At 47.1% G+C, this 72,089-nt stretch overlaps 1 protein-coding gene across 1 annotated transcript; it reads right to left on the minus strand.

Moving 5' to 3' along the window:
• Positions 1-2,561: 2,561 nt before the first annotated feature.
• LOC122699326 (cytochrome P450 4F22) lies at positions 2,562-39,320 on the minus strand. The gene is made up of 13 exons (XM_043911141.1): positions 39,199-39,320; positions 25,739-25,961; positions 22,379-22,523; positions 16,527-16,580; positions 16,297-16,424; positions 15,589-15,710; positions 10,890-11,157; positions 8,472-8,538; positions 8,233-8,362; positions 6,610-6,743; positions 5,638-5,702; positions 4,191-4,273; positions 2,562-3,613 (listed from the first exon to the last, which is right to left on the minus strand). The coding sequence occupies exons 2-13, from the start codon at positions 25,958-25,960 to the stop codon at positions 3,436-3,438; spliced, it is 1,596 nt and encodes a 531-aa protein (XP_043767076.1). The 5' UTR covers position 25,961; positions 39,199-39,320; the 3' UTR covers positions 2,562-3,435.
• Positions 39,321-72,089: the final 32,769 nt, after the last annotated feature.

Consider the following 72,089-nt stretch of genomic DNA (forward strand, 5'->3'; position numbering starts at 1 on the left):
TGCCTGCGACTCTTTTGTGATCCCATGGATTGTAATCAGCCAGGCTCCTCTGTCCATGAAATTTCCCAGGCAAGAATACTGGAGTGGGTTGCCGTTTCCTCCTCTAGGGGAATCTTTCCGACCCAGGGATCCAACCCGCGTCTCCTGCTTGGCAGGCCGATTCTTTACCACTGAGCCACCTAGGAAGCCCAAAAAGAGAGAGAGTAAAAGTACCCTTGAGAATTAAGTGAAAATATCTGGGAAGGGCACACAAGAAGTATTCAGTCGATTTATACCTCATTATTAATTTGGAGACACTGGAGGCTTGGTCCTTGAGCCCCTCCTTCCTGTACTCACAAGCTCACAGTGTGTACACGGGCACACACACACACCAAGGGATCCCTCCTCGCCCTGAGGCTTTTTAAACAACATCTAAACACTGAGCCTCCCCAGATGTACATCACCAGCCCTGGACTCGTCCAGATTTAGAACCCATCTATCCAACAGCCAGGTTGCCTTCTCCAACTACCCCGGCCCAAACAAACATGCTGATCTCAAACCACCTCCCTCATTTGCCCCCCCCCCCGAAAAAAAAATCACCACACTCCATTTGGGATTCTCCATCTCAATTGATAGCATTTCCATCTTTCCAGGTGCTCAGACCCAAACCTGGTCTTCCCTCGTAGCTCAGTTGGTAAAGAATCCACCTGCAATGCAGGAATACACCTGCAATGCAGGAGACCTGGGTTCGATTCCTGGGTCTGGAAGATCCCTTGGTGAAGGAAATGGCAACCCACTCCAGTAGTCTTGCCTCGAAAATTCCATGGACAGAGGATCCTGGTGGGCTACAGTGCATGGGGTCGCAGAGAGTCGGACACAACTTGGTGACTAAACCACCACAGACCCAAACCTGGTGTTGTCCCATTCTCCCAAACCCCACATTCCATTTATCTGCAGACCTGCCAGTATGACCATCATGAAACAATCATTTCTCATCATAATCCAACCACCACTAGTCGCCTCTACAGCCCCCAGCTTGGGCAGAGCCCCCATCATCTCACCACCCCACCTCACCCCCTCCCAGAACCAATCCGATTTCCTTCATCCCATCCTCGCCACAGTCTCTATTCAACATAGCAACCCGCAACTGTCAGATAACATTTTTTTTAATATTTGTTTATTTACTTGGCTGCTCCAGGTCTTAGTTGCAGCATGTGGAATCTTCAAACTTCTGTTTTCTGGCATGCAGAATCTCTAGTTGCAACCTGTGAACTCTTCGTTGTGGCACATGCTATCTAGTTCCCTGACCAGGGATCAAACCTGTGTCCCTGCATTAGGAGCATGGAGCAGTCTTAGCCACTAGACCACCATGGAAGTCCCTGTAAGACAAACCTTGTCCCTCTTTTGCTCAGAACCCTCCACGGCTCCCAATTTCTGTCACAGTGAAACTCAAAATCCATACAGTGACCTCCAAGGTTGTGTGAATTTACTTATTTATTTGCTTGTTTATCAACTGTCATCTGTTTCCCCCACTACCACCACCACCAAAATGTCAGTGATGCAAGGACTCAAACACTCCCTGGCTCACAGCAGATGCTCAAAAAAATATGCGATGAATTAACATGATTATTGTAGTCACTGTCATCGTCCCACCTCTACAGGAGGTGGTGCAGTAGTAAAGAATCTGCTTGCCAGTGCAGGAGGCACAAGAGACTTGGGTTCAATCCCCGGGTCAGGAAGATCCCCTGGAGTAGGAAATGGCAACCCGCTCCAGTATTTTGGAGAATCCCATGGACAGGGGAGTCTGGTCGGCTCCAGTCCATGGGGTTCCAAAGTGTCAGACACAACTGAAGCAACTTAGCGCGCGTGCACAAATACACACACATCTTCTGCATAAAACCTGTACTGTGACATGGCCCAAAGACCCTGCACTGTTGGGCCCTGCCCACCCTTCCTCCATTCCAGCCCCACTCCCCAGATCCAGCCACCCTACTCCCTTTGTGAGTTCCATGAGCACACCACACTCTCCCACCCCAGGACATTTGCAGATGCTGTTCTTGCTTCCTGGAATGCACTTCACTCCCCTCTCGACATTCAACTTCTACTCCAGCTTCAGCATCAGAGTAGCTCTCCTTGAGCCACCCTCCATCCCCTGCTATGCTTGGCCAGCACCAAAGCCTCTCTTTTGCAGCACTTGTCACAGGTTGTAAATACAGTTACCCATGGAATTATTTGTCCAACACATGTCCTCCATCCTCCTGAGAACAGGGATTTGCCTGGTGGTGTGCTACCAGCCCAGTGCCATTGGACACTTACTAAGCAGTATGTTGAAATAACGGGCTTCCCAGGTGGCACTAATGGTAAAGAACGCATCTGCCAATGCAGGGGACAAAAGGGTTTTGATCCCTGGATTGGGAAGATCCCCTGGAGGAGGGCATGGCAATCCACTCCGGTTATTCTTGTCTGGAGAATCCCATGAACAAAGGAGCCTGGCGGGCTACAATCCATAGGGTCGCAAAGAGTCGGACACCACTGAAGAAACTTACACACATGCACATGTTGAAATAAACGAATGCACAAACTGTCCCAAAAAGCCCAAGTTTATGTCCGAAGACAAATGGCTTCCCAGCCTCCTAGCCCACAACTTCCCAGCTGTCCAGGACCCCTCAATTCCCTGCTGGAATCCAGGTGTAAGGATCTGATCTGGCAAGGGAGTGGGTGATGGGAGCTGTCTGCATCCTTTGCTTATATTCTACAAAATTCAGGACACTCGCCAAAGGGGTTTTGAGCAAGGGAAGAAGGAAGGGGCTTGAGAGGGAGAGTCTGGGCTTACAAGTCAACAACAAACATCCTGGGCTTGAGAGGGAGAGTCTGGGTTTACAAGTCAACAACAAACTTCCTGGGCCCTGGGATGCAGGCTCTGGAGTTCATCCATGTGAGCTGGGGGCCTCAAGAAGGTGATGTTCGAGTTCAGGGTTCTGTTCTCAGGCTCCAGTTTTCAAGTCTTCAATTTAAAAGCCAGCCAAGGTCTGAGGTAGACTGAGCTTGTAGCCTAGAGGCCTAAGGTATCTATCCTTGGTCCTCGGAAGGTTCAGTAGGCGGGGCCTGAACATCGGATTTCGAGAGATGCTGGGGCGGGGCCTGAGCCCAAGGAAACGTGGCCAATCCAGGTCCCTCAAACAAGAGGGCGGAAACTGGCACTCAAAGGGGTGGGATCTCGACCTCAAGGGGCGGGATCAGACCCTTCAGAGGCAGAACCTTGCCTTGAGTGGGTGGACCTGCACCATCAGGCTGCTTAACGGGAGGAGTCCGGTCCTCCAGTAGCTGAGCCTGACTTCCGGGGGGCGTGGTCTATGCCCTCAGGCTCTTGGGGGTGGGGCCTGGGCCCTCAGGGGCGGGACCTAGGCCTCTCTGGACGGGGCTTGGGCCCCGGGATCAGCAGAGGTGCGCCGACCTTCAGGCCCGCGGAGGCAGCGGCTCCACCTTGAGCCAGATGCCGTTTTCCGTGCGCAGAATGAGCTCGGGCTTCCGCCGCACCTTGCGCGTTCGGTCCACGCTCAGGCGGAAGCGCAGCAGCGTTAGCGCCACGGCCACGCGCATCTCAGCCATGGCGAAGCTCTGTCCGATGCAGTTCCTGGTGGAAGGAGGACAGGGGGCTCAGGCTCAGCCGCTGTGTGAGCGGGGTCCCCGGGATGGGGTGAAATGACCTCCCCCTCGGAGCCTCAGTGTTTCCCGGGTAGCTCAGACAGTAAATAAGCTGCCTGCAATGCTGGAGATCTGGGTTCGATCCCTGGGTTAGGAAGTTCCCTTGGAGGAGGGCATAGCAACCCGCTCCAGTATTCTTGCCTGGAGAATCCCATGGATAGAGGAGCCTGGCGCGCTACAGTGCATGGGGTCACAGAGAGTTGGACATGACTAAACGACTAACACACACTGGGAGCTTCAACTCACGGACAAAGGCATCATAGAGCCATTAAGAGCACATGAGCCCAGAACTCAGGGCTTGGCATAGAGTAGATATCTGATACCCTGGATGATATAAAAGGGTCTGATTTGGGGGCTTCCTGATGTATTGAGGGCACAAAAAGGGTACCAGGTTGGTGGACAGGACACCCCCAATGGTTTCTGCCCCTAACAGGCACATCCCTGACCTTCCACTGGCCTTGATGTTCCTCCTACACTTCATTTGGATTGGGGGAAATAAAAGTTACCTGGGTCCTGCAGAAAAGGGCACATAAGCCAATGGGGAGCGCTGCTGTGGGTTGTCTGGATCAAAGCGATAGGGATTGTACACCTAGGCAGAAGTAGATTGGGGGGAAGTTAAGGGGGCCTGGTTCTGGCCGTCCCAGCGTGGCCCCCCTCCCTCTGGGGGCCAGACCAACTGGACCAAGAGGTTCAGCCACACCCTCCTCCTTTCCATTTCCACCACAGGACCTTTGCACTGGCAGTTTCCTCCACATGGGACACAGTTTTCCCTGTTCCTCACACTTTAAAGTGTAAACATTTTCAGTTTTAGCTCACCCATCTCTTCTTTGGTATGGACTTTCCTCACTGTGTGAGCTAAACTGCTCTCCCCCAACCCAGGTCAGTTTTTGTTTCCCTTGTGTATGTATCACAGTTCAAAATGATCTTATTTATTTGCTTATTTTCTTCCTCCTCACTTCACTGTCTGCTCTGTGAGAGCAAAGACAGAGTGCCCCGGAGGGCCCTCAGTGCCCCATACACAGTAGATGCTCAATAAAGATTTGTTGGGGTTTCCCTGGCAATCTTGGACTCCAAAATCACTGCAGATGGTGACTGTAGCCTTGAGATTAAAAGATGCTTGCTCCTTGGAAGAAAAGCTATGACCAACCTAGACTGCACATCAAAAAGCAGAGACATTACTTTGCCAACTAAGGCCTGTCTAGTCAAAGCTATGGTTTTTCCAGTAGTCATGTATGGATGTGAGAGTTGGACAATAAAGAAAGCTGAGCACTGAAGAATTGATGCTTTTGAACTGTGGTGTTGGAGGAGACTCTTGAGAGTCCCTTGGACTGCAAGGAGATCCAACCAGTCAATCCTAAAGGAAATCAATCCTGAATATTCATTGGAAGAACCGATGCTAAAGCTCCAATACTTTGGCCACCTAATGCAAAGAGCTGACTCATTAGAAAAGACCCCAATGCTGAGAAAGATTGAAGGCAGGAGGAGAAGGGGACGACAGAGGATGAGATGGTTGGATGGCATCACCAGTTTGATAGACATGAGTTTGAATAAGCTCCAGGAGCTGGTGATGGACAGGGAAGCCTGGTGTGCTGCAGCCCATGGGGTCGCAAAGAGTCAGACACAACTGAGTGACTGAACTGAACTGAACCCTGGCGGTCCAGTGGTTAGGACTCCACGCTTCCACTGCAGGGAGCGTGGGCTCAATCCCTGATCAGAAAACTAAAAGCCCACATGCCACACAGTGCAGTCAAAAAGTAAAAAAAAAAAAAAAAAAATTTGTAGATATAATAAATTAACAGTGAATGGGTGAATAAATGGGGCAAGGGGAAGTACTCAAGCCCTGCACTTAGCCGTACCATCTGGCTCCTTGGGGAGGAGAAGAGGGGAGGCCTTGCTGACCAAGGTCTTAGGAGGAAGAAGATGAGAGAAGGGAGGGTTGGGGCAGGAGCTCACCTTGGAGTCAGGCCACACTGCAGGGTTATAGTGGGTCCCATAGATGCTAACCAGGCAGATGATTCCTGTGGGGAGGGGAAGGGTGAGTGGGGTCATTGGAAATGAGGGAAACCAGGACCTCCTCTGGAGACCTACCCCTCCCCCAGCTCTCTCCAGAGCCATGCAATTCCCACAAGCCATCTGCCACCCTTTCCTGCCCATCCGTCCTTAAAAACTTCTTCACCATCCACTGCCTTGCTTCTCCATTAGAGGTCCCCATAGCCTTCATCCTAGCTGTCATCCTGGCCACACAAGATCTTTCTCACTCACACATCTGACATTGCTCCTCCATAGCTCAAATACCTCCCATGGCTCCCTATTACCCCGAGGATCAAGTTCAAGTACCTCAACCATGCATTCAAGTTCTTTCACTATCTGTACCCTGAGGCTCTGCTCCATAAACATGTTCTCTCTTTCATTTCCCAAGACTCACCTCTCATGTTCCCTCTTCCAGGCAGCTCTCCCTGCATTCCACGCCAGATACAGTCATCGCTCCTTATCTGGGGCTGCTCCAGTCCCCGTCCCTCCCTGTAGCCCATCCCTCACCCCACGTGACTGGGAACATCCGTGCCCTGCTGCATCTTCCCTAGACTGGGTGGTACTCAAGGCTTGGACCTGGGGATGAGGCTTCACTGGATGCCCAGCCTCACCCAGGACAGGACCTAGTCTCCAGGGGATATCTGGCAACAGAATGAAGCCAATCCTTCTCTACCTACACTCTCACAGGGCCCACCCCATCATACCTACTCCTTCCTTTCTGCTTGGATCCACCCACCTCTCTCTCTCCAATATACACACACAACTGGATCTCCTCACCACCCCCAGAAGCAACAGGCTATAAATTGCCTACAAGGATAATGCACCTGGGGCAGGCATGGCCAGACCCCTGTAGGCAACAGAGCAAGCCAGCAACAGAGAGCACAAAGGGGGCACCTTTGGGGATGATGCGTCCATCTGGGAGCTTGATGTCCTCCGTGCAGCGGCGGGAGATCAGGGTCACAGGTGGGAACTGGCGGAGGCTCTCCTTGATGCACATAGTGGTGAAGGGCAGTTGGGTCAGGTCATCCCTGGGGAATGCGGAACAGTGGGTGACTAGAGGCCTGGCCATGGTGTCACCACCTCCCCTAGACACACACACACATGTGCATAGGCTATTAGGAGCAACTGCAGAAAACCAGTCCAGGATTTCAGACTTCACCCAACTTCAGGCATTTGCAGTTATGTCCTACACACACCTCTAATCCTCAACAGATAAAATATCTGCCCCCTGACCAATCAGAGCAGCGCTGGCTGGATGTCTTTGAGCCCAGCATTAATTCTCTAACTGATGAATTGTGTGGAGGTCAGGGGCACCCCAGGGATGTGCCAGGACAAACATAGAGACCTGGAGTAGCTGCGATTTACCAGCCTGAATGGATCAACTTCAGTATTTATAAACCCGCACATCATCTCCTTTTACTATATTAATTTTTTTCCTTTGGACTTCAGGGCCCAACATTAGATTAATTATAACTGTTCCTGATTAGGTTGTTTTCTCTACACTAACAGGCTATCTTTCAAAGAAATTTTATGCTGCTACCACAAAGGGCAAATGGCATCCCTGGTATAAAGAGATCCATAAATATAAACACCACTGGGACAACAGAAGAGAGGTATTGAATTCTGGCTAGATACCACCTCCTGCCTATTCTCAGAGCCTGAGGCATCTTCTCCCTTCCTTAACAAGGCAGATGAGCAAGGATTAGCAAGGTGTAGGATGGCATCAATGTAAGAGGGCATCAGCGTAAGATGGCATCAACTGAAAGTGTCTCCCTGAGGTCACAATCCCAATGACTGATAATGAACCAAAAGGAGCTTTCTAGTTGTTTGATGCTGCATAATGCTGTGTTTTCTTTGTATCACCCAGAATCAGCTCCACACAACACACATCTGAAGTAAACTAGATTATTATTCCTGATTCTTACACTTCCCCACTACATTGGAATTATGCACCGTGCCCTTTACCATGCGATTCTGAGTACCTTTGGCTCGGATGGATGGAGTATATGTCCCACCCCACTCATGTTGGGATCAGCCCAGTGATAAGCTTTAGCTAATAGAATGTTACAATGCCTTGAGAGGACCGTGTCCAGTATGGCTGCTGGTCCAGGGAGAATGAAGAGACCTGCAGGACAGATCTGAATTCAAACCTCAGCTTGGAAACAAACTTATTCAACTCAGTGAAGCTCAGCAGTAATAAGAGAAATATGTAGATGAGAGCAAAAAAATATGTGCAGACAACAAATAAATGCTTGCTGCAAACCACTGAGCTTGGGAACTGTTTGTTACACAGCATTATTGCAACCATTGCTGACTAAGACACTCCCAACTAAGAATTCCTGCACTATGAAGAATGCCTATGCATTACTGTCATCCCCACTTTACAGTTGAAGAAACTTAAATTCAAGGAGTTTAAGTGACTCGTCTAAGGTTAGACAGACAGTAAGTGGTAGAGAGATTAATACTCAAGGCTCTAAACTCAACCTGCCCCCAACATCCCCAGGACCCGAGACTGACCACTCCAGTTCCTCCAGCTCCCGGCCTTTCATGACTTCCTGGATCTCTTCTCGGCACTTCTCCTGGTACTCTGGATACTTGGCCAAGTTGAACAGTACCCAGGATAGCCCACTAGATGTTGTGTCATGACCTGTAGGCAGATGAGGAGCCTAAATGGAGGCTGCCTGAAGGTAAGAGACGCTGTCCTCAGACAATGGGGCCCTTTCCCATCCTTCCCTAGCCTCACCCCACATCCTCACCCTCAAACATGAAGGTGTCTGCCTCAGCTCGGATGTCCTCATCTGAGAGTTCCTTTCCATCTTCATCCTGGAATGGGCAATAGACTACTCAGCTCATTTTGTCTCACCTGCCACAACCTAGGAGTTCTTCCAAAGTTAAGACACCCACTTCAGGACTTCCTTGGTGGCCCAGTGGTTAAGAATATGCCTGCCAATGCAGGTGTCACGGACTCAATCCCTGGTCCCAGAAGATCCCACATGCCGGGGAGCAACTCAGCCCATGTACCACAGCTACTGAGCCCACATGCCTAGAGCCCATGCTCTGCAACAAGAGATGCCACCGCAATGAGAAGCCTACACACCAAAACAAAGAGGAACCCCCAGCTGCTGCAACTCGAGAAACCCTGAGCAGCAACAAAGACGCAGCACAGCCAAAAATCAATAAATAAAATGTTTAAAGAGATCTCACATGCTGCAACTAAGACCCAGCGCAGCCAAATAAATAAATAAGTAAATAAATGAATATTTTTTTTAAAGACACCCACCTCTTTCTCTTAAGTCAAGCTGCAAGGGAAAGGATTCCAGGCAGGTGTGTGTGTGTTAGCCACTCAGTCATGTCTTGACTCTTTGCCACCCCATGGACTGTAGTCTGCCAGGCTCCTCTGTCCATGGAATTCTCCAAGCAAAAATACTGGAGTGGGTTGCCATTCCCTTCTCCAGGGTATCTTCCTGACCCAGGGATCGAACCCAGGTCTTCTGCATTGCAGGCGGATTCCTTACCATCTGACCATCAGGGAAGCCCAAGCAGACAGAGATATGCAACTTGTCCAAGAAAGAGGGAAAGAGAGCCAAAAGTGAGAGGAAGAAGGAAGTTTGCATTTCCTCGGCAGTTCTCATCACCAAGCATCCTGCCGGAGGCCTGACAAAATCTCACAATCAGATCTTATGATCGTCATGTTGTAAATGAGGAAACTGAGGCTCAGAGGGAAGACTAAGGTCAAATATCCATGAAGTGGTAGAGCTAGAACTAGCATCCAGGACCGTCTGAATCCAAAAGCCAGGTGCTGCCCAGAAACTCCACAGAAGCATCACAAACAGGTGACCACCTATCTCTGCAAGTGTCCCATTTCTCCAAGGTCTGTCTTAGTGCCATGGGCTGAATTGTGTCCCTCCCCACCCCCACTCCAGAACCCATGAGTTAAAATCCTAACTGCAAAATGTAACCTTATCTGGAGATAAGGCTTTTGCAGAGGTAATTAAGTTACAATGAGGTCATCAGTGTGGGCCTTAATCCAGTGTGACTGGTGTCCTTATAAGAAGAGCTGAGGACAGACACATACAGAGGAGAGACCATGTGAAGACACAGGTGAAGACAGCCAACTACAAGCCAAGGAGACAGGCCTCAGAAGAAACCAACCCTGCCATGACTGTGATCTCAGAGTTCTAACCTCCAGACTGAGAAGGCTGACTTCTGCCATTTAACCTCCCAGTGTTGGGACTTCCCTGGTGGTCCATTGGATATGCATCTACCTGCCAGTTAGGGGACAATTCAATCCCTGTTCCTGGAAGATCCCACATGCTCTGGATCAGCTAAGCCTGTGTGCTAAAACTACTGAGCCCACAGGCAGCAACTACTGAAGCCCTCCCACTTAGAGCCTGTGCTCTGAGGCAAGAGAAGCCACCACAAGGAGAAGCCTGTGCGTGGCAATGTAGAGTAGCCCCTACTCACCACAGCTAGAGAAAGCCTGCACACAGCAACAAAGATCAGCCAAAAAAATAAATAAAATAACACTTTAAATACTATAAGTAAATAAATAAACCACCCAGTATCAATGGTGCTTTTTTTATGGCAAATCTGTGCTCAGTTGCTCAGTCATGTCTGACTCTTTGCAACCCTATGGACTGTAGCCCACCACTCCTCTGTCCATGGAATTTTCCAGGCAAGAATACTGGAGAGAGTAGCTATTCCTTTCTCCAAGGGATCTTTCTAACCCAGGGATCAAACCTGCAGCTCTTGTGTCTCCTGCACTGGCAGGCAGATTCTTTACCTCTGCACCACCTGGAAAACCCCATTGCAGATCTAGCAAATGAATACAGTCTCACGTGTCCTATATCTGCATACATTCTAGATCCACACTGTATGAGTGTGCACTCGGTCACGCCCAACTCTTTGTGACCCCATGGACTGTAGCCCACCAGGTTCCTCTGTCCGTGGGATGTCCCAGGCAAGAATACTGGAGTGAGCTGCCATTTCCTTCTCCAGGGGATCTTCCTGACTCAGGAATCGATCCTGTGTCTCTTGCATCTCCTGCACTGCAGGCAGATGTTTTACCACTAACGCCACCTGAGATCCACCTTAGTTTGGATTTCCCACAGTTGTGGCAACTCAAGAGGAAACTGTCCCAAGCAAGAGCCCACCCTCCAGGGTCCCCGTCTCACTTTGGCCAGGAGCAGCACGTCAATGAAGTCCAACGTCTTGCCCTGCCTGGCCTGAAACCAGGCCTCAGCCCCCTGCTGGCGTAGCGCCCGCCGCCGCTCCTGGATGACCTCTGTGGTGAAGCTGTGCACGATGTCGCAGGCCTGCCGGAAGCGCCGCCCATCAGCCGTGCGGTAGTAGATGAAATCGAGGTAGTGATGCAGGCGGTACTGGCGCCGGACCACCAGGGCACTCAGCTCAATGATGGCCGAGATGTAATCACTCATCTTCCTACCAGGGAGAAAAAGGGACCTGAGCATCGGCCCTCAGACAAGCTCCCTCTCTCAATGGGCAGGTGACGGAGTTGTTGCTCAGTTGCTAAGTTGTGTCCGGCTTTTTGTGACCCCATGGGCTCATCTGTCCTTGGGATTCTCCAGGCAAGAGTACTGGAGTGGGTTGCCATTTCCTTCTCTGGGAGATCCTCCCAACTCAGGGATCGAACCCATGTCTCCTGCATTGGCAGATGGGTTCTTTACCACTGAGTCACCTGGGAAGCTCCCAGGTGACAAAGAGCAGCCCTGAATTAATTTTATTTTCTTATTTCCTTGTTTGTTTGTTTGTTTGCCTGCACTAGGTCTTAAGTGCTGCATGCCGACTTTGTCTAATTGTGACAAGCAGGGAGCTACTCTTCATTGAAGTGCACAGGCTTCTCACTGTGGTGGCTTCCCTTGTTGCAGAGAACAGGCTCTAGGCCCACCAGCTCAGTAGTTGTAGCACAGAGGCTTTGTTGCTCCAAGGCCTGTGGGGCTCTTAATTTCCAGACCAGAGATTGAACCCCTGCATTGGCAGGTGGACTCTTAACCTCTGGACCACCAGGAAAGTCCATTTCCTTGTATTCTGGATGTCCTTCCATCTGGAGCCTCACTGACTGGACAGATACCACCCCTCCCAGGACTAGCTGTTCCTCAGAGGCAGCAAATGACTCACCTAGGAGCATGCCCTTCTTTTGCAAACCAACCAATCCAGAGTCCATACTCCAAACATTATTGGGCTGAACCACTATACCCCTACCTTAATTATCCCAGGGCCAGGCACTGGATAGCTTGGGGCACCTCTCTGCCCCAGAGCCAGGTTAAATTATTCAAACTATCCAACCCTAGGACTTCCCTGGTGGTTCAGTGGTTAAGAATTTGCCTGCCAATGCAGGGGACACAGGTTGGATCCCTGGCCCAGGATCCTACATGCCTCAGGGCAACTAAGGGCCTGTGCCACAACTACTGAAGCCTGCTGTCTAGAGCCTGTGAGCTGCAACAAGAAAACACACCTCAATGAGAAGCCCACACACCGCTGCAACTCAGAAGAGAGTGGCTTCTGCTCACGGCAACTAAAGCAAGCCCACACGCAGTAACCAAGAGCCCACATCAAAGACTCATCTCACCGATAAACAAACTTTTTAAAAAACTTGGAAGAAAAAAAAAAAAACTACCCAGTCCTAAGCCTGCATACCCTGCCTTTCCCATTCCTTCCCATAGAAGGCCCCCTGACAATGTTTCTGCATGCTTCCTCCTGGTGCTTCTCCGGTTAGCCTTGTGTCTTGTGGCACACCACCACCCCCTTCTTGGAAATGATAAGTAGCAAACTATCTTTTCAATGGCAATTGCTTCCTCATCTGTAGTCCTCACCATAACCTGAATAAAACTAAATTCTAGGCACATTTTAAAACAGGCCCAAAGAGAAATGAGGACTTCCATATAAATAAAGCATCACTAAAATTAAATGTCTACAATCCACAGTGTGGGAGAAAATGTTTGCAAATCATGTATCTGATGAGGAGCTTGTATCTAAAATATGCAGAGCACTCTTAAAAAGTCAATAATAAGAACTTCCCTGTGGTCCCATGGCTAAGACTCTGCCCTCCCATTGCAGGAGGCTCAGGCTTGATTTCTGGTTGGGAACTGGCTCCCACATGCCATGACTAAGAGTTCACATGTCACGACTGAAAGGTTCTGCATGCCACAATGAAGACCAAAGATCCTGTGTGCTGCGACTTAGACCTAGCACAGCCAAATAGATAAATAAAAACTCAGTAATATAAAAGACAAATAACCTAACTTTAAAATGGGCAAGGAGTATGAAAAGACATTTCTCCAAAGAAGACATACAGCTGGTCCATAAGCACATGAAAAGATGCTTAAGAGTATTAGCCATTACTGTTGTTTTCAGGCGATAAGTTGTGTCTGATTCTTTGTGACCCTGTGGACTGCAGCACGCCAGGCTTCGCTGTCTCCTGGAGTTTGCTCAGATTCATGTCCATTGAGTTGGTGATGCTATCTAACCATTAGGAAAATTGACCATCATCCATTCAGTTCAGTTCAGTTCATTTGCTCAGTTGTGTCCAGCTCTTTGTGACACCATGAACCACAGCCCACCAGGCCTCCCTGTCCATCACCAGCTCCCAGAGTCCACCCAAACCCATGTCCATCGAGTCGGTGATGCCATCCAACCATCTCATCCTCTGTCGTCCCCTTCTCCTCCTGCCCTCAATCTTTCCCAGCATCAGGGTCCTTTCGAATGAGTCAGCTCTTCACATGAGGTGGCCAAAGTATTGGAGTTTCAGCCTCAGCATCAGTCCTTCCAATGAACACCCAGGACTGATCTCCTTTAGGATGGACTGGTTGGATCTCATTGCAGACCAGGGGACTCTCAAGAGTCTTCTCCAACACATTATCCATTAGGAAAATGCAAATAAAAACTACAATGAAATACCACTTAACCCCAACTCAGATGGCAATAATTAAAAAGATAGATAATAACAAGTGTTGCTGAGGGTGTAGAGAGACTGGAGCCTGCACATACTGCTGGTAGGAATGTAAAATGCCGCAACCAATTTTGGGGAAAAGTTAGGCCGTTCCAAAAAAGATTAAACAAAGAATTATCATAAAGACCAGTAATTCTGTGATTAGGTATGTACCCAAGAGAATTTAAAATATTCACACAGAAACTTGTACACAAATATTTATAGCAGCATTGTTCATAATAGCCCCAAAATGGAAATAACCCTAATGTCTTTCAACAGATGCTTTGATAAGCAAAACGTGGTATTATATTGTACTGCCATTTAACTGCTCAGTCGTATCTGACTCTTTGCAACCCCATGGACTACACCCCGCCAGGCTTCTCTGTCCTTGGGATTTTCCAGGCAAGAATATTAGAGTGGGTTGCCATTTCCTTCTCCAGAGGATCTTCCTGACCCAGGAATCGAACCCACATCTTCTGTATTTCCTGCACTGAAGATGGATTCTTTACCGCTGAGCCACATTATATGGTAAATGGAATGTTATTCAACAATTTTTAAAATTAATTATTGATAATTCAACTACAACATGGGTGAATCTGGAAACAATATATTTACTGAAAGAAACCAGACATGAAATTATGTGTCTACATGAATTTTATGGAAATATACATGAAATTTCCATAAAAGACAAATCTACAGAGACATAGGGAAGATTAGTAATTGCCTATGGTCTGGAGGGCAGGTGGGAAGTGGGGGATGAAAGAATAATACAATGATACAGGGTTTCTTCTCAGTGAAAATATTCTAAAATCAATTACGGTGAAGGGTGCACAATTCTGTGAGTAGACTAAAAGCCATTGGTTGTATAATTTAAATGGGTAAATTGTATGGTCTATCAACTACATCTCGGTAGAGTTGTTATTTTGAAAAAAAGAAAAACTAAATTGCAAAGGGCAGAGCTGCCAAGAGCTGTCCTCAGTTCTTAAGTGTGCTTGTTGTTTTCATGCATTTATCACCAACTGCCGTTTTCTTGTTTATTTGTTCATGGTTACTGCCCCTCTTCCCACTAAAATGTAAGTTCCTTGTCTGTGTTGTTGACCACTGTGTTCTGCTCTAGAGCTGGGACATAGCAGGCACTCAATATATATTTTTTGGATCAAGTAATGAATTAATTATGAAGGCCATCTCCACCTTACCTAACTGAAACAATACCACTACAAGGCCCAGAGTAACAGAGTCAGCAGCTTGTTGTTGAGGACCTACTATGTGCTATAAACTTGACAGTCGTTATGTCCCTTATTCCTTATATCCCCACTTGGACTAGAAGCTCCAAGGAACTGAGAGTCAGTGCTCATCACCATATCCCCCATAGCTAGCATAGTGCCAGGCACATAGTAGGGGGCACAACAAACATTTGGTGAATGAATGAATGAACCAGGGCAATAGTCATTTTACTTATTCACTCAACAAATAATCCACTCATCATCTACTGGGTGCCAGGGCAGTGCTACATCATTTTAACCTTTAAGCATCTCTCAGGTCAGGGACTGTCATTCTTATTTTACAAACAGAAAACTGAGGCTCAGAAAGTGTGGGGAGGGACTCTTTCCAAAGACTGCATACTTTTCATGGAAGAATGAATGAAACTTAGCACTCACTGAGCATCTACTGTGTGCCAAGCCATTGACTCATATTATCTCATTTAGTTCCCCTACGATGACTATGAGGACCAGATGGAGATGTGCGTTTTGGGGATAAGGAAGCAGGCTCAGAGAGGTGATGTCAGTTTCCCAGAACCACACAGCCTGTCGTTGGCAGAGCACCAACAGCCTAGGAATGCCTAAAAGCTAAGAGTTTTCTTTCTCCTCTCGTCACCTTGCCCCTGAAGCAGCTGGCTCTCTGCTCCCTAGGGAGGCCATACTCACTCCTGGCAGTTGCTATTGTAGCTGAAGACACATTTCTGAAGACTGTCCAGGGTCATGAGGCTGACATGTTCAAACATGTCAAGGGAGACCTCCGAGCCCTCTGCCAGGCGCCGCCATTTAGCCTGGAAGACAAAGACACATGACAAATGATCATGGAGACCACAGCCTTTCAGCCCGGCTGATAATAACCCAGTTGCAAGCTCACCACAAGCCCACTTCATAAGTACAGGAAGTGAGGGCTTCCCTGGTGGCTCAGTGGTAAAGAATCCACCTGCCGATGCAGGAGATGTGGGTTCAATCTCTGGTCCAGGAAGATCCCACATGCCTCAGAGAAGCTAAGCCTGTGCACCACAACTACTGAGCCTGTGCTCTAGAGGCCCAGACACGCAACAACTGAGCCCATGTGCCACGATCACTGAAGCCCACAGAGCCTGTCCTCAGAAACAAGAGAAGCCCCCCCAATGAGGAGCCCACGCACTGCAACTAGAGAGTAGCCCCTGCTCTCCACACCCAGAGAAAAGCCCAATGAAGCAGCAATGAAGACCCAACACAGCCAAAAATAAGGAAATAGTTTTGTTTTGTTTTGTTTTGTTTTGTTTTAAAAAAAAGGAAGTAAGGCTTCCTGACGTCTCATGACTTATCCACGAGCTGGAGTCCGGACCAGCCCCACTTCCAGACATCCTCTTCCCAGGAAACCTCGGGACTCACATGCATGGTATCCGTGCACTGGTTGAAGATCTTCATGTAAGGCTTCAGGATGTCGAAGTGGAAGGCAGGTGTCAGCAGGCGGCGGTGCCGGCTCCACTTCTCACCTCGGCTGATCAGCAACCCATCCCCTATGCCCAGGAGATTGAGGCTAAGGACCTCCCCGGGAAACCTCAGGCCCCGCCCCCTCTTCCCGGAAGCCCCAGCTCCAGCCTACCCAGTCCCGCGCTCACCCAGCCAAGGTCTCAGGAAGCCATAGAAAAGGTCATCCTTGGGGGCAACAGCAGCTGTGGGGAGAAAAGAGGTGACGACGCCTCAGAACAAGGTTCTGACCCTTGACCTCTGCTTATGACCTGCTTGGGCCTCCACTCTGGGCTCTCACCTCCCACCTCACCCCTCCAGGCCAACCCTCCACACCAGCCCCAGGGAGATTCTTGTAACACCCTGATCTGAACATGAGCACTGCCCCCCCCCTGCTCAAACACCTCCCATGGCTCCCTATTGCCCTTGTAAAACATTTCAAGCTCAGGCTAGCACTGAAGGCCCAGCCCCATCTGGCTACCATATTCCTCTCCCTCTCATTCTTCAGCAAATGCCAAATAACCTCACATGCTGACCCTCACTTCCAAACCTTAGCCCAGACTGTGCACTCTCTCCAGAATGGCTTTCTTCACCTGATTCTTCCCCTAATTCACCCCTTCTTTTCTGCCAACTCAGCCCATCTGAATTATATTCCAGCCTCTCCCTGTCCAGTCTGTCCTGCACCCTAGATTCAGGGGGATCTTATCTGACTCTAGATCTGACCATGTTCCTTCCTGCCCACACACCCATCAGTCTCAAACACAGCTGCTCAGCCCATTTTCAAAGCTCTGAATGACCTATCCCAGTCCACACCAGTCTCAGAATACCTCTGCCCTCCACCTCAACCATCCCTTGCCCCACACACACTCCACTTGCTAACATCACAGAACTTTTGTCAGCTTCTTGAAAACCTGTGTTCTGTCTTGGTTCTGAGTCTTTCCACCAGGCACCCTCTCTGCCTCAAAAACTCTTTCCTCATTCTTCTTGTCTCCACTTGGATGCCATTCCCTCTCCCATCAGTCACTCTGGTTTGTATCTATCAGTTACAAGTTCCTTGAGGGGAGGGACCTTGTTGATCACTAGTATATTGGTGCTAAATAAACTTTTATTGTATGAATGAATTAGCCAATCAAAGAATGAATGAATGAAAACTACCAATGGTTGGATGGATGGTTGGATGGATGAATGGATGGATCATTGGATGGATGGGTGGATGGATGGGTGGATGGATCACTGGATGGATGGGTGGAAGGATGGGTGGATGGATGGGTGGATGGAGTGAGTGAATTCCCTTTCTATGTGCTGAATAGAATTGGGACAGAATGGGCAGGGTGCAGGAAGGAAGTACCTGAAACTCAAGTGATGTCACTTTTACCTGAGATATTACTCAGCCACCTACACACACACTCCCTAGGAATTGGTCAATTGTATGCACAACCACCTGTCCACTCATTCTCCCATTCAACACACCTCTTCCACCACCCTTTTGTGCCCAACCCATGATGAGCGATGCTGAGGACCCAGAGATGGCTCAGCTCCACGCCCTGCCTGGTGGAGCTCTGGGTGTGGTAGAAAAGGGAAGCAGAGGCATGCCATGTAATTAGCAAGCAGGTAGAATGTATGCCAAGAGCAGAGGGAGGCACAAAAAAGGGCTGCTAGAAGTCAAGGCAGACTTCTGGGAAGAGGCAGCTTTGGAGGGGGAGGTGGGCGTCTAGTCTCTCCTCTCTGGGCTCTGGACTCCAGGCTAGGCCCTTTAGGGCTCTTTCTGACACATGAACCTGTATAATGGCTGTCCTGCTCAAACACCTCCCATGGCTTCGTAACACCCCCAGGATAAAACACAAGTTCCTTCACTTTGTACACTGGTGCTCTGAGTCCAGCTCCTGTCTCATTTCCTCCTTCTCCCCACATATCATCTTCACTCCAGACACCCCCAAGTCACCTGAGTTTCCCTGACACTTTCACACTTCTGCACTTGGGACCCTCTACCTGGGACCTCTCATCAGGCAAACTCCTACACATCCTTCAAAGCCCACTTTCACTGATGCCTCCTCCAGGAAACCTTCTTCAGATCTTCTACCCTCTGAACCTTTGCTCTGCCATCCTCAGATCCTTCCCCAAATCCAACCCTGACCAGTTGATGCCAGAGGGGCTGAGTCCAGTCTGCCTCTCCCATCACTTTTCCCTCACTTTTTTCAAGGAGATGGTAATGTCTACCCTGGAGGAGGTCATATAAGAAAAGCTCCCACAAGGTGCCCAGTAGGAAGCTGCATGTTACTGTGGTTAAGACTTCAGCCTCTGGGATGGCCAGGTTCAAATCCCAGGCCTACCACTGACTGGCTGTGTAAACTTGGGCAAAAAAATAGATCAGTCCTGCCTGCCTTATGGCAATCCTACAAAAACTCAATGAATTAGCGCTCCTGGCAATCAGTAGGTGCTCATTAAATATTTCTGCATATAAATGAATTAACCAACTGTTGGCTACTTTTCATGGAGAAGGAAATGGCAACCCACTCCAGTATTCTTGCCTGGGAAATCCCATGGACAGAGGAGCCTGATGGGCTACAGTCTATGGGGTCTTAAAGAGTTGGATATGACTGAAGCAATTTAGCATGCATGGCTATTTTTACTGTGTGTGTATGCTCAGTTGCTCAGTTATGTCCGACTCTTTGTAACTTCATGGACATAGACCACCAGGCTCCTCTGTCCATGAGATTTCCCAGGCAAGAATACTAGAGTGGGTTGCCATTTTCTCCCTCAGGGTGTCTTCCTGATCCAGGGTTTGAACCCACGTCTCCTGTGTCTCCTGCATTGGCAGGTGGATCCTTTACCATTGAGCCACCTGGGTTACTACTGAGACTATAATTATTGTTCAGTGGTATCAAGAATTTGTGAGATGAAAAATCTCAGTCCCCAGCTCATAGGAGGACCCTAATAGGGGAAAATGAACACATAGAAACCATGGAAAACAGTTTGGTGGCTCCCTGAAAAGTTAAACATAGAATTCCCATAGGCATAACTGTGTGCTCAGTTGTGCCTGACTCTTTGTGACCCCATGGTCTGTAACCCCCCGGGCTCCTCTGTCCGTGGGATTTCCAGACAAGAAGACTGGAGTGGGTTGCCACTTCCTTCTTCAGGGGATCTCCCTGACCCAGGGATTAAACTCATGTCTCCTGTGTCTCCTGCACTGGCAGATGGATTCTCCATTAAGCCACTTGGGCAGCCCCACATGACCCCACAATTCTACAACTAAGTATCTGCCCAAGAGAAATGAAAACATATGTCCAAAACTCGTACACACATGTTCACAGCGCTCTTATTCATAACAGTCAAAAGGCAGAAACAACCCAAATATTTATCAGCAGATGAATGGATAAACAAATGTGGTATACCCATATACCCATAAATGAAATATTACTCAGCCTTAAAAAAGGGATGAAGTCCTGGTCATTGCTACAGTGTGGCTGCACCTCAAAAACATTATTCGGCATAAAAGAAGTCAGTTGCAAAAGACCACATGTTGTATGACTCCTTCCTTATGATATATCCAGAAAAGAAAGTCCATGGGGACAGAAAGTGGTCAAAAAGAGAAAGGAATGAGAGATGACAACTTCATGGCTATGGAGTGTTTTATGGGGTGATGAAAAGGTTTTGAAACTAGGGAGGGAAGATGGTTGCACAACTATGAACACACTAAATACCTTCCACTTTAAAATAAGTAATTATCCAGTATATGATTTCAGCTCAATTTTTAAAATGAGTATATAAAAACAAACCTACAATTATATGGCTATATATCCTGCTTTGTCATTCTAGGAAGCATTTTTACCTACCTTCTCTCTCTGTCACAAACATCTCTTGGAAGATAAAGAAACAGAGTTTCAAGGAGGAGCCATGCCTTTCCCAGAGTCCATCAGCTGTGCGGGTTTAAGCCCAGAAGAGCAAGCCCCTCTCCAATCCCCCAGATGTGGTCCCGCTCCACCACCACCACCCCAGAAGTGGTCCCTAGACATTGGAATCTGAGACCTAGGGCCAGGCCTGTCTAATATGAGATAGGCAGGCACAGGGGGGCCCGGACACCCTGGGGCCAGGAGACCTGACTCCAGGCTGCTTCTTCTGACTCACAGCCCCACCTTCCCTGAGCTGCAGTCTCCCATCTGGCTCCTCCTGTATGGGAGGCAATGGATTTCCTGCCAGTCCTGAGAGGGGAGAAGGGAGAGGAAGGGAAGAGACCTGATCATCCAGTAAAATGCTAAGCTTAATTTTTCCTTTGTTTATTTTTGGCTGCTCTCCACTGCATGTGGAACCTGAGTTCCCTGACTAGGGATTGAAACCACACCCCCTGCATCAAATGGTGAAGTCTTAACCACTGGACCTCTGGGAAAGTCCCATAAAGTGCTAAGCTTATGATGGGGGTTCTGCTTCTTGGTCTACTTGCAGGGTGGGGGTCTCACAATCATGCAGGATGACATTCAGAAAACAGAAGCTCTGAGGTGATAGGGAGGGGAAGTGGGAAAGAAAGGGGAAAAAAAAAGATTTAAAAGGCAAATTCATGTTGATCTATGGCAGAAACCAACACAATATTGTACAGCAATTATCCTCCAATTAAAATAAAAATTTTTAAAGTCAGAAGAGAAGAAAGCCTTATTTAGCACCTATCCAACACTATCTCAGTGAGTCTTCACAGCTGCCCCATCTAATAGATCAGAAGCTGAAGCCCTAAGAAGCTAAATAAATCACTGGGTCACACAGCACGAATGTGCTCCAGCCTGGATTCAAACCCAACCCACCCAAGTCCTGGTCCAGACCTCTTTTCCACAACCTGGTGTCCATCCCTTGGAAGTGTCACCGCCGCCCAGGATCTGGGTTTCCCTCTTTGTTCTATGGGGATGGTTATTCCCCTATAAGAGGCTTCTCAGGTGGCACAGGGGTAAATAACCCACCTGCCAATGCAGGAGATGTGGGTTTGATCCCCTGGAAGAGGAAATGGCAACCCACTCCAGTATTCTCGCCTGGGAAACCCCATGGACAGAGGACCCTGGTGGGCTACAGTCCATGGAGTTGCAAAGAGTCAGACACGACTGAGCGACTGAGCACATTCCCTTCGCATGCAACAGTGGTAAACACTGAGGCAGCAGAAGGGCAGAGCTGAGAAGAGAAGAATGACAGCCCCTTTCGCCTTCATGGCTCCAGGGGGCCACCTTGAAGGCAGTCTCCAGAAGTGTGTTTGCAGAGGCCGAAGCTGAAGCCAGAGGTCCTAAAATTCCTAGAGCTCTTTATTCCCCATCCCTCCTCTCTCAAACATCCCCTGCCTCTGGAGATGCCCGGGTACATGCGAGGCCACCCTGAGGGCCTAGAGACTCACTTACGAGGAAGATACAAGGCTGGACACTGATAAGTCAGCCCTAAATGGGTAGGAGTGAGAATGGGAGAGTTCAGAGGAGAGAGCTATGGTCTGTGTGGGGAATCAAGAGAGGCTTCCAGGAGGAGGCGGTCATTCAAGCTGCATGATGAAGGCTGAGCAAGAACTCCCCAGGGACACTTGGGAATCATACACCCTGGGATAGACGTGGAATGCAGAAGGGAGAGGCAAGCTTTCTACTTTTCCCTCTCCACCAGTCAGCCAAGGTTAACAGAACAGGCTGAAGATTTGGATAGCCTCAGTGGGAGTGTCAGAACCCAAGTGATGGGAGTGTCGTGGCTTAAAATTAAGCAACAACCATTTAACAAAAGCTTGGGCAAACAACCGCCTATCTGAACATCTTTGCTCTGACTTTGAGAAGTGAACATCCTGTCAAAGTTCCTGGGACTTTTAGACATTGTCACCTCTTTTCCCTTGCTGTTCTCATTATCTGTATTGCTGAGTCGGCTCTGGTAAACTGCTATTCATACTTCAAAGCCCTACTCAAATGGCCTTTCCTCTAGATAGCCCACCTGCCTAGAAACCCAGGTAGGCTCTGGGAGTTGAGGGTTTACTCGTCAATCAGAGGCCCAGCCCACCTACCTGAGGCACCCACCAGGGGCTTGATGTAGTCAGGGTGCACCAGAACCACTAGTGGCAGGACAGGTCCTAGCCACACGAGGACCACGTGGTGCATGTCGTCCAACACCTTCTTCTCATCTTGGAGGCCTCTCTCATTTGGGAGATACTGCAGGTGGTGGTAGAGAAAGGTAGTGAGATGGTACCCAGCCCTGTTTCCCCTGGCCCTTCCCTCCTACCACTTCCTCTGCCCTCAAAAGAAGCCAGGAAGCGCTGTGTGATTGTAGGCAGTCAGCTGCACATCGATGAGCCTCCATTCCCTCATCTGAAAACTGGGGGTGGGGTGGAAATCATCTCCCCTTCTGAGGACAATTGAGATGATTTATGAAATAGCAAAATGAAAGAGTCCTAGCACAGGGCTTGACACACGGCTGGTGCTCAAGAAATAAAACCAGTACCAGTAAACACAATAATGATAATGATTGCCATTTATCGAGTATTTCTGTTTGTAATAAAATATTACTGGTATTGTTCTCTTTAACACATACACGTGCTTGCAGTGTTGGGCACTGCCATGGGCACTTTTCATATATTCATATGTTCAACCCACACAAAAACCCTATGACGTAGTTGCTACTATTTTCCCCATTTTACTTTACTCAGTAGGGTCAAATGACTTGTGTTAAGTTGCAGATGAGTAAGGGACTGTCTTCGTTTGGGTTCCCCTAGAAGCAGAAACCAAAATAAGAGTTCTAGGGCAAGCAGTTTACTTGGGAGTGTAATCCCCCAAAACATGGGTGAGGAGAGGGGAAGTGAGATAAGACAGAAAAGGCAGCCAGTAAAGAGTCGTCCAGGGAATTATCCCCATGGGCAACTGGGACTGATTCCCACTGGGGATCTCTGGGGGGACATCCATCTCAGGGTCAACCCATTTGAGGGTGAGGGGGCAGGGGTGTTTTTATACCAGCTCCCTTAGTCCCATAGTCACTGACCAAGGGCTATCCTGGGGCATTAATTCACAAGCTAACAATCCACCCAGGCAGAGTGGGTTACAGCTGCTAGAGAAAGCCCTGGAACACAGGCCAGTCAGCCCCTTGCAGCCAAAAATGGGCCGAGAGGATGTGAACAGACAGTGGCGTCACCTGCCACAGTGGTGAAGCCAGGATTTGAACCCAGGCCCTCCAGAACACCTGCTCTTAAACAACATGCTCTATGGGGCAGAGCTCTTTAGGCTCAGCATCAGGTGGATGTGAGCTCAAACCCATCCTCAGCAGCTGTGTGATCTTGGGCAAATTACTTGACCTCTTTGAGCCCCAGAGATCAAATCCAAATTATAGGGCAGGTCCATGCCTATTTCATAAGCTATGAGAACTCGGAGAGCTCAAATACAAAAGACCTAACCCACTGCCTGGTGAATGGCAGGGTCCAGCAATTGCAGAATGAATGAATGAATGACTCTTCTCTGGTTTCTGCCTCTCCGTCTGGATCAAGTTCAACCCTGAGCCTGCCCACAGCCAAGGGAGACTATGGCATCATCCAGATCTCTCAGCCCCAGGATGGGCCCATGGGGTCAAGGTTGAACTTCAGAGCTGGCTCTGGCCTACCACCCATGGCAGCAGGGTCTGGCCACCACTTTCAGGACCACCATCATGCCAGAGGGCTTCCTGGAGTAAGGCTGGATATGGGGCATGGCAAATGAGTAGAAGTTTACCTGACAGGAGAAGATATTCTGGGCAGAGGGCAGTTTTAGCAAAGGCCACGGAGGTGGAAAGTCAGAGCTTGTTCATGGAGCAGGAAGTCATTCTATGAAACTAGATGGAGACAGTGGAACAGGTGAGGAGGGTGAGGGTTAGGGTCTAAAGGGACTTGACCTCCAGCTGAGGAGTTAGGAGTTTCTCAGGACAGCCTTGGAGGGTGTGTTAGCAGGGAAGGAACATGATGGGATTCCAGAATCTTTCTGGAGCCTGGATGAGGGATGAACCAGAGGGATGAGAATGAAGGCAGGAGCCCAGGAAGGAGGGTGGACCATGAGAAAGGAGGCCTGAGCAGGGCTCGGAGAACAGAAGAGAAGGAGATGATTCAGGCACAAACAGGCAAGACTTGGTGAGTCTGGCTCCAGGAAGATAATTCCCAAAACTAAGAAAAATGAATGCATTTTGCCCTATTGAATGGACATGTGTTTCTGCCTTCCTTCTTCTGAGACACTCACTCCAAGCAGTATCTAAAAGACATCTAGAATCATTCGCCCCTTCCAGTCTGTGCAGGACCCAGGAGGGAAGCACAGACATCCAGCCCTGAGTAACAGGCCCAGCACCAGGCATGCCACAGACACGACTTCAAGAACCATTGGAACACTCTCACGAGGCTATCAGGAACGATCCTATTCCCACAACGCAGATGGAGTACGGGGAGGTGAAGAAGATTCTCAAGGTCACACAGGCAGCTCATGGTCCAGACCAGCAAGTCCACGCTGATGACCACTGCCCCAAACTGCCTCCCCAAAGCCCTCCAAGTTCAGCATAAGACATTAACTGGGAAGATCTCCACAACTGTCTCTGCTTCATTTAGGGCTGGAAGGGGAACCAGGTGAGTCCAGCAGGGAAATAGGGGCTGGGCTCTGGGGCCCCCACAGTCTTGGCACCCTCGGGAGTCTGGATTTCTCTCTTACAACCTCTGAAGCCCATTTAGAAAAGTCCAGCCTTTCTCATCCAGAAGCCCGAGGTGCAAAGGTAGAGAGCTAAGATCAGGAGTGCTGGGACCAGACAGCAGGGCTGTGAACCCAGACTCTGCCAGCTATGAGCTGTGTGGCCTAGGGCCAGCTACTTAACCTCTCTGTGTCTCAGTATTCTCCAGAAGGAAAAAAAAAAAAAAAAGGAGATAGTTGCTGGGCCTACCTTCTAGGATTGTCAAGAGGACTGAATGAGTTAATATTTATAAAGTGCCGGAACTAATACTCAGAATATATATGTGAAATAAGAAAAGAAATTAAAGAAAAGGGCTGAAATCCTCACCTGGGACCACAGCATTAAAGAGAATGGGAGAGCTTGTGAAACCACACTGGCGGACAGTTGAAGCAATGAAATCTACAAGGATACCTCCCACTCTCCCACCCGGATTTCATAAGCACTGGTGCCTGTTGCTATAGCAATAGCCGGGAATTATAGAGAGAACTTTAGAGTCAGTGCTGCCTCGTCAAAGCTGTGTGACCTTGGGTAAACTGCTTGCCCTCTCTGAACCTGGGTCTCACTCAGATCCTGTAAAATGGGTCTGTTCATGGCTCCAACCAGATTCTTGAGGGGATAAGGGAAGCCAGAGGGCCATCATCCTTACTGAATACCTGTCCCTGCCCTGCCCCGCCCGGCCCACCCGCCCAGCCACACCCACCATGCCCAGATGGCCCAGCAGCCAGTTGCGCCGGGGTGGCTGGGGGAAGCAGCGTAGTCGGCGGCAGATGATATAGAAACCCCAGCAGAGCCTCAGGAACTTCAGCAGCAGATGGAAAAGGAAGAAGAGCAGGGTGAGCAGGAGCCCGGACACAGCATACAAACGGAACGCCGTCTTCTCCAACCCCAGGAGGTGCAGCAGTTGCTCTGTGATGGGCAGCATCCTGGGGGGGAGACACATAGGATGGGGGTCAGTGAAGGTGGGAACCACCCTCCGGCCGTGGGTGTGCCGTACACACGATGACCTGTGAAGCCAAGCATGACATGCCTGGCACATTAATACATGTAAATCCCAGGCGCCAAGGACGCTTCCTCCCCCAAGGAGGAGGCGCTCCACCCAGCTGGCCCCTCCATATGCCCTCAGCCTTGACTTTGCAGAGCATCCTTCCTGACTTCTCCGCCAGTGCCCAGCTGGCCAGAGTGTTAGAAAATTAAAACAAACTCCCTTCCATCCTCCCTTCTGACGGAGCTCTCAGCCAATGACTGATGAGCTTTGCTGATGAGTCTCAACCAATGACTGATGAGCTTTGCTGATGAGTCTCAACCAGTGACTGATGAGCTCCAGCTCTTTCTTTCTGGTTCAATGACAGATATGTGGTTCTACACGTGTTACTAAGGTTCTTCAGCAGGACTCCAGCTGCCCACGAGAGAAACTTTCTCTATAAGCTGCCTCCTTCCCCCTGTCTTACTTCCCTCTTCATCTTTTAATTGAGGTGAAATCCACATGATATAAAATGAACCATTTTATTTTTTATTTTTATTTTTTTTTTAAATGAACCATTTTAAAGTGAGGAAATCACTGGCATTCACAGCGCTATGCAACCACCACTTCTAACCTAGTTCCGAAACATTTCCATCACCCCAAAAGGAGACCCCGACCCCATCAGCAGTCCACTCTCCCCTCCACCCACCCCTGGCAATCACTAATCTTTTTCTTTTCTTTTTTTGTCTCTACGGATTTGTCTGTTCTGGACATTTCATATAAATGGAATCAAACACTGCAACCTTTTACGTCTTTTGTACCTGCCTTCACTCAGCACAATGCTTTCAAAGTTCATCACCTTGTAACATGTATCAGTGCTTCATTTCTTGTACTGCTAGTAATAGTTCTTTGTAAGAATGTAGCACATTTTGTTTATCCATTCATCTGTTGGACATTTAGGATGGCTTTTGTTTTATTTTGTTTCATTTTGGCTTGGCCACACATGTAGCATCTTAGTTCCCCACCAGGGATCGAACCCTTGTCCCCTACATTGGAAACAGAGTCCTAACCACTGGACCACCAGGGAAGTCTCTGTTTCCACCTTTTTGGCTACCCGTGACGTGTGCTACTATGACCATGCATGTATATGTATTTGTTTGAGTCCCTGTTTGCAGTTCATTAGGGTTCACTTCCTCCCTGCTTACTGGTCTTTTCTGTGATCACTTCTCGAATAAACTACTTGCACTCAAATCCTTGCCCTGAAGAAACCAAAACAGACTGGGTGGGTAGCAATAATATTAGGAACACAGTGAGCAGGCATGGAGCATTTACTATGTGCCGTCTGGGTGGTGCCTCATTTCTTGGAACCTTAACGCAATCCTTGGAGGCAGGTCCTGTCATTCTTTCCATTGTCAAGACAATTCAAGCTCAGTGCCTCTAATTCAAGGGAGACAGGGAGCAGGTGGGTCCTCTGAACCTCCCCCCCTCCCCCAAGGCCAACTTCAATCACGTTTGAGGGCCCATGGATCTCAGACAACATCAAGGAGATTGCTGAAAATGCTCAAGTCCTGCGCTCATCAATCTCTTCCACTCCATCCTATGAGCCAAGGGTTCCCTCTGTGCCCCTACCTCCTTGGACAACACAGCTAATGGAACCCTGCAGAGCAAGTTCTCGCTTGTGTCCTCAACCTCCCCCACCTCTGCCAGGGGTGCCCCCCACTAGGGGCTCTGACTCACTGGCTCTTCCACCAGCCAAAGTCCAACTTCCAAGTGTTTGCAAGCATGTGAAGAAATTGGAAACCTATGCATTGCTGGAGGGAATGGAAAATGGAGAACATTATGGCTGTTATTCAAAAAAATTAAACACAAAAATTACCATATGTTCTAGCAATCCCACTTCTGGATAGATCCTCAAAAGAAGTGAAAGCAGAGACTCAGATAGGTATGGGTACACTCATGTTCATGGAGGAGCCAAAATTGCCAATAGCCAAAAATTGGAAGCAACCCAAGCATCTGTCGATGAAAGAATGGATAAATAAAATGTGGTCCATTCACATGTACACTGTGCTGTATTTAAAATGGACAACCAACAGGGACCTACTGTGTAGTACATGGAACTCTGCTCATAATGTTATGTGGTACCCTGGATGGGAGGGGAGTTGGGAGAGAAGGGATACATCATGTGTTTGACTGAATCCCTTCCCTGTCCACCTGAAACTGTCACAACATTGTTAATTGGCTACACCCAAACACACAATAAACTGCTTTTTTTTTTAATGTGGTCCATTCATACATCAGAATATTGCATATGTGTGAGCTGTCTCTTTAGTCATGTCCCACTCTTTGTGACTCCATGGACTGTAGCCCACCTCTGTCCATGGAATTCTCCAGGCAAGAATACTGGAGTGGGTTGCCATGTCCTTCTCCAGCGGAGCTTCCCAACCCAGGGATCGAACTTTCATCACTTATGTCTCCTGCATTGGCAGGCAGGTTCTTTACCTCTAGCACCACCTGGAAACCTCAGAGTAGAATATTATGCAGCCTTTAGAAGGAGATTGTCACATGTGCTATAACATCAATGAACCTTGATGACATTATGCTAAAGTAAATAAGCCAGACACAGAGGGAAAATAATGTATGATATCCTCAAATGAGGTCCCTGGAGGGGTCAAATTCATAGACACAGAAAGTAGGATGATAGTTGCCAGAGCCTGGGGGAGGGAATAGGAAGTTAGTGTGTAACAGATCCAGGGTTTTAACTAGGGAAGATGTAAAAGTTCAGGAGATGGTTGGTGGTGACGATTGCACCATGCTGTGAATGTACTTAATACCACTGAACCATACACTTAAAATGATTAAGATGGTAAATGTTTTGTTTTTTTTTTTACCACAATTAAAATTCCTTTCAAAAATATAGACAAGGACTTCCCTGGCAGTCCAGTGGTTAAGACTTTGTCTTCCAACACAGGGGGTGTGGGTTCAACCCCTGGTCAGGGGCCTAAGATCTCACATGCCTCATAGTCAAAAAACCAAAAGATGAAGCAAAAGCAATGTTGTAACAGGGGCTTCCCCAATGGCTCAGTAGGTAAAGAATCCACCTGTAATGCAGGAGACACAGGAGATGTGGGTTTGATCCCTGTGTTGGGAAGATCCCCTGGAGGAGGACATGGCAACCTGCTACAATATTTTTGCCTGGAAAATCCCATGGACAGAGGAGCCTGGTGGGCTACAGTCCAAAGGGTCGCAAAGAGTCAGACACAATTGAGCACACACACACACACATGCAATTTTGTAACAAATTCAATAAAGACTAAAAATGATCAGCACCAAAAAAATTTTGTTTTAAAAATACAGACTGATGTAGGCAATGTGTCCTCTGGAAGGCTGAGGAGGTGAAGAAGGGAAAGAGGGAGGGGTGGGGGATAAGCAACCCTCCCTAATGAAACACGGAGAGCTCCAAGTCGCAAGTCCCAGGCAAAAGCTCTAAATTAGGGCCACATGCTCAAACTACCGCATAATTGCACTCATCTCACATGCTAGTAAAGTAATGCTCAAATTTCTCCAAGCCAGGCTTCAACAATACATGAACCGTGAACTTCCAGATGTTCAAGCTGGTTTTAGAAAAGGCAGAGGAACCAGAGATGAAATTGCCAATATCCGATGGATCATGGAAAAAGCAAGAGAGTTCCAGAAAAACATATATTTCTGCTTTATTGACTACGCCAAAGCCTTCGACTCTGTGGATCACAATAAACTGTGGAAAATTCTGAAAGAGATGGGAATACCAGACCACCTGACCTGCCTCCTGAGAAACCTGTATGCAGGTCAGGAAGCAACAGTTAGAACTGGACATGGAACAACAGACTGGTTCCAAATAGGAAAACGAGAATGTCAAGGCTGTATATTGTCACCTTGCTTATTTAACTTATTATATGCAGAGTACATCATGAGAAAGGCTGGGCTGGAGGAAGCACAAGCTGGAATCAAGATTGCCGGGAGAAATATCAATAACCTCAGATATGCAGATGATACTACCCTTATGGCAGAAAGTGAAGAGGAACTAAAAAGCCTCTTGATGAAAGTGAAAGAGGAGAGTGAAAAAGTTGGCTTAAAGCTCAACATTCAGAAAACTAAGATCATGGCATCTGGTCCCATCACTTCATGGGAAATAGATGGGGAGACAGTGGAAACAGTGTCAGACTTTATTTTTCTGGGCTCCAAAATCACTGTAGATGGTGATTGCAACCATGAAATTAAACGATGCTTACTCCTTGGAAGGAAAGTTATGACCAACCTAGATAGCATATTCAAAAGCAGAGACATTACTTTGCCAACAAAGGTCCGTCTGGTCAAGGGTATGGTTTTTCCAGTGGTCATGTATGGATGTGAGAGTTGGACTGTGAGGAAAGCTGAGCGCCGAAAATTTGATGCTTTTGAACTGTGGTGTTGGAGAAGACTCTTGAGAGTCACTTGGACTGCAAGGAGACCCAGCCAGTCCATTCTAAAGGTGATCAGCCCTGGATGTTCATTGGAAGGACTGATGCTGAAGCTGAAACTCCAGTACTTTGGCCACCTCATGCGAAGAGTTGACTCATTGGAAAAGACCTTGATGCTGGGAGGGACTGGGGGCAGGAGGAGAAGGGGACGACAGAGGATGAGATGGCTGGATGGCATCACCGACTCAAAGGGCATGAGTTTGAGTAAACTCCGGGAGTTGGTGATGGACAAGGAGGCCTGGCGTGCTGGGATTCATGGGGTCACAAAGAGTCGGACACGACTGAGCAACTGAACTGAACTGAACTGAATGTGGGCCACCTCTCCCATGGATGACTCGAGGTGACATGCTCCACAGTAAGTAGCCATGGGTAATTATTTCTTTACTGATTTCACTGGGTAATGATTTTTCCCAGTTATACCAGGAAGCCAGCTAGTGGGTAAGTACATGCAAGCTAAGTTGCTTCAGTCATGTCCAGCAGTGGTCCAGGAAGGCCTTTCAGGGGAGGAATATCTGAGAGGCCTTCACAAAGGCCAGGTTGTAAAGAGGAACCTAGGGGGACAAAGGGGACTTTTTTACTAAGTATGCACACGTGCGCACACACACACATACACTGTAAGCAGCTGGGTTCTAATCCTGACTCTTCCACTGCCTGGCTTTAACTGTTACCTCGAGTTCCCCCATCTGGAAATGGGGGTGGCTGTTTGAGGTGATCTCTGAGTCCATCAGGTTTGACCACGCCAGTGTGTAGTCTGGAGTGGAATGCTGGGGTCAAGGTCACCATCCTGACAGGTCCAAGACTCCTGGGGGTGGGTTGGATTCAATATATTCAGCTATGGACATCAGCTGAAGCTCCAGTACTATACTCCAATACTTTGGCAACCTGGTGTGAAGAGCCAACTCATTGGGAAAAAAAACTCTGATGCTGAGAAAGATTGAGGGCAGGAGGAGAAGGGAGCAACAGAGGATGAGACGGTTGGATGGCATGACCGACTCAATGGACATGAGTTTGAGCAAACTCCAGGAGATAGTGAAGGACAGGGAAGCCTGGCATGCTACAGTCTATGAGGTCACAAAGAGTCAGATACGATATCGTGATTGAACAAGAACAATGATGAACACCAAAGAGGGAAGGGGGATGGGATAAACTGAAAGGTTGGAATTGACATAAACACACTACTACATATAAAATAGGTAACTTAGAAGGACCTACTGTATATCACAGGAAAACCTACTCAATGCTCTATAATGACCTATATGGGAAGAGAATTTTAAAAAGAGTGGATCTACATGTATGTATCAATATAGCTGATTTACTTTGCTATACAGCAGAAGCTAACACAACATTGTAAAGTAACTATGGTGGTGGTTTAGTCACTAAGTCATGTCCAGCTCTCTGCAACACCATGGACTGTAGCCCACCAGACTCCTCTGTCCATAGATTTTCCAGGCAAGAATATTGGGGTGGGTTTCCAGTTCCTTCTCCGGCCGAATCTTCCCCAACCAGGGATCAAACCCTCATCTCTTGCATCTTCTGCTTGGCATGCAGATTCTTTACCTCTGTGCCACCTAGGAAGCCTTAAAGTAACTATATTTCAATAAAATGTTATATATATATAACATCACATCTAACCCTGGTTGCAGTCTGCCTCCCATCCCAGCCACCACATACACAACCTTTCTAAAGGCTTGTCATGCCCTTGGTCAAACTCCCTCCATGCCTCCCCACTCCCCAACCCTGGCATCCAAAGCCTGTTGGGAGGGGAACCCTGCCCATCCTCCACCTCAGCCACAAAGATGCCTCTTCTCAGTCTGTTTTGGACCTGGCCCCTGTTTTTCTCACTCAGTTTGTAAATGCTGGTGTTCCTTAGAGCTTGGGCCTGCGTGGTCCTCTCCTCGCCTTCTGTGCACACCTCCTGAGACTCTCAACGCCTCCCCTGGCCACCAAGACCCATCTCTGAGGTACCTCCCGTGCCTCAGTGCTCCCCACAATAGTTCCAGCCGGCTCTTGGATAGTCCCCCAAAGGTAGCCCCCAGACCCTCAGATGCACCTCACCTCCTACCTCCCTCCTTCTTCCTCCATCCAATCTGTCATCAGCTCCATCCTAAACATCCTTCGCTTCCATTCATTTTTCTCCATCCCCATCTTTCCAACCTCTGTCACCACTGTGGTAGCCTCCTCGCATTGGTGCCCTGAGCTCCATCTTTGGCTGCCAGCAATCTCTTCTCCACACAGGAGCCAGAAGGCTCTTTCTAAAATCAAATCAGACATAATTTTCCCCTTCCTCCTATGCTCCCCCTATTTTACTCTGAAAACAATTCAGCCTCCTTTCCTTGGATCCCAGTCCCCTGTATAGCCTGCCACTACTGACCCCCTTCCAATTGTGTCTCCCCCTACCTCCCCCCGACTCACTCAACTCTGGCCACTGCAGCCACAGGCCAAGTCCATTCCTACCTCTGAGCCTTTGCACGTGCTGTTCCCTCCACCTGGCATGTCTTTCCCCCAGCTCTGCCCATGCTGGCTTCCCCTCATCCTCCAGGCCCAGCCCTGCCCCCCTAACAGTTCATTTTACTGCAATCCTCCACCTCCCATCCTTTGTTCTTGACAGAATTGTTGAGTACCTGCTGTATGCAGTGGCTTTCATAGTTAGGCATGTCTTTCATCTTTCTAGTAACCCTCAGAGGAAACTGAGGGGTTCTTCAGTGGAGTTGCAGCAAAAGCCCCCTCCTCCACCCAGGAAAATCCCAGCAGACATCCCAACCCATGAAATGTCTTCCTGAATTGAAATGCGGAGAAGTTGGAACAAGATAAAGCATGATCCATGGAAAAGGGGTCCCTGCTCCAGGTGGGTTGCTGGATGGGGAGGCCCAGAGAAACCCTGTCCCCACCTCATCACCCCCCAGGCCAGGTACAGGCTGCAGTCTTTCCCAGGGCAGACATCAGCTCTACTCCTAGCAGAAAAAAACAAACATGCTGTGGGTCCCCAATCAGTTCTCCACCCTGGGAGCCTTGACCTTCCCATCCACATAATGGGAATAAAAGAAAGAGGTCCATCTGATACTAATGGGAAGGGCTAAATAAATGGGTGCATTGAGGAAGTCCTCTACTTCTCTCAGCTGGGTTCCTCAAACAAGAGCATGTCTGTCCAATGCCCCTCCCCCAAAAGAAGGTTTTGAGGTGCTGCAGCTGCTGTGGGAAACAGTTTGGTGATCTCACAAAAAGTTAAATACAGAATCACCTGATAACCCGGCAATTCCACTCCTAGTAAAGTGAAAGTCACTCAGTTGTGTCTGACTCTTTGTGACCTCATGGACTATAGAATACATGTAATTCTCCAGGCCAGAATACTGGAGTGGGTAGCCTTTCCCTTCTCCAGTAGAGCTTCCCAACCCAGGAATTGAACCGGGGTCTCCAGCATTGCAGGTGGATTCTTTACCAGCTGAGCCACAAGGGAAGCCCAAGAATACTGGAGAGGGTAGCCTATCCCTTCTCCAGTGGAGCTTCCCAACCCAGGAATTGAACCAGGGTCTCTGGCATTGCAGGCAGATTCTTTACCAACTGAGCTATCAGGGAAGCCTGAGGGGTATAGCCAAAAGAATTGAAAATAGTGACTTAGATACTTGTGTACAAATATTCATAGCAGCACTGTTCACAATCATCAAAAGATGGGAGCAACCCAAAGGTCCATCAATTGATCGCAGATAAATATCATATAGTGTATTTACACAATGGAATATCACTCAGCCACAAAAAGGAATGAAGCCCTGACACATGCTACATCATGGATGAACCTCAGAAACATCATGCTGAGTGAAAGAAGCAAGACACAAAAGCCCATGAACTGTATAATCCGATTCATATGAGATATCCAGAGTAGGTAAATCCATAGAGACAGAAAGCAGATTCATGGTTGCCAGGGCCTGGGGGTGGGGAAGGGGAAGTGACTGCTAATGGGCATGGGGTCTCCTTTCAGGCTGACGAAAATGTTTGGAAATAGATACCTGCAATGATTGTACAACATTGTGAATATTTTGATACTAAATGCCACTGAATTGTTCCCTTTAAAATAGCTATTTTAGGGACTTCCCTGGTGGTCCAGTGGCTAAGACTCCCAGCTCCCAATGCTGGGGGGCCCAGGTTTGATCCCCAGTTGGGGAACTAGATTTCATATGCTGCAGCTACAAGATCCTGCATGTTGCAATGAAGATCGAAGATCCTGCATCCAGCAACTAAGACCCAGCACAGTCAAATAAATAAATAACTAAAAACAAAAATATTTTTAGTTGTTTTATATTAGATGCATTTTGCCTCAATTTTTTAAGTGCAATAAAAAGTTTGAGGGCCCATGAGAAATTTGTCATGGTGGCCCCCTCTGGAAGGAAACTGGAAGAACTGGGAGTAGGACTGGAAGAGAGACTTACCTTTCCCTCTCCAATTTTGGGGGACTTTTTGATTTTCTATTCCCTGAGCACATATTGAAGTAGCAGTAGTAGAAGTAAACATCTACTTCTGCTTTATTGAGAGGCTTTATGCCAAAGCCTTTGACTTTCCAACAAACTGGAAAATTCTGAAAGAGATGGGAATACCAGACCACCTGACCTGCCTCCTGAGAAATCTGTATGCAGGTCAGGAAGCAACAGTTAGAACTGGACATGGAACAACAGACTGGTTCCAAATAGGGAAAGGAGTATGTCAAGGCTGTATATTGTCACCCTGCTTATGTAACTTATATGCAGAGTACATCATGAGAAACGCTGGGCTGGAAGAAGTACAAGCTGGAATCAAGATTGCTGGGAGAAATATCAATAACCTCAGATATGCAGATGACACCACCCTTATGGCCAAAAGCAAAGAAGAACTAAAGAGCCTCTTGATGAAAGTGAAAGAGGAGAGTAAAAAAGTTAGCTTAAAACTCAACATTCAGAAAGCTAAGATCATGGCATCTGGTCCCATCACTTCATGGCAAATAGATGGGGAAACAATGGAAACAGTGACAAACTTTATCTTTTTGGGCTTCAAAATCACTGTAGATGGTGACTGCAGCCATGAAATTAAGACAGTTGCTCCTTGGAAGAAACGTTATGACCAACCTAGACAGCATATTAAAAAGCAGAGACATTACTTTGCCAAAAAAGGTCCATCTAGTCAAAGCTATGATTTTTTCAGTAGTCATGTATGCATGTGAGAGTTGGAATATAAAGAAAGCTGAGCACCGAAGAATGGACACTTTTGAACTGTGGTGTTGGAGCAGACTCTTGAGAGTCCCTTGGACTGCAAGGAGATCCAACCAGTCCATCTTAAATGAAATCAGTCATGAATATTCATTGGAAGGACTGATGCTGAAGTTGAAACTCCAATACTTTGGCACCTGATGTGAAGAGCTGACTCATTTGAAAAGACCCTGATACTGGGAAAGGTTGAAGTCAGAAGGAGAAGGGGATGACAGAGGATGAGATGGTTGGGTGGCATGACCGACTCAATGGACATGAGTTTGGGTGGACTCCAGGAGCTGGTGATGGACGGGGAAGCCTGGCGTGCTGCGGTCAATGGGGTCGCAAAGAGTCAGAGATGACTGAGCAGCTGAACTGAACTGAACTGAGCACACACTGACCACTCAAAAATGATTTAACTGTGAAAATTAGTGAGTTGTACAACCCAAAGAATGAACTCTACTTTAAACTTTGGACTTTGGTTAGTAATAATGTTCTATATTGGTTCATCAACTGTAACAAATGCACCAGGCTGATGGGAGATGTTAATAACAAGGAGTTGGGCGGTGAGGGGGCGGGGAGGGCAGGTGTGGGAGCTCTGTACTTTCTGGGTAGTTTTTCTTTAAACCTAACACTGCTCTAAAAGGTAAAGTCTAGAACTGGGAGGGGAGCATTGAAATATATATGCTACCAAATGTAAAACAGAGAGCTAATGGGAAGTTACTATATAACAGGGTGTTCAACCTGGTGCTCTGTGACAACCTAGAGCGTAGGGATGGGGTGGGAGGTGGGAGGGAGGTTCAGGAGGGAAGGGACATGTGTATCCCTTTGGCTGACTCATGATGATGTATCACAGAAACCAACACAACATTGTAAAGCAATTATCTTCCATTTAAAAAGAAATAAAGTTAAATTTTAAAAAAATAAATAAAAATATAACTCTCTATTTTTTAAGAACAATTAATTGATAGCACAGTGAACTATATTCAATATCCTATGATAAACCATAATCAAAATGAATACAAAAAAGAACAGAGAAGCATATTTGGGAATGCAGGCAGCTACTCCTTTTCTTAATATGGGTGCTGGTGACACGTGTGGGTTCACTGTGAGGACACACCAGTTCTAGAATGTGCCCTTTCCAGCATATATATTGTACTTCAACTAAAAAAAATTAAAAATAAAATGAAGAGGTGTTAGGGGGTTGCATTATCCTTCAAAATGCATTTTGGATTCAAATCACAGCTCTGCCCCTCCCCAAGTAAGCAGCCTGGGGTGAGCCCAGTCCCCATCCTCAGCTTCCATTTTCCAATCTGTAAAATGGGTTAATAATAACAGGATCTACCCCTTAAGGATGTTTGGAACACTTCAGTGAGATAAGGCTTGACACACAGCATGCAAAATTTCAGCCATTATTCCTATTTCTATTAGCATTTTATGGAAGTGAGAGAAATTCAAAGCTGACACTCTCAAGACCATGTGGGAAGCTGGCACGCCTGTCCCTCTCTGCACCAGCCCCCAATCTCATTCCAGAAGCCAAGAAAGGCCCTTCAGCAGACCTGCCCTGACAGAGGTGACCCCACCCACCCTACTTGGGCAGTCATTATCTGAAGTTGAAGATGCCAGTGACTGGCTCCAAAGCCAGCCCACGCCCATGGAGCGCTGGTTTGTCAGGTTAGCCCAGCCTGCAAACGGGGACTCGTCATACAAGGCCTGCGGACTCCTGAGAAGGAATGCAGTAATGTGGACCCCGACCCACCAGAAACCATATGTCTGCCTCTCCTTGACCTACAGGTACTACGCATCCTACCTCTGCCCCCACCCACAAAGTGGCCTGGCAAGCACCCAACACTGACTGGCCCCAATACCTCACATTCCAGCCCTGCTCTCCATCCCGTCTCGCAGCCTTTAGTCAAGACGGTCTGCCCCTGTGACCCCCCTCGACGCCAAAGGGCTGTCCCAGGCACAACTCTTATTTTTCCAAAGTGCCAAGCCCCAGATGGTATGAGCTGGAAGGGGGCCTACCCCCAAATTTCTTGGGTTCAGAGAAAGAGATTCAGGGGGGCAATTACAAGGGCAGGGCCAAGTTGGAAGTTCAGGGTGTGAAGTCGGGGCATCTCAACACAGCTTTGGGCATATTGTAGGTGTTTGCCTGCAGTTACTTTGGCCCAAAGGAAATCTTGACAGAAAAAGGAGCTTAAAAGACACCAGTAATCTAGAGCATTCCAGGGCTGCAATTGTCTCTGCCCATCCAGAGTAACCACACTTGGATATGCACCTTGAAAAGGACTCCATGACGCTCTGCCTCTTAGCTGTGTGACCTCAGGAGTGTCCATACACCTCGTGGAGCCTCAGTTTCCTCATCCAAAAGACAGGAACCGTATTACCCACCTCCTAGAGCTGAGATGACATTTCTGTAATTTTTAATCTGCTCAGCTCAGTGCTTCTTGATCAAAGGTATCTCTCATGGCTATTGGTACTGCCATCACATTCATTATTGTTACCCTGCCATTCGAGGATTTAGAGAACCATGCCCGAGTCTTAACAGGGAGGAGAAATGGGGTCCCATTCTCTGAATGTCCCCAGAGTCATCCAAGCACCTCCTCAGATACAAACTCAGGTCACGGCCGGACACTCGTCTGGATCTAACGTTACTGCTTGGAAACCCAAGCTGGGCTATACTGAGAGGCTGCAACCATCGGAAAGTACCCAGGATTTTGGGGTCAGCCAGGGCTGGTTTGTTCAAATCCCAGCTCCCCAACTGTTTCCCTCCTACCTCCAGCCCGAGACTTATCAGCTGATGGGCTTCAGTTGCCTTGCGGTCCTGCCAGCTGGCTAACCATCCCCTGGTCCAAGTGGGCCGGTTCAGACCCCTGGGACACAACGGAACATTATCTCTTCATCATACAACAGACATCAGCTGGGAACAATGGCAGGACCTCACACAATCCTCACAGCCAACTGTGGGGACCCAGGCAGGCATCCTCTTTTCATAGAGGGACTCTTGGAGGCTCTATGCCTGCGAGGTGTGTGACCCAGGCAGGACCACAAGCCTAAAGTTCATCAGCGGCATGCAGCCTTCCCTTTAAGAAAAGGTGAAGTGAAATCCCAGTGACCCCCATCAGTCTTAAGGAGGCGTCATAGGGCTGGACTTGGACCCGTCTACCATGACCCGATGAGGAGTGCCTTCTTAAGACCTGGGTCTGCATGGACTCCCAGAGAGAAGCATGTATCCAGGACTCCTAGGCTCACAACAGGAGAAACCTCGCACAGATGCAGAGGCGGTCGGGGATACACACACACACACCCGAGTCCCTTACAGGCAGTCCCCTCTTGGGTCCTGGGGATCCCTGGGGCCCGCGGTGCCCCGCCAGCCGCCGCGCGCAGCCCCTCGCGCCCGCGGTACCAGCCCGGGAGCTGGTGCCCCTCGGCTTACCGCGCTGGGAGGCCGCCGCTCTTAGGTTACAGCCGGCCCCTCCCCACACGCACTCACCCTGCGGATCTCGGCCTCCCGCCCTCGATCCGGATCTGCCTGAACCGCAACCTCGGGCTCTGACCGCGCAGTCGGGCAACCCAGCCCTTTAACCCGCCCCGCCGGCCGGCCGCGACGGGAGGCCCGCCCCGGGCACGCCCCCGATCTCAACAGCCTCTGGGCGGGGACCGAGGCGCGGCCCCCGGAGACCGGAGAAAATGAGAGACGTGGAGACATGGAGGCGTGGACAGGAGCAGAAAGGGAAAGACCCCAGAGGCCCCAGTGAGAGACAGTGACAGCTGGAAAGATGGAGAACAAGATGCTGAGATAGAGACAGAGACAGGTGAAGAGACAGACTTAAGATACCCAGAGGCCCCAAACCATCAGGCTTCCTGCCACCCTGACTGCCTTTGGCGCCTATATCCCCCTCTGGACCACTCTCTAGGACCCATCTCCCACACCAGCACCCCTCATGGCCCCCAGTCCCGGGCCTGCTCCCAAGCTGGAACAGGGGTCCCTAAGCCAGCACCCTCAGGCCCCCAGGAGCCTCCTCTGGGATCCCCAGAAATTCTCAAACTCCAACAGCCCTTGGGAGCCAGCTCTCCTGCTCCCTCTGGATCTCAGGTCCAATCCACCCACCTGTGGCTCTGCAACCAGGAGGATTTCCAAATTCAACAAGCACCACAGACTCTTTTTCTGCTCCTCCCACTTCAGCCATCTCCTGCCAGCCACCCTGACCCCTCCAGCTAGGATGCTGTCCTTGGCCAGCCCACCTGCTCCAGATGTGCCCGGCAGAGTCAGCCAGTCTCCAGACATGAGGCAGATACCATTGCCTGACCTCGGCAAGAGGGCAGGCAGGTAGGAGGACTCACAGCTGGCCTCCAGCTCCCCATGGTCTTCCCAGGGCAAAGCAAATGACCTTGCACATACCGGATGCCCAAAACTGTCTGTCAAAGGAGGGAGAAAAAAACCCTGGAGAACAAAGACCGAAGCTTTTATTTCAGGGCCATCTAGGAAACCTGAGGCATAGGCTGCAGGCTTGAGGGGAGACATCTCCCCTCAAGACTGTCCAGATTCAGGCAAGGGCCAGGTCAAACAGAGAAGCCTGAAGCTATGAGAAAATAATGGTCCCCTCTTAATGAGCTCCAGAGTTAAAACTATAGTAAACCATAAAGAAATTGAAGAAAGGGCAAAGACGTTCAGATTTCTTCCCCCGGAGGACCACCATTCTGAAGACTTTTGATTTATCAAAAAAAAATAAGTTCTGGATGCAGTTACAGACTTAGTGAAGGGCAGGTGAGCCAGTCCCGGCTCAGGGGGCTGATGAGGCAGGAGGTCTGGTTAGCCTGGTAGAAGGACCAAGAGATGGAGCAGGCCCAGAGCAGTGCTGGACTCTCAGAAGACAGAGCCAGGGGTCAAGGTCAAATGCAAAGCTGTGTAGCACAGTGGTTAGGGTGTGGACTCTGAAGGCAGAGAGTTCAAATGGCTTCTTCACTTACTATATGTCCACCTCAGGAGTTGTCAGAATGCCTTAGGGAAGCTGTTCTCACCCAAGGCGATTCTGCCACCATACCCCCCACCCCTGCTCCCTAGACACCTCTGGAAATGTCTGGAGATACGTTTGATCATCACATCTGGGAGCTGGGGTACTATTGGCATCTTGTGCGAGGCCAGGGATGCTGCTAAACACCCTATGATGCCCACACAGGAGAGCCTCTCACAGCAGAGAAAGTCAACAAGGCCCAGGTTGAGAAACCCTGTTTCAAGGTGTAAGGAGCACTTTTGTTTTTTAGCTACAGTAAGTACTACGTAAGCGCTGTCTGCTATTATTAACCACGGGGAAGCTTCCAGCCTTCTCCCTCACCAGCAAATCCTGATTCCTAATTCCACATCCTGGTTCAGAGAAAGCCAAGACTTCCCTACCCGGTCCATGGGCAAGTCCTGCTTTAGCCTGGCTCTGTCTCTCCTTGAGATTGGGGTCTTCCTAAGAGTGCCCCCCCAAGACTAGCCAGTGCTGAGCTGAGCAGCTGTTGGCTCAGAATTAGTCCATACAATGGTGAAGCACCCACTGTGCCCTAAACATTGTTTTAGAGCTGGGAATAGAGCAGAGAATAAAAACAGACCAAATATCTGTCCTCATGGAACTGAGATTCCATGTAGACACAGACATTTCCACCAGTAAAGGGATGTAACACAGGGTTTTGCCATGAGGTAAAAGGTCTCTACTATATGAGGTTAGGTATCAGTTTTCCAGCTAAAATCTGAATAATGAGAATAAATGTCAAATCACATTGAACATCCTGAATATACACAAGTTTTATTTGTCAATTATACCTAAATCAAGCTAGGAAAAGAATACATTTTCAGTGAATGAATGAATGAATTTTTACAAGTCTGAACCTTACAGAAAATACTCTGACTGGTTTCCAAAGCATGATACAAGTATCCTTAGCTATTCAGTGTACTAGTCTTAATTTTATTTATTTTGTTTTATTTTGGGCAGAGGAAGGTTTGTTGCAGGGCCAAGCAAGGAGAACAGGTGGCTTATGCTGAAGAAGAACCTGAACTCAAGCCTGGTAATTTTATATGTCACACAGAGGAACATTTTCTATTCATTTTCTGTTTTATATATTTATATTAAATGAGAGATTTGTTTTCATATGTAGAAGAAAAAATACACTTGGCCTGAACATTAAATCCCCAGTCTCATGGGTGTAATAACAGCAATATGAATTTTGCTTAAAATAAATAAGGCTTAAAAGGAAGAGCACTGAGAGAAAACTATTAAGTAACAGAAAGGTAAGACCTAGTCAGGGCAAAAATGTGACAGGTGATTGTGAATGGCTGAAATTTCAGAATCCAAAACCATCTGTCTGGATTAAGATAAGGACAGAGGAGGAGGCTGAAAATCCCTGAATTTGAGTTTTGGAAAAATGAGGGCACTGGTCTTTCCCAAATTCCAGAAAGAGGCAGAGGGCTCAGAAGTTGAAGGAGAGAATTCTAGAACAAATGTAAGATGCCCCACTTGCCCCAGCGGGTGGTAATCGTGGCTGATTTCTTTCTCTGTCAATTTCATGAAGTTCTCAGTAGGTGGCGAGAGTGGGAGGGGGTAGTGTTTCGAGGTGAAGGAGAGGACATACAAATAATTGAAGCTTTGCTGCTAGGAGGAGGCAGAAGGGAGGCCAGAGGAGGCAACGTGAGGGATGTGACATCTGAGCTAGGACTTCAGGGAGAGGTTGGATTTCAGCAGGAGAGGGGGTGGGGCTCCAGCACAGAGACACCAGAGGAGGTGGCTGGGCAGGTGGCTTTCCCTGGCCTTGGGATGTGAGACAGGGAGGCTGGAGGCATCCAGTCCGAGTGCCTAAGGGTTGACCTGGTGAGCAGTGGGGAGCTGTAGATGGTACTGGACCAGAGAAGAAGCCCATTGGTTGTTTTGTCTCGTTTTGTTAATGTTTATTTACTTATTTTGGTTGTGCTGGGTCTTCATTGCTGCATAGGTTTTTCTCTAGTTGCAGTCCAGGGGTGCTACTCTCTCACTATTTGACACAGGCTTCTCATTGTGGCATCTTCTCCCATCGTGGAGCCCAGGCTGTAGGCACTCCGGCTTCAGTAGTTATGGCTCCCGGGTTCTAGAGCGTGGTCTAGCAATTGTGTGGCACAGGCTTAGTTGCTCCGTGGCATGTGGGGTGTTCCCGGATCAGGAATCAAACACTTGTCTACTGCATTGGCAGGCAGATTCTTTGCCAGGGGGCCACCAAGGAAGCCCTGGTTATTGTTGCTATTGTTTTTAATCTTAATTTTTTTTTTTTCTTTTTTTGGCTGTGCTCTGTGGCTTGTGTGATTTTAGCTCCCTGACCAGGGATTGAACCTCAGCCCTTGGCAGTGACAGTGTGGAGTCCTAACCACTGGACCAGCAGGAAATTCCCACTTGGTTTGTTTTAAAGCACATTGGAGCTTTTTCTTTTTTTATTTAATTTTACTTTTAATTGGAGGATAATCACTTTACAGTATTGTGTTGGTTTCTACCATAAGTCAACATGAATCAGTCATAGGTATATGTACATGCCCTCACTCCTGAGCCTCCCTCCCAATTCCCACCCCATCCCACCTCTCAAGGCCATCACTGGTGGATGTCCTCCTTGGTGCCTCGCTGGGTGTGAGTTTCTAGGGAAGTGAGGAGGAGAGGGTGTCAGCCCAGCTTTTCCGTCCTGAGAGTGGAGACAAGGAAGGAGGAGCAAGCTGAGAGGCCTGGGGATGCGGAATCACTGAGAGGAGGCTTCCTGGCTGTGTGACCTCAGGCAAGTCACATGATCCCTGTGGTCATCCATCCCTGGACAGATAAAATAGAGGCAATGACCAGGAGATTAGACGGTGTTTGCGGGATCCTCAGCCCCATACTTGGTACAGAGCATGGGCTGGACAAATGTCAGCACAAGTTTCAGGTTTGATTTGGGCTATCCTAGCAGTTCTCAACTGGGACATACTGTTCCCCCAGAGAACATTTGGCAATGTCTGAAGACACTTTGGGTTGTCAGACTGCAGAGTGAGAAGCGCTGCAGGGATCAATCTAGTGGGTGGACACCAGGGACACTGTTCAGCATCCTATGATGCAAAGGATGTCCCCCACAGCAGAGAATGATGTGGCCCCAGATGTCAGCAGTGCCAAGGTTGAGACACCCTGACTTACCTTGAGTCTAAAAAAGACCTGTTGGTCGTGCATACAGACACCCAGGAGACAGCTAGAACTACCATGAGCAGTGTGTCTGTGACTCACCTGTATTGGGACAACAGATGCCAACGCAATGTGTCAGTGATGTTACTCCAGCAGTTGGACTGAGAAGAGGATGGGAAGAAGTGTTGATCACAGCTGTGTTTAGAAAGAGGACAGGCAGAGGCATGGAGCTGGAGGTGGAGATAGGTCACATCGGGAAGGTGGAGGAAGCCAGGTAAGAAGCAGCAGCATCTGTGCCAGAGGTCAAGAAGCCCAGGCACTAACAAGAGTCAGGACCGTGTGGTTACCAAGTCACCAGAGTCCTCAGCCGGGCTCAACAGGCTGAGGTCAGAGTAGGAGGGGAGGAAGTGGAGGCGATGATCGGACTAGGGAGATGGTACCAGAAAGACACCTGGAAGTGAGTAAAGGTGGAGCGTGGCTTGGTATGGGGAAGGGCTTTTCCTGGGGGCTCCAGAAGCCCACAGCAGACTTTAAGGGACAGAGATGAAAAGAAGAGAGCTCTCCTCATGGACTGCTGTAAGATGATGCAGCCACCACGGAAAAAGTTTGGTCATTCCTTTTTACAGGAATAAAATTACCATATGAACTAAGTTCCACTCCTAAGTATATGCGCAAAAGAACTGAAAACAGGGACTCAAACAGACATATGAATATATATGTTTATAGCAGCATTATTTACAGTAGCCAAGAGGTGGCAACAATCCACATGTCCATCAGTGGACGAATGGATAAACAATTATGGAGCATTTGTACAATGGAGCGTCACTCAGCTAGGAAGGAGAGAGTGGGACAAATGGAGAGAGTAGCATGGAACACGTACACTAATATATGTAAAATAGATAGCCAGTGGGAACTTGCTATATGACTCAGGGAACACAAACAAGGGCTCTGTGACAACCTAGATGGGTGGGATGGGGTGGGAAGAAAGAAGGAGGCTCCAGAGGGAGGAGACATATGTAGACTTATGCTGATATATGGCAGAAACCAACACCATATTATGGTTATTCTCCAATTAAAAATAAATAAAATTTTTAAAAGTAATCAAGAAACATTGATTCATTGACAGTGTGATAAGCCTTGAAACAATTATGCCAAATGAAAGGAGTCAGACAGGAAAGGCCATACACTGTATGATTCCACTTATATGAAATGTCCAAGAATAGGTAAATCCATATAGACAGAAAGTTGATTAGTGGTTACTGGGGGCTTGGTGGAGCGGCAAGAAGGAGCCAATACCAAGGAAGGGATGGATATAAGACCTCCTTTTGGGGTGATGAAAAATTTTGGAACTAGATTCACAATATTTGTGAACATGCTATGGCCACTGAATTGTACACTTTTAAATGATTAATTTTTATTGTTATTGTTTACTAGCTAAGTCATGTCCGACTCCTTGTGAACCCATAGGCTGCAGCATGCCAGGCTTTCCTCTCCTGCATTATCTCCTGGAATGTGCTCAAACTCATGTTCATTGAGTCAGTGATGATGTCTCACCATCTCATCCTCCTCCTCCCCCTTCTCCTCCTGCCCTCAATCTTTCCCAACATCAGGGTCTTTTCCAGTGAGTCAGTTCTTCGCATCAGGTGGCCAAAGTATTGGAGCTGCAGCTTCAGCATCAGTCCTTCCAATGAAGGGTTGATTTCCTTTAGGACTGACTGGTTTGATCTCCTTGCTATCCAAGAGACTCTCAAGAGTCTTCTCCAGCACCACAGTTTAAAGCATCTATTCTTTGACACTCAGCTTTCTTTATGGTCCAACTCTCACATCTGTACATGACTACTGGAAAAACCATAGCTTTGACTAGACAGACCTTTGTTGGCAAAGTGATATCTCTGCTTTTTAATATACTGTCTAGCTTTGTCATAGCTTTCCTTCCAAGGAGCAGTGTCTTTTAATTTCATGGCTGCAGTCACCATTTGAAGTGGTTTTGGAGCCCAAGAAAATAAAATCTGTCACTGTTTCCACTTTTTCCCCTTCTATTTGCCATGAAGTGATGGGACCAGATGCCATGATCTTAGGTTTTTGAATGTTGAGTTTTAAGCCAGCTTTTTCACGGTCCTCTTTCACCCTCATTAAGAGGCTCTTTAGTTCCTCTTCACTTTCTGCCATTAGAGTGGTATCATCCACATATCTGAGGTTGTTGATCTTTCTCCTGGAAATCTTGATTCCAGCTTGTGATTCATTGAGCCTGGCATTTCCCACGATGTACTCTGCATATAAGTTAAATAAGCAGGGTGACAATATACAGCCTTGAAATACTCCTTTCCCAATCTTGAACCATGCTGCTGTTTCATGTCCAGTTGTAAGTTACTTCTTGACCTGCATACAGGTTTCTCAGGACACAGGTAAGATGGTCTGATATTGCCATCTCTTTAAGAGTCAGAGGCTTTAGTGTAGTCAATAAAGCAGAAGTAGATGGTTTTTCTGGAATTCCCTTGCTTTCTCTGTGATCTAATGAATGTTAGCAATTTGATTTGTGTTTCCTCTGCCTTTTCTAAACCCAATTTATACCTCTGGAAGTTCTTGGTTTACGTACTGCTGAAGCTTAACTTGAAGGATTTTGAGCATAACCTTACAGGCATGTGAAATGAGTATAATTGTGGATGGTATGAACATTCTTTGGCATTGCCCTTCTTTGGGATTGGAATGAAGACTGACCTTTTCCAGTCCTGTGGCCACTGCTGGGTTTTCCAAATTTGCTGGCATATTGACTGCAGCACTTTAACAGCATCATCATTTAGGATGTTAAATAGCTCAACCGGAATTCCATCATTTCCACTAGCTTTCTTTGTAGCAGTGCTTCTTGTGGCCCACTTGACTTCACACTCCATGATGTCCAGTTCTAGGTGAGTCACCACACCATGCTGGTTTTCCGGGTCATTAGGATCTTTTTTGTACAATTCTTCTGGGTGTTCTTGCCACCTCTTCTAATCTTATCTGCTTCTGTTAGGCCCTTACCATTTCAGTCCTTTATCGTGCCCATCCTTGCATGATATGTTCCCTTGCTAACTCCAATTTTCTTGAAGAGATCTCTAGGCCTTCCAACTCTCTTCTTTTCTTCTATTTATTTGCATTGTTCACTTAAGGAGGCCTTCTTATCTCTGCTTGCTGTTCTCTGGAACTCTCTGTTCAGTTGACTATATCTTCCCTTTCTCCTTTGCCTTCAGGTCTTTTCCTTTCTCAGCTGTTTGTTAGGCCTCCTCTGACAACCACTTTGCCTTCTTGCATTTCTCTTTTTTGGGGCATGGCTTTGGTCACTGTCTCCTGTACAGTGTTACAAACCTCTGTCCACAGTTCTTCAGGCACTGTGACTACCAGACCTAATCCCTTGAATCTATTCGTCACTGCCACTGTATAATCATAAGGGATTTGATTGAGGTTAACTTTATATTGTGTGAATTTAACCTCAGTCTTAAAAAAAAGAGAGTTCCAAAACAGAGCACTCAAATGGGGTAATTTGAAAAGGGTTTAATAAAAGCACTATTTTCAAATGGATAATACAGCACCCCAGAATGGTTCCTGGTGACAGCCAGGAACCATTACCACCCCTAAGACTGGAGCCAAGGAGTAAGTGGTGACTACAACTTGGACCAGATCAGGCTATGTGGAAAGGACTGCTTGGCAGGAGTCATGAACCTTTGGCCAAGAGCCACCGCCTGCCTGCACAAACTACATGGGAAAGGGGATGAGGTACAAATACACTGACCTCGCTCTCCTCCCCCCCTCCCATGCCTGCTGCGGCTCCCCATTGGTTGAACCCATCTGCAAGTCACAAGGCAAAAGAGCTGATTGAGTGGTCCTTAGCAGTCAGCCTCCCAGGACACAACATAGGGGACAGAGACCTGGGGAGATCTGAAGCCAAGATGAGAGCAGTTCAGGCGTTCTGGGTGAATAAGGGAGCAAACCACCCTTTGCAACTCATCACTCACCACTTTCTTGCTCATAGTCCACACACCAGTCACTTGAGACTGTTTTTCACCAAACTCACCAAGGCCATCTCCCACCCAAAACCTGTGCACATGCTGTTCCTTCCGCCTAGAATTCTGCTCCTTCTCACCTGCTCAGCCAACTACTATTTATCCTTTAGGTCTCAGCTCTGAGGGCTTCCCCAGCTTCTGTCTTCAGTTCAAAGTCATACTCAAGGCAGCCATAGCTCCTCTGCATCTTCAGTCACAGCAAAATTATTCTTGAAATGGTCTGTTTAGTGACTATCTCCCTCTGGACAGGACTGAACCCCAAGCAAGGAGACATTCTTATTCATTCCATGCCTCTTTCCCAGTCCCAGCTGGCAGAGCGCATACGTTTATTCAACAAACAAGTTCGGCATTTCCCTAGCAGTCCAGTGGTTAAGACTCTGCACCTCCAATGCAAGGGGAGCAGGTTTGATCGATGGTCAGGGAACTAAGATCCCATATCCTGTGAAGCACAACCAAAACATAAAAATAAATAAAATAAGAATAATATAATAAATTTTTAAAAGTAAAGAAATACTTTAAAAAGTCCCCAGAGAGTACCAGGTGTTGTTCTACAGTGAATAAAACAGAGCACATTCCTGATCTCTGGGTATTATTTTTTTTAAAAAAAAAAAAAAGGAAGTGATTAGCAGCTTTTAATATATATATTAATATATATTTATTATATATATAATATAATTTTTATATAATTTTATTTATTTATTTATTTTGTCTATGCTGGGTCTTCGTTACTGTGCAGACTTTTTCTCTAGTTGTGGGGAGCAGAGGGCTATTCTCTAGAGCATGAGCTTATCTTTGCAGTGGCTTCTCTTGTTACAGAGCACAGGCTATAGGGCACACAGGCTTCAGTAGTTGCAGTTCCCAGGCTCCAGAGCACAGGCTCAATAGTTGTGGTGCAAAGGCTTAGGCACGCCATGGCATGCAGGATCTTCTAGAACAGAGGTCAAACTCATGTCTCCTGCATTGGCAGGTGGGATTCTTCACTACTGAGCTACCAGGGAAGCCTGCAGCCCATAATTTAAGGGGGCTTTTTATGTGATATATGTTTCCTATGGAGAAACAATCTAGTGAGATAAGGAAAGGAGAAAGGCCTCTCTGAAAGTGAAATTGTTAGTTGCTTGGTTGTGGCCGACTCTTTGCAATCCCATGAAGTGTAACCCACCAGGCTCCTCTGTCCATAGATTTTCCAGTCAAGAATACTGGAGTAGGTTGCCATTTCCTTCTCTGGGGGATCTTCCCAACCCAGGGATCAAACCAAGATATCTCGCATTGCAGGCAGATTCTTTACCATCTGAGCCACCAGGCTTCTCTGAGGAAGTGACATTTAAGCAGAGAGCAGAAGGAAAGGGGGAATCCCAGGTGGTAAAGAATCTGCCCACCAGTGCAGGAAATGCCAAACACATGGGTTCAACCCCCGGGTCAGAAAGATTCCCTGGAGAAGGAAATGGCAACCCACTCCAGTATTCTTGCTGGGAAAATCCCATGGGCAGAGGAGACTGGCGGGCTACAGTCCATGCGGTTGCAAAGAGTCAGACATGACTGACATGCATGAACGTTCATTCGGAAGGGAAGAAGGCAGATATTTAGAGAAAGAGCTTACCAGGCAGAGGGCACAGTCTGTGCAAAGGTCCTGAGGGTGGACTGTGTCTTAAGGGACATCCAAGAGACCCATGAGTCTGGAGCAAGTTGAGTGTGGAAGAGAGTTGGAGGAGAAGAGGGTTTGGAGGTGACAGCACAGATCGTGCACATCCTGATGGGCCACTGAAACGATTTACTGACAGATTGAATGCAGTGTGAGAGAAAGAAAAGTCATGGGTAACTCCAGAGTTTTTGGCCTGGGCCCATTTAGACTGGAATTTTCAATGGAGAATGAGAAAGAAGGTTTTTACAGTTTCAGGTCTTGCATTTAGATCTTTAAACAATTTTGAGTTTATTTTTGTATATGGTGTGAGGGAATGTTCTAACCTCATTCTCTTACATATAGCTGTCCCATTTTCCCAGCACCACTTGTTGAAGAGATGGTCTTCTCCATTGTATATTCTTGCCTCCTTTGTTATAGACTAATTGGCCATTGGCATGTTGGTTTATTTCTGGGCTTTTTATTCTGTTCCATTGATCTATGTGTCTGTTCTACCATGCTGTTTTGATTACTGTAGCTTTGTGGTATACTCTGAAGTCTGGGAGGGTTATACCTCCAGCTTTGTTCTTTTCCCTGTTTTCTCAGGATTGCTTTGGCAATTCTAGGTCTTTTCTAGTTCCATATAAATTTTAGGATTATTTGTTCTAGTTCTGTGAAAAATGTCATGGGTATTTTTATAGGGGTTTTGGGCTTCCCCAATGACTCAATGGTAAAGAATCTGCCTGCAGTGCTGGAGGCACAGGAGACATGGGTTCAATCCCTGGACTGGGAATATCCCCTGGAAGATGAAATGGCAACCCACTCCAGTATTCTCGCCTGAAAAATCCCACAAACACAGGAATCTGGTAGACTCCATGGGGTCACAAAGAGTTGGACAGTGACTGAGCATGCACACATGCACTTAATCTATAGATTGCTTTCAGTACTATGGACATTTTAACAATATTAATCCAACCCTCTTGGCAACCACTAGTCTGTTCTCTGTGTCTGTGATTCTGTTTATGTTTCATACATGGGTTCATTTGTGACATATTTTAGATTTCACATATAAGTGATATCCTATGATATTTGTATTTCACTTAGTATGATAATGTCTAGTTGCATCCATGTTGCTGCAAGTGGCATTATTTTGTTCACGTTGTTTCCATGTCTTCACTATCATGAAGCTTTTACACTATTGTGAATAGTGCTGCTATGAACATCGGGATGTATGCACCTTTTTGTCCAGATACATGCCCAGGAGTATATGGGCATGTATGCCATCTACTCATGCCTATATGATTGCTGGATCATATGATAATTCTATTTTTAGCTTTCTGAGGAAACTCCATGCTGTTTTCCACAGTGCCTACACCAGCTAACATTCCCACCAATGGTGTAGGAGTATTCCCTTCTCTCCATACCCTCTCTAGCACTTGTTGTTTGTAGACGTTTTAATGATGGCCATTCTGACCTGTGTGACCTGTATGAGGTGGTACCTCACTGTAGTTTTTATTTGCCTTTCTCTAATAATTACAGGCCAATGTCTTTGCTGAATATAAGATTCAAAAATCCTCAACAAAATATTAGCAAACTGAGTCCAACAATTTATACAAAGGATCATACAGCATGATCAAGCTGGATTTATTCCAGGGTCACAAGAATGGTTCAGCATATGGAAATCAGTCAATGTGATATACCATATTAAAAAAAAGGAAAGATAAAAATTATACAATCATCTCAACAGCTGAAGAAAAAGCATTTGACAGAATTCAGCGTCCATTCATGATGAAAGCTCTCATTGAAGTGGGTTTAGAGCAGACATACATCAACATAATAAGGTCTAACAGCCCACATAATGTTCAATGGTGAAAATTGAAAGCCTACACACTATATTCAGCAATAAGACAAGGATGTCCACTTTTGCTTCTGTTTAACATAGTACTGGAAGTCCTAGCCATGGCAATCAGAAACAAGAAAAAGAAATAAAAGGTATCCAAGTTGAAAGGGAAGAGGTAAAACTGTCACTATTTGCAGATGGCATGATTATATAGAGAGCCCTAAAGTCTTCACTCCAAAACTTTTAGAACTAATCAATTCATCAAGGTTGCAGGGTACATGATTAATAAACAGAAATCTGCTATGTTTCTATACACTAATAATGAAATATCAGAAATAGAAAGTAAAAAAAATATCCAATTTAAAGTTGCATCAGCTTTTATATATAGATTGCATAAACAACAAGGCCCTACTGTATAGCACAGGAACTATATTCAATATCTTATTATAAAACATAATAGAAAAAAAAAAAAATAATAGAAAAGAACACTTTTTTAAAAGAATGTATATGTATGCATAACTAAATCATTTCACTGTACAGTAGAAATTAACACAACATTGTAAATCAACTATACTTCAATTTTAAAATATTGATAAAAACAATAACAAAAGAGACACTGGCCTGTAATTTTCTGTTTTTGTGTCTTTCTTTGTTGTCTTTGCCTGGTTTTTGGTATCAGGGAAATGGTGGCCTCTGAGAATGAGTTTGGAAGTGTACCCTCCTCATCAATTTTTTGCAGTAGTTTGAGAAGGATAGGTATTAGTTCTTCTTTATATGTTTGGTAGAATTCCCCTGTGGGATTGTCTAGTCCTAGACTGTTGTTTGCTGGGAGTTTGTTCTTTTTTTTTTTTTTTTTTCAATTTCAGGTTCAATTTCATTTCTGGTGATCAGTCTGTTCAAATTATCTGTTTTTTTTAATTCAGTCTTGATAAGGTGTATGTTTCAGAAAGAGAGGGATGAATGAAAGGGAGAGAACTTCAGGGAAGACAAGGACTATAGCAATATAGACCCAGGTGGAGATACTTGCTGGCAAAGGTCCATCTAGTCAAAGCTATGGTTTTTCCAGTAGTCACGTCTGGATATGAAAGTTAGACCATAAAGAAGGATGCTGCTGCTGCTGCTGCTAAGTCGCTTCAGTCCTGTCTGACTCTGTGTAACCCCATAGATGGCAACCCACCAGGCTCCCCCATCCTTGGGATTCTCCAGGCAAGAACACTGGAGTGCGTTGCCATTTCCTTCTCCAATGCATGAAAGTGAAAAGCAAAAGTGAGGTCGCTCAGTTGTGTCCAACTCATAGCGACCCCATGGACTGCAGCCTACCAGGCTCCTCCATCCATGGGATATTCTAGGCAAGAGTACTAGAGTGGGTTGCCATTGCCTTCTCCATAAAGAAGGATGAACGGGTGCCGAAGAATTGATGCCTTCAAATTGTGATTCTGGAGAAGACTCTTAAGCATCTTTTAGACTGCAAGGAGATCAAACTAGTCCATCCTAATGGAAATCAACCCTGAATATTCATTGGAAGGACTGATGCTGAAGCTGAAGCTCCAATGCTTTGGCCACCTGATTTGGGCAGCCAACTCATTGGAAAAGACCCCGATGCTGGGAAAGACTGCAGGCAAAAGGAGAAGGAAGTGGCAGAGGATGAGATGGTTGGATAACACCACTAACTCAATGGACATGAACTTGAGCAAACCCCAGGAGATAGTGGAGGACAGAGGACCCTGGCTGCAGTCCACAAGGCCACAAAGAGTCACCCACAGCTTAGTGACTGAACAACAACAGTTGCTTTGAGGTGGGTGGAGGGAGGACAAGCCTTGGTCCTCAGAAACTAGAGAGGTGGACAGCATGTTTCCCTAAAACTAGGGGTGCTGCCAGGGAGTGTGGGAAGCTCAGAGGATCGAGGACTTCACCTTCTGTGGGTGGAGGGTTAGCTTCACTCCTCTCCTGCCTGGACAGGATCCTAGTAATCCAGTCACTCTGGAGAAGGCAAGATGAGCAGCAGGGAACAAGGTATCTTCCCTGGCCTTTGCCTAGAGTGACCCAGCCCCCTCCCTTCCTCCACACACACCTGTCTCCACTTCCCCACAGTTCAGGAGGAATTAATCTCCACCTCCCCATACCAGGGCCTAGGGATAAAGGACTTATGAAATAGAGGGTAAATGATACTGCTGATACTTCATTTTGACCTCCCCTAAGCTAATCAGACTCTATCCTTCTACACCTTAGCCAATTAAATGCCCTCCTGTCCTTCAGCTGAACAAATTCCAATCTCCTGTTTCTTATTCAATTAGACTCCACCCCCTCCTCCCCACCCCTCCCTCACTCCTAGCCCTCAGCAAATCAGACTCTACCCTCCTTTCCCTTCAGCCAATCAGACACTCTCCTGCATCTCACACAACGAGACTCCACCTTCCCACTTCAGCCTATCAGAAACAGCCTTCTTGTCCCTCAACCAATAAGAATACCTCTTTAAGAGACGCCAGCAGTAATCCCGGCTCTGACAATTATCAGCTCTGTGAACTGGTGTGCCCTTCTTAGCTCTGTGCCTCATTCTCAGCTGTAAAAGGAGGGCAATCATCTCCTTTCCTGTTAGGGTGGACCTGAGACTCCAATCCCAAAAGTGGACTCCCCCTTATATGCTGCATAAATATGTGTTATTATTATTTCTCCTCCCTCCCTCAAATCCCCAGAAGCTAGCTTGCCTCTGCTGGAATACCCATTTCTGGCAAACTAACTCCTATTCATCCGTCAAAGTCCAGCTGCAGCAGCCCCTCCTCCAGGAGGCTTTCTAAGCTTCATTTCCAGGCTGTACTAAGCTCCCCCTGTGAGCTCGCTCACCTAGCTTGTGACTAGGTCTTTTGGGACCCCAGAATCTCACAGCATGAGGCTAGACACAGACTATTGGTGTCATTTGAATAGCTGCTGACCAATGAGTCCACAAACAAATCAATTTTGATACTGATTATCTGGAGAGGGAAAACTCAGAATTGGACTCTGGGCAGGGCATCAGTATATCCCTTAAAATCATGTACCAAATCATGAGTTCAGATTAGCAGGGGAAACTGGGAGCCACAGCTTCCGCCAGCTTTTGGAAAAACAAGTGGAGGGGGAGGGGTAGTTAAGAGTTAAGGACTTTATTTGACAAATTGGAGGCCCACAGAGGGCCAGTGACTTGCCCAAGGTGACACATCTGGTAGTGAGAACACAATCCGGATTTTAATTCCTGAGAGCCAGTTGAGAGTTCCGGGACTTGAATACCAAGCATGAAAAAGGTCTTCACGTTCGTCATCCAATTTAGGAGGAAAAAGAATTTGTATTTATGATAAAGAACCTTGTGGTCACTCAGTTGACAGACATTTTTGAACACCTGTATACTGTGTGCAAGGCACTGGTCTCAGCCTGGAGATACAGCACTGAACACACGGGTTCCTGCCCTGCTGGAGTTTACATTCAAGTCGGGGAGGCAACAGGAAATGAACAAATGGGGGACTTCCCTGGTGGTCCAGTGGCTAAGACTTCGTGCTTCTACTTCAGGGGACATGAGTCCCATTCCTGGTCAGGAGCTGAAGATCCCACGTGGTGTGCAATGCAGCCAAAAAATAAATTTAAAAAATTTTTTAAATAAACAAATGAATACGATAATGTCTGGTAAGGATCTTGGTGAGTAGGATGTGCTCACAGGAAGGACAAGGAACCTAATTCAGATAAGGTGGTCAGAGCGAGGCCTCTAAGGGGAAGTGATGTTTGAATGATCCCGGAATGATAGGAAGACAGGAAGAAGAGCATTCTGAGCAAAGGGAACAAGTGCAAAGGACCTGGGGCTGAATAAGGGGAGGATCCTCAAGGAGCAAGATGTCAGTGGGCTGCAGTGGGGAACCCACGGGGAGAGGAGACCAGAGGTGGGGGAAGAAGTCGATTGCGAAGATTCTGGAGTATGCAGGGCAGAAATGAAAGGCAAGGTGATGGGTGCCTCAAGGCAGAGAGGCCAGCGGGTTCCAATGCCTAGCAGCAAGGAGGTGCCTGGGCCAGGCCTGTTTGGGGCACCGGAAGTCTTCCTGCCTTCGGCTGTGCTGATATAAAGTGTAGAACAGGAAAGAGGAGTGAACAGTTTGGGGCAAAGGTAACCTCCACCAGGAACTGATTGTTATTCATGACCACAGGCCACCCCAGGCTGATTCAGCAAGATTCTCTGTTATCAAATTTCAGCTCCCCAGAGAACAAAGCAACAGAGCAGCAACCGCCCCCCCCCCCAGCCCCCTACACAAGAGAACCTGCCTTAAGGATCTCACCTCACTAGCTTCCCCAAAGGGGTTCAGGAAACCGCAAAAATGCCTGCAGGCTGGATCTAGCCACCAATTGCTATGTGACTTTTGGCAAGTTACTCACCTCTTTGAGCCTGAGTGGATCACTTTTTTGTTTGATTCATCTTTAAATCAAAGGCCTGCTTAATTTTTTGGCCATGCTGCATGGCTTGCGGGATCTGTTCCCTGAGCAGTGACCAAACCCAGGCCCTCAGCAGTGAAAGTGTAGAGTCCTAACCACTGGACCGCCAGGGAATTCCCTCAAAGGTTTATTTAACACAAGCCCCATCGTCTGCCTACATTCTCCACATTCATTCTCCACGTTAAGATAGGGACTCAGATGATAGAGGGGCTTCCCAAGTGGCGCCAGTGGTAAAGAACCCGCCTGCAAATGCAGGTGGACATGAGAGATGCTGGTTCAATCCCCGGGCCGGGAAAGATCCCCTCAAGGAGGGCACAGCAACCCACTCCAGTATTCTTGCCTGGAGAATTCCACAGACAGAGGACCCTGGCTGGCTACAGCCTGCAGGGTTGCACAGAGTCAAACACTACTAAAGCAACTGAGCATGCATGCAGATGAAAGAAGCAGATGGAGATTCAGAGTATAACTTGCCCAAGTTGGGAGTTAAACCCAGATCTGTCAGATTCCGGGGATGGTGAGGCTATGGGAGTCCAATCCTAAGACCCTCCTTAGCAAGTGTCTGGCACCCAATGGTCACTAAGCAGATGGGAGCTATTCTATGGTTACTAAACTCAGGGTGGTGTGGTACCTCTCCCAGCCTCAGTTTTTTGGCTGCCAAATGGGGACTTAGAATTCTCTCCTCACTGGTCTTGGGAGGCATCAGCGATACCAAGTGTGTAAAAATAAACGGTGGAGTTTCATGATCTCTCAAAAGATCAAACATCCCAGCAATTCCACTCCTAGATGGAAACACAGAAGAACTGAGAACTGTACTCAAGTGCAAGCACATACCCACGTTCACAGCTGCACTATTCAAAGCAGCCAAAAGTGGAAGTAACCCAGATGTCCGTCAAATGATGACTGGAGAAACAAAATGTCAAATATCTACAGAAAAGACAATTATTCATCCATAAAAAGGAATGAAGCTCTGACATAAGCTACAATGTAGATGAACCTCAAAGGCATTATGTTGAGTGAAAGAAGCCAGACAGACACAAAATGTTCCATAAGGTATGATTCTGTTAGGTAGTTAGAATAGGGAAAAGGAGTCCAGAATGGAGGTGGCTAAAAGACCTGGAAGGAAAAGCCCGCGAAAATAGAACAAAGGAAGGTCCGGTCCGAGGACAGGCGTGAGAACCTCAGGTAAAACAAACAACACTCCTGGCTGGCCCAATTTACATAAGACAGGCCCAGGGACAGAGAAACAAATAAAAAGAGGAGCCAAAGCCCTCTTCTCTCTCCCTCTCCAGTGCGATGGGGTGCTCTTCTCTTCGCGTCTTTGGGTCGACGTGCCCTCACGCCTCGAAGATGGATTTTCCTGCTATTATCTAAATAAAATAGGGCTGTAACACTGATTTATTTAAGAGCTATAACGTGGTCTGTTTGAGACCTGAGAGCTATAACACGGTCTGTCCTCTGAGAGCTGTGACCTGCCAAGGGGGCTTTAATGTCCGTCACTCCAAATCTTTGCTGTGACGAGACAAAGAACCGAGGAGCATACACTCGCCTGACATCTATGGTGCTGTGACTCGGGTTTAACCTGGCTGAAACTACCTCCGCACAGAAGAGGCCAAGTGCAGCAGGAGCCCAACTCAGCGAAGCTCCCACGGTAGAAGCAGAACGTGAAGAAAACCCAGCGCAGGGGAAGGCCCGTCGTGCTGGAAACCGGGGCAGCGTAAACCGGACTCAGCAGAAAGCCCACGTGGCTCAGCCTCAGATTCCAGAAGACCTCCGGTTAAGGTAAGAGGTCCTCGTTCCTATGGCTGGAGCGACATGCCTAACAAAATCTTAACTCCTTTACAACCTCTCGTTTCTCGTTTCCTTGAACCCCTCGCGAACAGGCGTGCGGCAGTGGGCGCAACTGAGGGACTCTGGAGAGGCTACTCTTCAGTATGTCCCAAAGGCACTCTCTGCTGGGCCCCAGTAGCGGTTACCCAAGCCGGTGGGGGTTCTTCTGTCCTTACTCTTCTCTGTGCCAAAAATCAGACCAGTGAAAACTGAGCACAGGTCAGGAATTTAGCAGGTTTTCTGGCAGGCTACGAAGGGGATTCCTTGGCATGTTCTTCCCACTGCTTTTTCCTCCTTTCCTTCAGCTCTTTCTCCTGGGACTCGAGCCCGATCAAAATCCAGGATTCCCAGCTCAGGCTCTGAGGTCTTATCGCAAAAATTCAATGAAAGACAAAGCGATAAGTGGGGAGTGGATTTGCTAGGATTCAGAGAGAAGCGCCCATTCTACTGGGTACCGGCCATGGAATGTGGCCTGGCTAGGTTTTGCGAGCAGGGTAAATTCATATGCTAATGAGCAGGAGGGTCATCCCGGCCATTGGGGAACCACCCACTCCTCTGTCTTTTGACAGTGCTTTGGAGCTGTTCTGCCACCTCTGGGTGCGTCTTTTGGCTTACAGATTGGGGATTAAAGTTTGCTCGAATTTGACTTGTCATCTTGGACCCAATTGATTTTAATCAGTTTATGTTATGCCTTTGTGCTATGTCATTCTTTCAAAGGTTGTGCTCTGCCCTCCTTTCCCTCCTGTTTCAGGCTCCTTTCCTCAGCCCCATCTGGGCCCACAATGTTGCCTCTACAATCTCTAGAGGGATAACCAAAAAATAGCTGGCCTTGGGAGGGAAGTACTGTATAATATCCAACCCCAATACCCAGCACTGGTCACACTGGAGACCTTGGGGACGCCCAAACTCCAGCCCGGGGGTCCCAGGAGGTCATCACGCCTTGACCTGCCTAGGGCTCTGGTCCTCAAAAGGTTGTCACGCCTCAACCTGCTCGGGGATCCGCGAGTCCCACGGGTCCCAGGAGGTCGTCAAGCCTCAACCTGCCCAGAGACCCAATTCTCGGGAGGCCATCACACCTTGACCTGCCTGGGGATTCGATCTCTAGGAGGCTGTCACACCTCAGCCTGCCTGTAGATCTGCATCCTGACCCGGGGACGCCTGGGTCTCAGGTTGCGACAGTACTGGGTAGGATAAGCTTCAAAAAGCCTATTAGTTTTTTTCTTTTCCTTTTCCTCCCTGTTATGACTGTTCTTCAGATGGGAAATAACAAATCCACTTCCCAGCAGACGCCCTTGAGATGCATCCTTGATAACTGGAAACTGTTCGATCCTCTAACTCTGAGGAGGAGTCGTTTAAAATTCTTTTGTGCCACTGCGTGGCCACGGTATCCACTGGGGAATGAGGAACACTGGCCTGAGGATGGGACTTTAAATTACAATACCATCCTGCAATTAGAATTATTCTGCAAAAGACAGGGATATGGACAGAGATCACCTATGTCCAAATTTTCTTCAGACTGAGAGATATGAAGGAACTCTGTATGGGATTGTTGTATGCCCTAAAAGGGAGCCCACTAGGCAAATGGTGTTAGGCACAGGCAACCAAGAGAAGGAACCCCCAACCCCCACCCCATGAAGGCTTACCTCCCACAGCTCCCGAGTTGCCTGGTGCTTCTTCCTTGTATCCAAGCATGCCCCCATATCCGGGAGCACCCCCTCCACAAAAGCCAGCTCGAGTATGTTCCTTAGTTGAAACTGAAGGAGAATTTGGACCAAACCGAGTCCATAAATTCTCCCTCTTAGAACTAAGACAGATCAAACAAGACCTGGGAAGCTATACAGATGACCCAGGCTAACATATAGATACGTTCCAACATATTACCTTGGCCTTCGACTTAACGTGAAAGGACATCATGGTCATATTTAGTCAAACTTTATCTGACCCTGAACATACTAGGGTCTTAAAGGAAGCCCGGAGGTATGCAACAGGGCTTCACATATCAAGTGATAGATACCCAGTAGGGGAAACTGCAGTTCCCTCCTCCGATCCTAACTGGAATTATAATGACCCTGAGTACATCTGGGAAAGGGATCATTTTCTAATCTGTGTAAAGGCAGGACTGAAAGCAGCCCAGCAAAAAGTAATCAGCTATGCCCGGGTCTCAGCAATAACTCAGGAGTCTAATGAGAACCCCATTGCCTTTCTGGAAAGGTTAAAAGAGGCCCTCCAAAAGTTTACCAATCTGGACTTAGACTCTTAGGAGGGACAGGTGATTTTAAAGAACAAATTCCTATCCCAATGTGCATCAGAGATCAGAATTAAGTTACAACAGCTACAGCAGCAGGACCCTGCTGCCTCTTTAGATGAGATGATCCAGACAGCCCCCAGTACCTTTTATAACAGAACAGGAGAAGGAGGCCAAGGCCCAGGAGAAGGAGAGAAGGAAAGTGACAAGGCATGCCCAGATGCTGGCCGCCCTCCAGGGAAGTCCTATGGCACACCCCGAGACCTTGAATGACAAGGCACAAGGCAAATGCCTAATCTGTAGACAGGAGGGGCATTGGGCCAAAGAGTGTCCTAACCATAGCAAGTCTCCTAAAATGGCTTGCCACAAATGCCATCAACTGGGACATTGGGCGGCACTCCGCCCTGGGGACCCAAGAGCCCCAAGGTCAAGCGCCAAGCCTTCCATCATGATGGTTCAAGAGGACTGAAGCGGCCCACTCCAGCCAGCCCACCTGTCACAGATAACCATCACGGGGCTGGAGCCAAGGGTGCAACTGGATGTGGCAAGTAGGTCTGAGAATTTCTTGGTTGACACAGGGGCTACCTACTCTGTCCTGACTTCCTACTCCGGGGCCTTCTCCTCCTAAATCTGTACCATTTTGGGTGCTACAGGAAAAACAACTACTAAAAGATTCTCCCAAGCTCTTCTTTGATGCTGGGATGGACAAATATTTTCCCACCAGTTTCTGGTGGTCCCTGAGTGTCCTACTTCCTTATTGGGAAGAGACATACTCACTAAACTGGGGACCACCCTTGTGATGGGAAGCTTTTCAGCCCCTAGGGCCCTACAGCTTCTGGTTACTACTGAGGAATCCATTACACCTTCTCCAACAGAGAGAAAACAAAGACTATGGGAGGACAAAATTAACCCCCAGGTGTGGGACCAGGGGATTCCTAGATGAGCCCACCAAGCTGAACCGGTCATCATTGTCCTCCGAGATCCCACTCGGTTTCCTAACTGGGAACAATATCCTCTCAACAGAGAGGCTCAAGAGGGACTACAGCCTTTAATAAATAAATTCCTTGCGTGTGGGCTACTGGTCCCCACCAGTTCGCCATGTAACACCCCAATCCTTTCAGTAAAGAAAAAGGATGGAATCTGGCGAATGGTTCAAGATCTCTGGATCATAAATGAAGCTGTAGTCCCCCTCCATCCCACAGTACCCAATCCCTATGTAATCTTGGGAGAAATCCCACCCAGTGCCAAGTGGTTTACAGTCTTGGATCTCAAATATGCATTTTTTTGCATACCACTGACTAAAGAATCTCAATATCTTTTTGCCTTTGAGTGGGAGGCCCCAGGAGAAAAACACCAACAGATGACTTGGACAGTATTACCTCAGGGGTTCAGAGATAGCCCCCACTTGTTTGGACAGGCCCTTAGCCAGGATCTCCTAGATCTGGACCTGGGACCTAATGGGGAAATATTACAATATGTAGATGACCTACTAATCTGCTCTCCAGATGAGAAAAATGCCCAACAACATGCAATTCAGGTTCTAAACTTTTTGGCAGAAAGGGGATATAAAGTCTCCCATGCTAAGGCACAGATGGTCGAGACAAAGGTCACTTACCTGGGAGTTCAGATTACACATGGGTCCAGGAGGCTGTCCTCTGATCAGGTACAAGGAATCCTCCAGTTGCCCTCCCCCATGACTCAAAAACAATTGCGAGTTTTCTTGGGGCCAACTGGGTATTGTAGAATCTGGATACCCAACTATGGTCTAATTGCCCAGCCCTTATATAAAAGCTTAAAGGGACAAGATGATTCAATCCCACTGATGTGGGGAACTCCTCAAAAGGAGGCAGAGGCTACACTAAAACAGGCCTTAACTCAGGCACCTGCCTTGAGTTTGCCAGATCCAAAAAAAGCACTCCAACTTTATGTCCATGAAAGAAGGGAATAGCCTTGGGAGTGTTAACTCAAAGGTTGGGATCTGAGCCCCAGCCTGTAGCCTACTTATCCAAGAGACTTGATCAAACCACCCGAGGCTGGCCCCTCTGCCTTTGAAATCTTGTGGCTATTGCAATCATGATAGAAGATGCTTTAAAACTCTCCTCTGGGGGCAAACTAACTATTTTTACCAGCCACCAAGTAAAACAACTCCTAAATGGGAGAGGCCACTTATGGATGTCTGATCAAGGAATCCTCAGATATCAAGTAATACTGATGGAAAATCCAGGCCTCACTATATCCCCTTGTGAGGTTCTTAACCCAGCCACCCTCCTGCCTACCCCCGAGGGCTCTCTCCCCTTTCACTCCTGTCTAGAAACCTTGGACCACTGGACAAAACCCCGAGAGGGATTGTCGGAAGATCCTCTGACCAATCCTGAGGAAATCTGGTACACTGACAGAAGCAGTTTTGTCTTGGATGGAAAAAGAAGAGCCGGATAATTTTGAGACCATAGAAGCTAAGCCTCTGCCACCAGGTACTTCAGCCCAATTAACTGAACTCATAGCCTTGACTCGAGCTTTAGAGCTGGGAAAAGGAAAAAGAAGAGCCATTTACACTGACTCCAAGTATGCCTTTCTGGTGCTACATGCACATGCAGCTATTTGGAAAGAAAGGGGCCATTTGATCACCCAAGGGTCCCCAATCAAATATGGTGATCAAATCCTTAGACTCTTAGAGGCAGTCCATCTGCCCACTGAGGTTTCAGTCTCCCACAGTAAAGGACACCAGAAAGGGAGCACAGAAGTGGCATGAGGGAGCCAAGCAGCTGATCAGGCAGCTAAGGGAACAGCGTTACAGAACCATGACCTAATAGGGGTTGCCACCTTAGTTCCACAGACTAACTTGCCAGAAACTCCTTCATATACTGAAGGTGAGACTCTTAAAGCTAAGAGTGAGGGCTTTCAAGAAGATCGTTTGGGGTGGTTCCAAAAGGAGGGGCTCCTTTTTCTGCCTGGGAACCTCCAATGGAAGTTGGTTAACTCCTTACATGCCACCACTCATTTAGGAGAAAAGGCCCTCCAAAGATTACTAGAAAGGTCTTTCAGAGGAACAGGCTTCCAAACAACTATAAGACAAGTGGTCTCCTCTTGTCCCACTTGCCAATTAAACAACCCCCAAGAAGCTCAAAGACCCCAGCTGGCCCAGCCCGTCCAGTGACGTGGGGCCTATCCAGGAGAGAGCTGGCAGATGTACTTCACCCAGCTGCCAGTTTCTCAAGGGTATAAATACCTATTAGTCATGATAGATACACTCACAGGATGGATTGAAGACTTTCCCACCCAGACTGAGAAGGCTGAGGAGGTAGTAAAAAAATTACTCCATGAAATCATTCCAAGATTTGGTCTGCCCAGGTCATTACAAAGCGACAATGGGACATCATTTACTTCTAAGATCACCCAAGGAGTCTCTAAAGCATTGGGTGTTACTTATTATCTCCATTGTGCCTGGAGGCCTCAGTCTTCAGGAAAAGTAGAAAGAGCCAACCAATTCTTAAAATCAGTGATCAAAAAGATAACCCAAGAGACCTCCCTGGGATGGAAGGAGGCTTTACCAATTGCTCTCCTCCACACCCGTATTGGCCCTAAGGAACAGGCTGCTTTTAGTCCTTATGAGATGCTATATGGGAGACCTTTTTTTTATGTCAATGATCTCTTCCTAGGTCCAGAGGTTCAGACCCTCCAGTCTTATACCATGGCCATTGGGCAATTCCAACAGGATATACGCTTGTGGGGTATGAACCAGGACCCAAAAGATTCTAAGGAGTCACCACTATATGCTCCAGGGACTCGAGTCCTAATTAACTTCTGGAAAGATGGGTCCCCAAAGGCTCAACTCCAGCCCACATGGAAGGGCCCCTACTCTGTAATACTTTCTACTTCCACAGCGGTCAAGGTGCCAGGACCTGACTCCTGGATTCACTACTCACGAGTCACCATGGAAGAAAACAGAAAAGGACACTCAGTACACCTGTGAGCCCCTGGGAAATCTCAGATACCTATTCAGAACTACAAATGAGTGCCATTCTAATAAACAACCCCAAAATCTGGCCTCTGGGGATAAGATTTCTCAAGACAGCTCTAAAGAGCCAACACAGCTTGGCAGAGATTGTGCTCCAAAACAGACAGGAGAGAGATCTTCTGATCTCTGAACAAGGAGGGACTTGAGCCATCCTGGCGATGTAAATGTAAAATTGGCCAATGCCCCTACTAGTCCTTGTTATGCCATACTGATGCTGCTGATGATTGTTCCATGTACTGTCGATGGTCTAACCTGTCTTTGCCCAGGTCAAGCTGCAACATGCGGTGCCAGTTCAACAAAGATATAAAAGTACAGCTGACCATGGAAAATATCACTCACCCTTAGGTGGACACCGCTACGAGGACTTTGAGGCTTGAGACTAGCAAGAAGGGGAGGCCCAATACCCCTCGCCATCCCAATTCGGCAGGAGGTAGCCAGAAAGACCTCGACGCCCCTATTCCCAAAGAATTGGGCCTCCCATCTCTTGAGGGGGGAATGTTAAGTAGTTAGAATAGGGAAAAAGGAGTCCAGAATGGCGGTGGCTAAAAGACCTGGAAGGGAAAAACCCGAGAAAATAGAACAAAGGAAGGTCCGAGGACAGGAGTGAGAACCTCAGGTAAAACAAACAACACTCCTGGCTGGCCCAGTTTACATAAGACAGGCCCAGGGATGGAGAAACATATAAAAAGAGGAACCAAAGCCCTCTTCTCTCTCCCTCTCCCGTGCGATGGGGCGCTCTTCTCTTCGCGTCTTTGGGTCGACGTGCCCTCACGCCTCGAAGATGGATTTTCCTGCTATTATCTAAATAAAATAGGGCTGTAACACTGATTTATTTAAGAGCTATAACACGGTCTGTCCTCCAAGAGCTGTGACCAGCCAAGGGGGCTTTAATGTCTGTCACTCCAAATCTTTGTTGTGACGAGACAAAGAACCGAGGAGCATACACTCGTCTGACAATTCCATTTTTATGAAATGCACAGAATAGGTAATTCTTAGAGACAGGAAGCAGATTGGTGGTTGCCAGAGGCTGGGGAGGGAGAGCAGAAGGAGGAAATGGGGAGTGATTACTTAATCAGTATGTGGTTTCCATCTAGGGTGATGAAAATGTTTTGGAACTAGATAGAGATAATAGTTGCCCAACATTGTGAATGTACTAAATGCTACTGGATTGTTCACTTTGAAATGATTAACTTTATGGAACATGGATTTTGCCTCAGTAACAAATAAATTAGATATAAATCATAAGTAAGTCGATGTGATTTCATATCACTCATACCTTTGCTATAAGCATAAGATTATTATTCACATTTAGAGATGGAAAAGTTAAGGCACAGAGAAAGGAGGGGCTCCTACCCAGGGAGCAGGGAGGCCTGAGTTGGACCTGGGGTCTCTCCGCCCTCAATCATGTTCCACTCCTCTGCCTGGAAGCCAAGCAGGTGACAGGCTCACAGTGAACTCATCAGCCTTAGAGCACAGGTGACTTAGCAAGAGGGCAAACAGGAGAATCCAGAATACTGGCTAGCTTGACCTGGTTCTTTTCCTCTGGCCCAGGAGGACTCAGCCGGGGAGGCCCAGAGCTAAGGGACTGTCCTTTGTTCAGGCAGAAAACCTTCTGTTATTATCACCTTTCTGTTCTCAGTCCTGTGCTGAATGCCCCAAGAATACTCAGTGCTGGAGCCAACACTCAAGGAGCTCCCAGTCTGGAGAATATGCAGCTTGAGACACTCCTAGCCTCTTGATGTCAGGACTGAACCAGAGGAAGGACTCTGGAGCTGGGAAAGAAAAGAAGGAAAAGCCTGAGGAGAAGGGAAGTCTTCCTGGATGTTGGGGGTGGGTTTTGAAGTATGTATAGGAGTCCATCAGGGCTCCCCAGGTGGCACTAGCGGTAAAGAACCCCCCTGCCAGTGCAGGAGACAAGAGACATGGGTTCAATCCTTGGACTGAGAAGATACCCTGGAGAAGGAAATGGCAGCCCACTCCAGTATTCTTGCCTGGAGAATCCCATGAACAGAGGAACCTGGCAGGCTGTGGTCCATAGGGTCACAAAGAGTCAGACATGACAGGTGACTTAGCACACACACATGCATAGGAGTCCATCAGGTCAAATGAAAAAGCTTGTGAGTATTTTACACACACATTACTAGGGAGAATGCAAAGTGATATGAGCCCTGGAGGGGGGAAATTAGTAAGTATCTGGCAAAATTTTACATGTATTTATACACTTAGAGGAATATACCCCAATGGTTTTCTTGTAAAAATAAGAAAGGATGAGTGAAAAAAGTTTTTCATAGCAGCACCATTTAAATTGCCAAAAGATTGGAAAGTTCCATATGTCCAACAGTAGGGAGCAGTTGAATAAACTGTGGCATGATCACATGATAGAGTACTATGCAGCCGTAACAAAGAAAGGAACCGCTCTGTATACAATAAAGGGAGAGAAAGAGAGAGGCGAAACATGAAAATTGTAAATTGTTACTGAAAGGAAGGGAAAGAACATGATGGAGGGTTCTCCATCCAAGAATAGAAGCTAGATGTCTCTCTGTATATCTTATTCTGTAGTATCATGCAAGTATTTTGAGGGCAAGAGGAGAAGGGGGCGACAGAGGATGAGGTGGTTGGATGGCATCACTGACTCAATAGACATGAGTTTGAGCAGACTCTGGGAGATGGTGAAGGACATGGGAGCCTGGCATGCTGCTGTCCATGAGGCTGCAAAGAGTTGGACATGACTGAGCAATTGAACAACAAAATCATATTAGATTTAAAAATCAGTCCCCTCACTTCATGCCCATTAAGATAGCTAATATTAAAAAAAAAAAATAACAAGTGTTGGTGAAGATGTGGAGAAATCAGAACCCTGTGCATGGTTGGTAACATGTAAAATAGTGCAGCCACTCTGGAGAACAGAATGACACTCCTCAAAAAAGTAAACATACAATTACTACACGATCCAGCAATTTCACTCCTGGATATACACCTGAAAGAAGTCAAATCAGGAACCTAAATAGATATTGTACATACATGTTCATAGCAGAACTAAGCTGCATTTGTTATAGTACAATATTCAGTTTTTGTTCAGTCACTCAGTCGTGTTGGCTCTTTGCGACCCCATGGACTGCAGCATGCCAGGCTTCCCTGTTCTTCATTATCTCCTGGAGCTTGCTCAAGCTCATGTCCATTGAATCAGTGATGCCATCCAACCATCTCATCCTCTGTCGTCCCCTTCTCCTTCCCTCAATCTTTTCCAGCATCGGGGTCATTTCCAATGAGTCAGTTCTTCACATCAGGTGGCCAAAGTATTGGAGTTCCAGCTTCAGCATCAGTACTTCCATCGCATATTCAGCGTTGATTTCCTTTAGGATTGATTGGTTTGATCTTGCAGTCCAAGGGACTCTCAAGAGTCTTCTCCAACACCACAGTTCTAAAGCATCAACTCTTCGGCACTCATTCTTCTTTATGATCCAACTCTCACATCCATACACATCTACTGGAAAACCATAGCTAAGAATATATGGACCTTTGTTGGCAAGGGGATCTCTGCTTTTTTTTTTTTCTTACTATCTAGTTTTGTCATAGCTTTTCTTCCAAGGAGCAAGTGTCTTTCAATCTCATGGCTGTAGTGATTTTGGAGCCCAAGAATATAAAGTTTGTCACTGTTTCCATTGTTTCCCCATGTATTTGCCATGAAGTGATGGGACTGGATGCCATGATCTTAGTTTTTTTAATGTTGAGTTTTAAACCAGCTTTTTCACTCTCCTCCACCTTCACCAAGAGGCTCTTCAGTTCTTCTTCACTTTCTGCCATAAGAGTAGTGTCATCTGTATATCTGTTATTGAGATTTCTCCCAGCAATCTTGATTCCAGCTTGTGCTTCATCCATCCCAGCATTTCACATGATGTACTCTGCAAGTAAGTTAAGTAAGCAGGGTGACAATATACAGCCTTAATGTACTCCTTTCCCAATTTGGAACCAGTCTGTTCCATGTCCAGTTCTAACTGTTGCTTCTTGACCTGCATACAGATTTCTCAGGAGTAAGGTAAGGTGGTCTGGTAACTCCCATCTCTTGAAGAATTTTCCACAGCTTGTTGTGATCCATAGTATTCAGAGATAGCTTTAAATGGGGTGGTGGAATAGTGATGTAAATGTCTTAATAATAGCAGGTTAATAATATCATTATAACATAAATCTTGTTACTTGAGATGTTTTCTAATCACACATTGTTTCTAGTTGCACAGTTACAGTGCACAGTCTTATTATGTTGTTTTTATTGTTTAAAAAAAATAAAAACTTTCTGTCATCATAAAGAAATTTCCTAAAAATCAGAAGCTTCAGGTTAGAGACATAACAGTACAAAATGAAACTATTTCAAGTGACATTGCGTGCATCCTCAGCCCGTCAGTCATGGCCGACTCTTTGGGACCCTGTGGACTCTAGCCCCCCACGCTCCTCTGTTCATGTGATTTTCCAGACAAGAATACTGGAGTGAGTAGCCGTTTCCTCCTCCAAGGGATCTTTCTGACCCAGGGATCGAACTCTTGTCTCCTGTGTCTCCCGTATTGGCAGGCAGATTCTTTACTACCGAGCTATTAAGGAAGACCCTCAAGTGACAATGTGGGACAGTAATTTGACAGCACATTCCCAATGGGATATACCCAAAGGACAGAAAGGAGAAAAAAAAGAACAAAACCAGAAATAAAGACTTCAGCGGATTTTCAATAATCATACTGTTTCAGGCACTGATTTGTTATTCTGAGATGATATGCGAGCCTTATGGAATAAAGAAAATGTCACTGTCATTGAGAATTGGAATTTTCAGCGTGGGGAATAAATACAAGTATAAGATTTATCAGATGAAGTAAGTCATATAACGCTAAATATGAATTGAAAGTGTTGATGTAGGTTCATGATGTATTTTATTTTTTAAAAACTAGTGAGAGATTTCCTATTTCTGTCCAATGAAAACACTCAGTTCAGTTCAGTTCAGTTGCTCAGTCATATCTGACTCTTTGCCACCCCATGGACTGCAGCACGCCAGGCCTCCCTGTCCATCACCAACTCCCGGAGTCCACCCAAACCCATGTCTATTGAGTCAGTGATGCCATCCAACCATCGCATTCTCTGTCATCCCCTTCTGCCCTCAATCTTCCCAGCATCAGGGCCTTTTCAAATGAGTCAGCTCTTCGCATCAGGTGGCCAAAGTATTGGAGTTTCAGCTTCAAAATCAGTCCTTCCAATGAAAACACTAGAAACAACTAATAACCCATTAGCCATGAGCACCCTTGACTGTGGTATGTAGACCACTTTCCAATCAAAGGAACAAGGTCTCATTGGGGAAATGGCTGATTCCATGCTTGAGGCAAGAAATGTACAGGATGTCCCTTATTTTGTTATATCACATAGCAAGGACGCTACCTAAGAGTCCTGTCCAAAAGAGTTCAGGAGTCAAGGTGAGAGCCTCCCACTGGCCAGAGAAGGGATAATAATTTGATTAGTCAAAGCTGTGGTTTTTCCAGTGGTCATGTATGGTTGTGAGAATTGGACTATAAAGAAAGCTGAGCGCCGAAGAATTGATACTTTTGAACTGTGGTGTTGGAGAAGACTCTTGAGAGTCCCCTGGACTACAAGGAGATCCAACCAGTCCATCCTAACAGAAATCAGTCCTGAATATTCATTGAAAGGACTAATGCTGAAGCTGATATTCCAATACTTTGGCCACCTGATGTGAAGAACTGGCTCATTGGAAAAGACCCTGATTCTGGGAAAGATCGAAGGCAGGAGAAGGGGACGACTGAGGATGAGATATGGTTGAATGGCATCATTGACTCAATGGACATGAGTTTGAGCAAGCTCTGGGAGTTGGTGCTGGACAGGGAAGCCTGGCCTGCTGCAGTGCATGGAGTCGCAAAGAGTCAGACACGACTGAGCGACTGAACTGAAACTGCAACTGCATGATAAAGACTGCATTGTGTGAGTTTGTCAGTGGCTCAGTTGTGTCCAACTCTTCGCAACTCCATGGACTGTAGCCCGCCATGCTCCTCTGTCCGTGGAATTCTTGAGGCAAGAATACTGGAGTGGATTGCCATTCCCTCCTCCAGAGGATCTTCCTGACTCAGGGATCAAATCCAGGTTTCCCGCATTTCAGGCAAATTCTTTACCACTGCGCCATTTGGGAAACCAATGAATTAACAGATCTAGGCAATAATGCAGAGTTCCAAAGAATAGCAAGGAGAGATAAGAAAGCCTTTCTCAGTGATCAGTGCAAAGAAATAGAGGAAAACAACAGAATGGGAAAGACTAGAGATCTCTTCAAGAAAATTAGAGATACCAAGGGAACATTTCATGCAAAGATGGGTTTGATAAAGGACAGAAATGGTATGGACCTAACAGAAGCAGAAGATATTAAGAAGAGGTGGCAAGAATAGACAGAAGAACTACAAAAAAGATCTTCACGACCCAGATAATCACAATGGTGTGATCACTCACATAGAGCCAGACATGCTAGAATGTGAAGTCAAGTGGGCCTTAGAAAGCATCACTACGAACAAAGTTAGTGGAAGTGATGGAATTTCAGTTGAGCTATTTCAAATCCTAAATGATGATGCTGTGAAAGTGCTGCACTCAATATGCCAGCAAGTTCGGAAAACTCAGCAGTGGCCACAGGACTGGAAAAGGTCAGTTTTCATTCCAATCCCAAAGAAAGGCAATCCCAAAGAATGTTCAAACTACCGCACAGTTGCACTCATCTCACACGCTAGTAAAGTAATGCTCAAAATTCTCCAAGCCAGGCTTCAGCAGTGCATGAACCGTGAACTTCCAGATGTTCAAGCTGGTTTTAGAAAAGGCAGAGGAACCAGAGATGAAATTGCCAATATCCGATGGATCATGGAAAAAGCAAGAGAGTTCCAGAAGAGATGGGAATACCAGACCACCTGACCTGCCTCTTCAGAAACCTGTATGCAGGTCAGGAAGCAACAGTTAGAACTGGACATGGAACAACAGACTGGTTCCAAATAGGAAAACGAGTATGTCAAGGCTGTATATTGTCACCCTGCTTATTTAACTTATTGCATATAAGTACATCATGAGTACATCATGAGAAACGCTGGGCTGGAGGAAGCACAAGCTGGAATCAAGATTGCCGGGAGAAATATCAATAACCTCAGATATGCAGATGATACCACCCTTATGGCAGAAAATGAAGAGGAACTAAAAAACCTCTTGATGGAAGTAAAAGAGGAAAGTGAAAAAGTTGGCTTAAAGCTCCATATTCAGAAAACTAAGATCATGGCATCTGGTCCCATCACTTCATGGGAAATAGATGGAGAAACAGTGTCAGGCTTTATTTTTGGGGGCTCCAAAATCACTGCAGATGGTGATTGCAGCCGTGAAATTAAAAGACACTTACTCCTTGGAAGGAAAGTTATGACCAAGCTAGATAGCATATTAAAAAGCAGAGACATTACTTTGCCAACAAAGTCCATCTGGTCAAGGCTATGGTTTTTCCAGTGGTCATGTATGGATGTGAGAGTTGGACTGTGAAGAAAGCTGAATGCCGAAAAATTGATGCTTTTGAACTGTGGTGTTGGAGAAGACTCTTGAGAGTCCCTTGGACTGCAAGGAGATCCAATCAGTCCTTCTTAAAGGAGATCAGTCCTGGGTGTCCATTGGAAGGACTGATGCTGAAGCTGAAACTCCAATACTTTGGCCACCTCATGCAAAGAGTTGACTCATTGGAAAAGACCCCGATGCTGGGAGGAATTGGGGGCAGGAGGAGAAGGGGACGACAGAGGATGAGATGGCTGGATGGCATCACCGACTAGATGGATGCGAGTTTGAGTAAACTCCGGGAGTTGATGATGGACAGGGAGGCCTGGTGTGCTGTGGTTCATGGGGTCGCAAAGAGTCGGACACGACTGAGTGACTGAACTGAACTGAGGCAATAATCATCGATAGCAGATAACGTTGCAGAGAAGAGACAGTGAGTGGAGGTTATGGAAGTATAAGATGCCTCATGAGTTGACATATATCAACTGGGTGATGGATATTCATGGGGGTTCATTATAATGGGTTGGCCAAAAGGTGTGTTCAGTTTTTTCCATAAGATGGCCCTACTAGCACTTAATTGTCTTAAACTTTATTCGGAACAATTTTTTATTGTATTGTATTGTATTGTGGGAGATAGCCAACATACTCAAAATGCCCAAATAGAGCATTG

Source organism: Cervus elaphus, chromosome 9 (assembly GCF_910594005.1).
Source record: "Cervus elaphus chromosome 9, mCerEla1.1, whole genome shotgun sequence".
Lineage (NCBI taxonomy): Eukaryota > Metazoa > Chordata > Mammalia > Artiodactyla > Cervidae > Cervus > Cervus elaphus.

What these genes read in the sequence shown, in the direction of transcription:
- LOC122699326 (XM_043911141.1), bottom strand. Translation starts at nt 25,960, where the DNA reads ATGCTGCCCATCACAGAGCAACTGCTGCACCTCCTGGGGTTGGAGAAG. An exon ending in ACGTGCTGCTCCTGGCCAAA is followed by an intron (nt 8,539 to 10,889) that starts GTGAGACGGGGA and finishes TGCCCATTCCAG; the next exon opens with GATGAAGATGGAAAGGAACT. An exon ending in CAGTGTGGCCTGACTCCAAG is followed by an intron (nt 4,274 to 5,637) that starts GTGAGCTCCTGC and finishes ACTTCTGCCTAG; the next exon opens with GTGTACAATCCCTATCGCTT.